This window comes from Mobula birostris, chromosome 5 (genome assembly GCF_030028105.1).
Source record: "Mobula birostris isolate sMobBir1 chromosome 5, sMobBir1.hap1, whole genome shotgun sequence".
Lineage (NCBI taxonomy): Eukaryota > Metazoa > Chordata > Chondrichthyes > Myliobatiformes > Myliobatidae > Mobula > Mobula birostris.
The window spans coordinates 18,770,580-18,842,668 of record NC_092374.1 but is presented as its reverse complement, the minus strand read 5'-3'; the positions used below and the strand labels follow the sequence as shown (position 1 = coordinate 18,842,668).

Genomic DNA, 72,089 nt, shown 5'->3' with positions numbered 1-72,089 from the left:
GGTAGAAGCAAAAAGTACAAAGGAGAAAAGTAAAAGTGGCAGGCCAACAAATCCAGGGCAAGCATTAAAAAGGGCCACTTTTCAGCATAATTGTATAGGGGCTAAGAGAGTTGTAAAAGAGCGCCTGAAGGCTTTGTGTGTCAATGCAAGGAGCATTCGTAATAAGGTGGATGAATTGAAAGTGCAGATTGTTATTAATGATTATGTTATAGTTGGGATCACAGAGACATGGCTCCAGGGTGACCAGGGATGGGAGCTCAACGTTCAGGGATATTCAATATTCAGGAGGGATAGACATGAAGGAAGGGGAGGTGGGGTGGCGTTGCTGGTTAAAGAACAGATTAACGCAATAGAAAGGAAGGACATAAGCCGGGAAGATGTGGAATCGATATGGGTAGAGCTGCGTAACACTAAGGGGCAGAAGACGCTGGTGGGAGTTGTGTACAGGCCACCTAACAGTAGTAGTGAGGTTGGAGATGGTATTAAACAGGAAATTAGAAATGTGTGCAATAAAGGAACAGCAGTTATAATGGGTGACTTCAATCTACATGTAGATTGGGTGAACCAAATTGGTAAAGGTGCTGAGGAAGAGGATTTCTTGGAATGTATGCGGGATGGTTTTTTGAACCAACATGTCGAGGAACCGACTAGAGAGCAGGCTATTCTGGACTGGGTTTTGAGCAATGAGGAAGGGTTAATTAGCAATCTTGTCGTGAGAGGCCCCTTGGGTAAGAGTGACCATAATATGGTGGAATTCTTCATTAAGATGGAGAGTGACATAGTTAATTCAGAAACAAAGGTTCTGAACTTAAAGAGGGGTAACTTTGAAGGTATGAGACGTGAATTAGCTAAGATAGACTGGCAAATGACACTTAAAGGATTGACGGTGGATATGCAATGGCAAGCATTTAAGGGTTGCATGGATGAACTACAACAATTGTACATCCCAGTTTGGCAAAAGAATAAATCAAGGAAGGTAGTGCACCCGTGGCTGACAAGAGAAATTAGGGATAGTATCAATTCCAAAGAAGAAGCATACAAATTAGCCAGAGAAAATGGCTCACCTGAGGACTGGGAGAAATTCAGAGTTCAGCAGAGGAGGACAAAGGGCTTAATTAGGAAGGGGAAGAAAGATTATGAGAGAAAACTGGCAGGGAACATAAAAATGGACTGTAAAAGCTTTTATAGATATGTAAAAACGAAAAGACTGGTAAAGACAAATGTAGGTCCCCTGCAGACAGAAACAGGTGAATTGATTATGGGGAGCAAGGACATGGCAGACCAATTGAATAATTACTTTGGTTCTGTCTTCATTAAGGAGGACATAAATAATCTTCCAGAAATAGTAGGGGACAGAGGGTCCAGTGAGATGGAGGAACTGAGTGAAATACATGTTAGTATGGAAGTGGTGTTAGGTAAATTGAAGGGATTGAAGGCAGATAAATCCCCAGGGCCAGATGGTCTGCATCCTAGAATGCTTAAGGAAGTAGCCCAAGAAATAATGGATGCATTAGTGATAATTTTTCAAAACTCGTTAGATTCTGGACTAGTTCCTGAGGATTGGAGGGTGGCTAATGTAACTCCACTTTTTAAAAAAGGAGGGAGAGAGAAACCGGGGAATTATAGACCGGTTAGCCTAACGTCATTGGTGGGGAAACTGCTGGAGTCAGTTATCAAGGATGTGATAACAGCACATTTGGAAAGCGGTGAAATCATCGGACAAAGTCAGCATGGATTTGTGAAAGGAAAATCATGTCTGACGAATCTCACAGAATTTTTTGAGGATGTAACTAGTAGAGTGGATAGGGGAGAACCAGTGGATGTGGTATATTTGGATTTTCAAAAGGCTTTTGACAAGGTCCCACACAGGAGATTAGTGTGCAAACTTAAAGCACACGGTATTGGGGGTAAGGTATTGGTGTGGGTGGAGAATTGGTTAGCAGACAGGAAGCAAAGAGTGGGAATAAACGGGACCTTTTCAGAATGGCAGGTGGTGACTAGTGGGGTACCGCAAGGCTCAGTGCTGGGACCCCAGTTGTTTACAATATATATTAATGACTTGGATGAGGGAACTAAATGCAGCATCTCCAAGTTTGCAGATGACACGAAGCTGGGTGGCAGTGTTAGCTGTGAGGAGGATGCTAAGAGGATGCAGGGTGACTTGGATAGGTTGGGTGAGTGGGCAAATTCATGGCAGATGCAATTTAATGTGGATAAATGTGAAGTTGTCCACTTTGGTGGCAAAAATAGGAAAACAGATTATTATCTGAATGGTGGCCAATTAGGAAAAGGGGAAGTGCAACGAGACCTGGGTGTCATTATACACCAGTCATTGAAAGTGGGCATGCAAGTACAGCAGGCGGTGAAAAAGGCGAATGGTATGCTGGCATTTATAGCGAGAGGATTCGAGTACAGGAGCAGGGAGGTACTACTGCAGTTGTACAAGGCCTTGGTGAGACCACACCTGGAGTATTGTGTGCAGTTTTGGTCCCCTAATCTGAGGAAAGACATCCTTGCCATAGAGGGAGTACAAAGAAGGTTCACCAGATTAATTCCTGGGATGGCAGGACTTTCATATGAAGAAAGACTGGATGAACTGGGCTTGTACTCGTTGGAATTTAGAAGATTGAGGGGGGATCTGATTGAAACGTATAAGATTCTAAAGGGATTGGACAGGCTAGATGCAGGAAGATTGTTCCCGATGTTGGGGAAGTCCAGAACGAGGGGTCACAGTTTGAGGATAGAGGGGAAGCCTTTTAGGACCGAGATTAGGAAAAACTTCTTCACACAGAGAGTGGTGAATCTGTGGAATTCTCTGCCACAGGAAACAGTTGAGGCCAGTTCATTGGCTATATTTAAGAGGGAGTTAGATATGGCCCTTGTGGCTACGGGGGTCAGGGGGTATGGAGGGAAGGCTGGGGCGGGGTTCTGAGTTGGATGATCAGCCATGATCATAATAAATGGCGGTGCAGGCTCAAAGGGCCGAATGGCCTACTCCTGCACCTATTTTCTATGTTTCTATGACACAATTCTGGCACCAACAGAGCATCCTCAAGCTCACTAACTGTATGTCTTTGGATCCCCTACAATTCACTTACAACACAACCGATTGACAGACGATGCAATAGCCACTGCTCTACACACCATCCTTACACATCTGGAGAAGAAGGATGCTTATGTGAAAATGCTGTTCTTGGACAACAGTCCAGCATTCAACACCATAGTTATATCCAGGCTTGACAAGAAGCTCAGAGATCTCGGCCTTGACCCTGCCTTGTGCCTGGATCCTGGACTCCCTGCGTAACATTTTACCTTATGCTTTAGTGCAAAATTTAAATTTACCTTTATCCAAATTGTTTGGGTGGCTGTAATTTTTGACCCTTTTCTGGTTTGATCCTGACTTCGGCTGCTGCCTTTGTGGAGTTTGTATGTTCTCCCCGTAACTGTTTTCCTCCCAGATGCTCCGGTTTCTCCCCACTTCAAAGATTCAAAGCTCAGAGATTCAAAATACATTTATTATCGAAGTATGTATGTGGTATACAACCCTGAGATTTGTCTTCCCCACAGACAGCCACAAAACATAGAAAAAACAGGGAACTCATACAAAGAAAAACATGAAGACCCACCCCCTTCCCCACGCACAAAATAAAAAAAATCAGGCTCCCTCACCTCCAACACTCTGACTCTCAATACAGTTGCCCCTCAGGGCTGCGTACTGAGTCCCCTCCTTTATTCCATGTACACCCATGACTGTGTCGCTCCAATCTGCTAATTAAATTTGCCGACGACACTACATTGATTGGTCTTACCTCAAACAATAATGAGGTGACTTACAGGGAAGAAGTCATCTCTCTGACACAGTGGTGTCAAGAAAACAACCTCTCCCTCAATGTCGCAAAAACAAAGGAGCTGGTTGTGGATTACAGGAGGAATGGAGAAGGCTAACTCCCATTGACATCAATGGATCTGGGGTTGAGAGGGTAAACAGCTTCAAGTTCCTCAGCATTCACATCACCAAGGACCTCACGTGGTCTGTACACACCAGCTGTGTGGTGAAAAAGGCACACAGCGCCTCTTTCACCTCTGACAGTTGAGGAAGTTTGGTATGTGCCCCCAATTCCTAAGAACTTTCTAACGGGTACAATTAAGAGCATCCTGACTGGCATCGTCACTGCCTGGTATGGGAACTATACCTCACTTAATCGCAGGACTCTGCAGAGAGTGGTGCGGACAGCCCATCGCATCTGTAGTTGTGAACTTCCCATGATTCAGAACATTTACAAAGACAGGTGTGTAATAAGGGCCATAGGATCACTGGGGACCCAAGTCATTTCAACTATAATCTATTCCAGCTGCTACCATCCGGGAAGCAGTACCACAGCATAAAAGCCAGGACCAGCAGGCTCCGGGACAGCTTCTTCCACCAGGTCATCAGATTGATGAACTCATGCTGATTTGAGTGTACTCTATATTACATTGATTGTTCGATTTATTATAAATTACTGTGATTGCACATGGCACATTTAGATGAAGATGTAACATAAAGATTTTACTCCTCATGTATGTGAAGGATGTAAGAAATAAAGTCAATTTATTCATTGGAATGTGAGAAGACACCGGAGCACCCAGAGGGAACTTGTGTGATCTCTGGGAAAGCATACTTACAGAGAACAGCGGGAATTGATCCCTAATCTTACAGCTTGCATTCTAATGATGTTACACTACCTTCTACACTACCATGCCACCTCATTCTCTGCCAGGACTGAAAATCAGCCATGGCTTATGAATGCTCCACAAATTTAAATTTTTGGATAGAAAAAAGTTAGGGATAAATGCATTTAGTTTTAGAGTTAGTCATAATACCAGATGTCAGAAATGCATTTGTCTTGGTACCTTCCATCATCTGCTGTTAATAATAATTTTTATTTGAGCTGAAATTCTCATGTGTTTTTCCAATTTGAGATTATCAGAGGGTTGAACTGATATACTGTACATATTTTATGCACAATTTCTGATGGTACTTTTTGGAGTCTGTTGGTGAAGGTGACTAATCTGGATACAAAAATACATAATTTTACAATGCGCACATGATCCGGATTAACTATTGCACACAGTTTTTCGATTATAATTCTCTGTCTCCCAGAGAGATCGTGCTGGTGCCCAGATCTAATCACCTGCTATTGCGGTTTGACAGCCGTGATTTCATTCAAGCTACTCGACTGAGCTGCCGCAAGGAAGCAGCATCCATCATCAATGACCCCCACCATCCAGACCATGCTCTCTTCTTGCTGCTGCTATCAGGAGGAAGTAGAATAGTCCAAGATCCTGCATCACCAGCATCAGGAACGGTTATTACCTTTCAACCATCAGGCTCCTGAGTCAGCACGGATAACTTCACTCACCTCCACTGTGAACTGAAACCACAAAATACAGAATCACTTTCAAAAACTCAACAACTCATGTTCTCCACATTAATTAATTAATCAATCAACCATTAATTCATTTCAGTAATACGGTATCAGTCTCCATCGTTCCTTTGTATTCCTCAGCTGTGTGGAGAGGGGGAGCCTGCTACGTTGGTTACAGCTTCCATATCATACTGCCCTGGCTTGCGTATCACGTAGCGAGCTGGACCACAACATATATGGACTCCAAACAACAGAATTCCAAACACCTCAATTCATTTATTTATTTATTTATGTGCTAATCTATTTATTATTATTATTATATGTTTTATGTATTTGACACCGGTGCCAAGCTGTATGGGTCCTAATGCCCTTCCCTTGGACAACATCGGTGGCATGGAGAGGGGAGACTTGCAGCATGGGCAACTGCCGTTCTTCCATACAACCTTGCCCACGCCTGTGCCCTGGAAAACCTCCAAGGTGCAAATCCATGGTCTCACGAGACTAACGGATGCCTATAAAAAAAAATGTATTTGCACATTTTATCTTCTTTTGCACATTGTTTGTCAGTCTTCATTTGTAGTTTTTCATTGATTTTATTATATTTCTTTGTTCTACTGCAAATGCCTGAAAGAAAGTAAAACGGTAGACTACCATGATAGGTACATACTTTGATAATATATTTACTATGACCTTTGAGCTACTGTCACTCTCAAGCACTGTAGCCTCTTCAATACTAATTGGATCTCAGTCTCACTGGCTTTCACCCCGATACTGACACTCTGCCAGAGTAGGGGCCTGTTGCCTTCTGTTAACCCAGCAGGTGACTGTCAATATCTTGAAAGCAATGCTGTCACACCTGATACCCGACACATCCAGCCAGGAATGCTGTATAGTGATAAGTTTTGCATTCTAGTTTTCTTTCCTCGCCCACCCCACCTCACTGAGTCATGGAACGGATGAATACCTGGGTCGGCTGGCCGAGACAGGTAGTGGATAAAAGTTAGTGATGAAGTAACAGACACAAAATGCTGGAGGAGCTCACCATATCAGACCGCACCTATGGAGATGAATAAAGAGCTGATATTTCAGGTTGAGACATTTCATTAGGCCTAGCCAGGCCTGATGAAGGGTCTCAGTCCAAAATGTCCCAGTACTGATGAAAGGTTTCGGTTTTAAATGTCAACTCTTTATTTATCTCCAAAGATGCTGTCTGACCTGCTGAGTTCCTCCCAAATTTTGTGTACGTCCTGCTCTGGGTTTCTAGCATCTGCAGAAACTCTTGTGTTTAGGAGGATTGTGAAGTGATGGTGCCAGAGTTTTTTGCGGACATGGGTGACTTTTTCCAGTTCATCGGTGAAACTGTTTAAATTTCCTGTTCTCGTGTCCCTTTATTCCCTTTCAAGATGACTGGGGTCCAATCGGATTCCACGATCTACAGCTGTGCTCAAACTATGTTCTTCACAGGTGGTGGGTTCTCGCTCTTCGGAACTCACTAAGCGGCCTGTGTTTCGGGATCCCCAGGAGCAACTTGGAAGACATGCACCTTCGGGGTACAGCCCTGACGATGACCCGATTCCTCGCCAATGTCGCTGATTGAAGCATCGCAAGAGAGCAAAATGCTGAGACAACAGGCGCAGCTGTCAAAGGCCTCTGCACTTGGGAGATCTCTTTCTCTCCCTCTCTTGACAATGAGAGAGAGTTTACTGATTCTTGAGTAGGAGGGGCTCAGATAAGTAAGGCTGCAGACTTAACATAGAGCGAGCGAGAGCCATGTTGAGGTGTCGAACTGTTCGGATGGACAGTAGTTTTTGACGATTTAGATCATGGTGGGGGAGCGGATGTTTTTTGCTGAAGTAAGTGGGCAAGGGGAGGTGGGCGGATTGATGCTTTTGGGGCTGGTTAGGCATGGGAGGGGGGCTTTGGCTTCTAACATTTTTCTGTCATTCACTCTTTGGGTTTTTTTCCCTCTCTGTTTCGTGGATGTTTGCGAAGAGTAGGGATTGCAGGTTATATACTATATACATGCTCTGATATTAAATGGAACCATTGAATGATTAATACATTTGCAGAAAGAATATGGATGACAGCCTGGATTAGAGAGCATGTTCCATGAGGAAAGGTTGAGTGAGCTAGGGCTATTCACTTCAGAGTGAAGGGGGATGTAGGGTGACTTGATAGAGGTGTATGAGATCAGCCTTACCACCAAGCTGAAGGTCTACTGTGCAGTGGTCCTTACCACCCTCCTTTACGCCAGCGAGACCTGGACTGTCTACAGCAGACACGCCAAACAGCTCAACCACTTTCACCTGAGCTGTCTCCGCAGACTCCTCCACATCAGGTGGCAGGACAAAGTCCCCGACACGGAAATCCTGGAACGAGCTGGGCTCTGCAGTGTCTACACCCTCCTGCTGAAAGCCCAAGCCAGGTGGGCTGGACATGTGGTCAGAATGCCAGACAGCCGATTGCCTAAGCAGCTGCTATACGGAGAACTGTGTCAGGGCAAGCGTTCAGTCGGGGGGCAGAAGAAACGTTACAAAGACTATCTCAAAGCGTCCCTCAAAGGCCTAGGTGTCGACAACAACACGTGGGAGACGCTTGCCCTCGACCGTCCAGCTTGGCGCAGCAAGATCACCACAGGAGCCCGTGCAGCTGAAGTCAGGCGCAACATCGAGGCGCAATGAAAGCGTGCTGTGCGCAAGACCCGAGCAGCATCCACTGCCACGACAGCACCCACCCACTTGTGTCCCACATGTGGACGAGCCTTCAGGGCCCGGATTGGCCTCATCAGTCACCTCTGGACCCACAGCCACCAATCTCCCATTTGATTTTGAAGCCATGGTCATCTTCGACTACGAAGGACGAACAACAACAACAACATGAGATGATGAGGCAGAGGTAAAGTGATACATTGCACCTTTTTCCCATGACAGTAATGGTTAATATGAGAGGGTATAATGTTAAGTTAATTAGAGGATAAACGCAAGGATAGAAGGCGATGGGGGAAGAGAAGGGTTAGATTGATATTGGAATAAGTAAATAGATTGAAACAACATCGTGGGCTGAAGTGCCCGTACTGTGTTGTACTCTTCAATGTTCTCAATGTATACATTAAATCACACACGCTGGAGCAGGGGCATTTGTGCATATGTATATCTTTGAACATGTTAGCAAATGTTGAGAATGAAGCATATGGGTTTCAAAAATAGGCGGGCATGATACATAAATAATAGAGCTTTGACCAGCGGTCAGTCGGACATTGGACATTGGAAGTTTGGAGAGGAGGAGAGTTCAAACAGGTCCACTGCCTGAGGATAAAAGGCAGGAACGGTTTGCAGCAGAGTAATACAGCTTTGACTAGGGACTGATCGGCATTTGGGATTGATTAGTAACAGTAAATTAAAGGAAGGCAGGGGCAGGCGCAGTGGCCGTCATCTGAGCGGACATAGACTGGTGATCTTAAGGCTTTATCTCTTTCAGGCTTCAACGAGGAGATGGTTCACTCAAAGAAAGCAGAGGTAAGAAAAGCTGAAGTTTTTTTTTCCTTCTCTTCTTTATATCTGCTCAGGTAGGAAAGTAGAGATGTCAAGCAAAGTAATGCAATGCTCCTCTTGCAGGATGTGGGAAGGCACTGAGACCTCCAGTATCCCTGAACAATACAACGGTGAGAAATGCATCCATTTTCAGCTTCTAACAAATCACAAAAAGGATTTGGAGCTGGAACTGGATGAACTCCGAATCATCTTGGAGGCTGAAGGGGTGATTGATAGGACATAGAGAGAGGTCGTTGCGTTCAAGGTGCAGGACGCAAGAAACTGTGTGACAGTCAGGAAGGGGAAAGAGATTAAGAAGCCAGTGCAGAAAACCCCTGTGGCCATCCCCCTCAATAACAGCTATATCACTTTGGATATTGTTGTTCGATGACCTAACAGAGGAAAGTCACAGTGGTCAGATCTCTGGCACTGAATCTGCTTCTGTGACTCAGAAAGGAAAGGGGAAGAAGAGCCATGTCGTGATAGGGGATTCATTAGTTAGGGGAATGTTTTGTGGGTGAGAACAAAATTCCTGAATCGTGTATTGCCTCCCAGGTTCCAAGGTCTGGGATATCTCAGATTGGGTCCTCACTATTCAAGTGGGAGGGTAAACAACCAGAAGCTGTGGTCCATGTAGGTACCAATGTCATGGTAGGATAAATGATGAGGTTCTGAATAGGGAGTTCAAGGAGTTAGGTGCTACGTTAAAGGCCAAGACCTCCCGGGTTGTGATCTCAGGATTGCTACCCATACCATGTGCTAGTGAGGCTAGAGCTAGGAAGATTATACAGCTTAATGCATGCATAAGGAGTTGGTGTAGGAGGGACGGTATGAGGTTTTTGGATCATTGGGCTGTCCTCCACATGGAAGGTGAGACCTGTACAGAAGGGGTAGTTTGCACCTGAAGTGGAGGGGGAGTAATATCCTAGCAGGAAGGTTTGTTAATGATGCACAGGGTTTAAACTGAAGTGGCAGGGGGATGGGAACCAGAGTGCCAGAAGAGTTTGTGGAGAGATTGTGGAGGCAGATGTTGGTAAGACCTCAGACAAAGCTAGGAATCAAAAGGTTGAATGTGACTCAATCTGCAAATTAACCTTTAGGGAATCCTGCACAAGGACTCCCAAGCCCCTTTACATCTCAGACTTTTGTGTTATCTCTCTATTTAGAAGATAGTCAACTCTTTCACTTCATCCACCAATGTGCATGACCATACTCTTCTCGACACTGTATTCCATCTGCCACTCCTTTGGCCATTCTCCTAATCTGTCTGTTTTTCTGTAGCCTCCCTATTTCCTCATAACTACCTACCCCTCCACCTATCTTCATACTGTCTGCACACTTTGCAACAAAGCTATCAATTCCATCATCCAAATCTTTGAAATATAACATGAAAAGAATCGGTTCCAACACAAACACCTGTGGAACACTATTAGTCACTGGCAGCCAACCAGAAAAGGCTCCTTTTTTTCCAACTCTTGTTGGCCTCCTGCCAATCAGCCACTGCTTTTTCCATGTTAGAATCCATTCCAGTAATACCATGGGTTTGTAGCTTCTTAAGCAGCCTCGTGTGTGGCACCTTGTCACAAGCCTTCTAAAAATCCAAGTACACAACACCAACCAATTCTCATTTGTCTATCCTACTTGTTATTTCTTCAAAGAATTCCAACAAACTTGCCAGGCAAAATTTTCCCTTGAGGAAACCATACTGACTATGGCCTATTTTATCATGTGCCTCCAAGTACCCCAAAACCCCATCCTTAAAAATCTCCAACATCTTCCAAAACATTAAGATCAGACTAACAGGCTTATCGTTTCCTTTCCTCTACCTTTCTCCCTTCTTGAAGATTGGAGTGACATTTGCAATTTTCCAGTCTTCCAGAACCATTCCAGAATCTAGTGATTCTTGAAAGATCATTACTATTGCCTCCACAATCTCATCAGCCACCTCTTTCAGAACTCTGGAGTGTATACCATCTGGACCAGGTGACTTATTTTCCTTCAGACCTTTCAGTTTCTCAAGAACCTTCTCTCTAGTAATCGTAACTTCACACACTTCATGACCCCCGACACCAGCAACTTCCGCCATACTGCTCGTGTTATCCACAGTAAAGACTGTTGCAAAGTACTGATTTAGTTCATCCGCCATTTCCTGACACCCATTACTACTTCTCAACTCTGTTCTCCTGGGACTGATGCGAACGATGCGTTTCATTGTTTTGATGTACATGTAACAAATTAAGCTGATGTGTAAAAATAATTTTTTGCCAAAGTATCAGCCAAACAAAGAATTGGTCATTAACTTCAGGAAAGGGAGTGTAGCACACACATCTGTTCACATCAGAAATGCTGAGGTTGAGAGGGTTGAGAGTTAAAAATCACCGATATAGCCTGTCCCGGTCCAGTCATGTTGGTCCCCTGGCCAGGAGAACTCATCAGCACCTCTGCTTCCCAAGGAGGCTAAAGAAATTTGACCCTCACCAATTTTAACAATGCACCTGCAAGAATCCTATCTGAGCAACACACACAAAATGGTGGAGAAACTCAGCTGGCCAGGCAATATCTATGGAAAAGTATACAGTCAACATTTCGGGCCGAGACCCTCTGGCAGGACTGGATGTGTTACTGCTTAGTATGGCAACACTGCAAAAACAAAAACTGCAGTAAGTTGTAGACACAGCTCAGTACATTATGGAAACCAACCTATGGTCTATGTTTTTCACCTCCATGGACTCTGTCTACACTTCTCAGTAAAGCAACCAGCATTACTGAAGTCTCCTTCCACCCTACACATTCTATCTTCTCCTCCCTCCCATTGGGACGAGAATACAAAAGCTAGAAAGCATGTACTACTTGGCTCAAAGATATTCTATTCCACTGTTATAAGACTATTGGACAGTTTTCTAGTCCAATAAGATGGATCATGACCTCAATCTACCTCATTAAGGCACAATGCCTTATCGTCTATCTGTGCTGTACTTTCTCTGTAACTGTGACATTTTATTCAATATTCTGTCATTGTTTTCCTTTGTGCTACCTCAATGCACTGTCGTAATAAATTGGTCTGTATGCGTGATATGTAAATCAGGTTTTCACTGCACTTCATTAATAAACCAGTTTACCAGTTTATAACAGCGACTCAGTAAAAAGAGGTAATTTGGGGAGAAGATGTTTTTTCTCAAGAGCGAAGCCTTTGAGGTGACCGGTGTAATATCTGGAACACCATCATCAAAATTGCTCTTAAGGTTAGAAGTAAGAAGAGCATTTCAAACCGAGATATATGTACTTTTGATTAGCAGGCCATAAGCTGTGACCTTACTACACGGGGAGCCTTACCACAAAGTGTCTTGCTGCTATACCTGTGATCATATACAGAAGTTTGTACAACTACATATAACATTAGAAAGAATATTAACAGAGTAATGAGACAACAGGGACATCACCAGTCTGCCCACTTATTTAATAATCTAAAACACAGTGTTGCTCCCCATTAGATTACTGTTGCCTCAAGATGAAGTCTGTTGTTTTAAAGAAATAAATTCATTATGATTCCGTCTGAAAAATCGTACTTCAGTGAAAATATTTCCACCCAGAAATCCTTGGCATTAGTACCTGAATCAAAACAGCTCAGTTTGTTCATTTGACATTCCTCTGGTACTTTAACTAAACTGTTAAATGGATTAGCAATATCACAGACATTGTGGAAAGGGATGTGTTCTGTGAGAGTACAATTGTTTCAAAGTATATTCACTAATTAACAAGCCATAAGACCGTAAGACATAGGAGCAGAAATAGCCCAGCAGGTCTTCTCCGCCATTCAGTGATGGCTGATTTATTTTCCCTCTCAAACCCGTTCTCCTGCTTTCTTTCCATAACCTTTGATGCCCTTACTAATCAAGAACGTATCAACCTCTGCCTTAAATATACCCAATGACTTGGCGTCCACAGCCGTTTATGGCAATGAATTCCACAGATCCACCACACTCTGGCTAAAGAAGTCCCTCCTCATCTCTGTTCTAAAGGGACATCCTTTTAGTCTGAGATTTTGCCCTCTTGTCATAAACTCCTCCACTATTGGAAAAATCCTCTCCATTTCCACTCTATCATGGCATTTCCACAATTGATTACTGGGATTTATTCTGTAGACGTGTAATGGCGAGTATTTTGATTTACTGCATCAGAGTCTGGTATGGAAACACCAATGCCTATGAATGGAAAATTTTACAGAAGGGAATGGATTCAGCCCAGAACATCATGGGTAAATCCCCCCCAACCATTGAGCACACCTACATGAAAAGCTGTCGTAGGAAAGCAGCATCTATCATCAGGGATCACCGCCTCCCAGGCCACGCTCTTTTCTCGCTGCTGTCATCAGGTAGAAAATACAAGAGCCCCAGAATTCACAGCATCTGGTTGAAGAACAGTTACTGCCCCTCAACCATCAGGCTCTTGAACAAAAGAGGATAACTACACTCACTTGTCCACTCATTGACAAGTTCCCACAACCAATGATCTCACTTTAAGATACTTTATCTCATTACCTCATGTTCTCATTACTTATTGCTATTTATTTATATTTGCATTTGCAGTTTGTTAGCTTCTGCACTCTGGTTGATCTTTCATTGATCCTGTTACAATTGCTATTCTATCGCTTGATGAGTATGTCTGGAGGAAGATGAATCCCAAGTTTGTATATAGTAACATATATGTACTTTGATAATAAAATTTACTTTGAACTTTGATTGATGGAGCCATTCTGGAGTTGATTATAATGAGCTCTTACAGCCAGAGGCTGTAAAGATAGCAACACATTGGAAGATTATGAATCAGGTGCTGGTAAATGAGATTACTAGAGATGGGCAGTACAGATATGATGGGCCAAAAAGCCTGTTTTTGTGCAGTATTACTGTCTGACCTCATCTGTGAAGGACTCAGTAGTGAATCCTAGCCATTTAAATTGGAGACTAATAAATAAGAGTTAAATAGTAAACATTCTAAAATGACTGAAAAATGAGAGTAACAGTAAATGGTTGCCAGTTTGATTAGAGGCTTTTGACTAGTGGTATGCTGCAGGGATCAGTGTTGAGTCCATTGTTGTTTGTCATCTGTATAAAGATTTGGATGATAATGTGGTAAAATGGATCAGTACATTTGCAGCTGACACAAAAGATTGGGGATATAATGGTCAGCGAGGAAGGTTATCAAAGCTTGCAGTATTAATTTGATCAGCTGGAACGATGTACTGAAAAAATACCAGATAGAATTTAATGCAGACTAGTGTGAGGTGTTTCACTTTCGGAGGACAAACCAGGACAGGACTTGCTAAGTGATTGGTAGGGGACTGAAGAGTGTGGTAGATCAGAGGGATCTGGGCGTACATATCCATAATTCCTTGAAAGTGGCATCACAGATAGATAGGGTTGTAAAAGAGCTTTTGGCACATTGGCCTTCACAATTCAAAGTACTGAGGACAGGAGATGGGATTACTTTCCCTCTTTTAAGACCATAAGACCACAAAATATAGGAACAGGATTAGGCCATTTGGCCATTCACATCTGCTCTGCCATTTTATCATGGCTGATCTAATTACTCGCTCAGCCCCAATGTCCTGTCTTCTCCTTGTACCCCTTTATGTCTTAACCATTCAAGAATCTATCAACCTCTGCCATAAGTATACATAAAGATTCGGCCTCCACTGCTGAATATGGCAACGAATTACACAGATTCACCATTCTCTGGCTAAAGAAATCCCTTCTCATCTCTGTTCTATTCTGAGGCTGTGTTCTCTGGTCTTAGACTCTACCACCACAGGAAACATCCTCTCCACATCCACTCGATCAAGGATGTTCACGATTCGATAGGTTTCAATGAGGTCACCCCTCATTCTTCTAAATGCTGGTTATTAGAGACCCAGAACGATCAAATGCTCTTCATATGACATGCCAAAACCATTCAATACTGGAATAATTTTTAAGTGTCTCCTTTGAACCCTCTCCAGATTTAGCACATTCTTTCTAAGATAAGGGAACAAACCTGCTCATAATACTCCAAGTGAGGCCTCAGCAGTGCTTCATAATGTTTCAACATTACATCCTTGCTTTTATATTCTAGTCCTCTTGAAATGAATGCTCACATTGCATTTGCCTTCCTCACCACAGACTCAGCCTACAAATTACCCTCTAGGGAATCCCGCACAAGGACTCCCAAGTCCCTTTGCACCTCTGTTTTTTGTATATCCTCTCCATTTAGAAAATAGCCAACCCTTTCATTTCTTCTACCAAAGTGCATCACCATACACTTCCCAACACTGTATTCCATCTGCCATTTATTTGCCCATTCTCCTAATCTGTTTTATGTCTTTCTGTGACTTCCCTACTTCCTCAAAACTACCTGCTCCTCCACTTATCTTCAAGTCGTCTATAAACTTTGCAACAAAGCTATCAATTCCATCATCAAAAACATTGTAAAAGGGACAGGTCTCAACACAGACACCTGTGGGACACCACTAGTCATTGGCAGACAACCAGAAAAGGCTCCCTTTATTCCCACACTGCCTCCTGCCAATGAGCCGCTGCTTTATCCATGCTAGAATCTTTCCTGTAATACCATGGGCTCATCCCTTTTAAGTAGCCTCATGTCTGTAGCACCATGTCAAAGGCCATCTGAAAATCCAAGTACGCAACATCAACCAATCCTCCTTTGTCTATCCTGCTTTTTATTTCTTCAAAGAATCCAACAGATTCAGTTAGGCAAGATTTTTCCTTGAGGAACGCTGACTATGGCCTATTTTGTCATTTGCAACCAAGTATAATGAGACCTCATCCTTAATAATCAACTTCAACATCTTCCCAACCACCGAGGTCAGACTAACTGGCCTATAGTTTCCTTTCTTCTACCTATCTCCCTTTTTGAAGAGTGGAGTGACATTTGAAATTTTCAAGTCCTCCAGACCCATTCCAGAATCTAATGATTCTTGCAAGATCTTTACTAGTGCCTCCACAATCTCTTCAGCCACCTCTTTCAGAACTCTGGTCCAGGTGACTTAACTACCTTCAAACCTTTCCATTTCCCAAGAATCTTCTCTCTATTTATAGTAGCTTCACACACTTCATGCCCCCTAATACCTAGAACTTCCATCATACTGCTAGAGTCTTCCACAGTGATGACTGACGCAAAATACTTATTCAGTTCATCTGCCATTTCCTTGTACCCCATTACTACCTTTCCAGCATTGTTTTCCAGCACTCCAATATCTACTCTCACCTGTCTATTACATTTGATGTATCTGAGGAAACTTTGGTATCCTCTTTAAAATTAATGGCTAGCTTACTTTCGTATTCCATCTTTACCTTCTTAATGACTCTTTTTAGTTGCCTTCTGTTGGTTTTTAAAAGCTTCCCAATCATTTAACTTCTCACTAATTTTTGCTCTATTATATGCCCTCTGGTTGGCTTTTATGTTGGCTTTCACTTCTTTTGTTAGTTACGGTTGTGTCATCTTTACTTTAGGATACTTACATCCTCTTTTGAATGCAAGTATCCTGTGCTTTCCAAATTGCATCCTGAAATTCCAGCCATTGCTGCTCTGCCGTCATCCCTGCCAATATTCTTTTCCAGTCAATTCTGGCTAACTCCTCTCTCATGCCTCTGTAATTCCCTTTACTCAACTGCAATACTGATACATCTGACGTTAGCTTCTCCTTCTCAGATTTCAGAGTGAATTTGATCATATTATGATCACTTTCCATTTAGGTGCTATGGTTAGGTGCTATGTTAAAGGACAAGACCTCCCGGGTTGTGATCTCAGGATTGCTACCCATACCATGTGCTAGTGAGGCTAGAGCTAGGAAGATTATACAGCTTAATGCATGCATAAGGAGTTGGTGTAGGAGGGACGGTATGAGGTTTTTGGATCATTGGGCTGTCCTCCACATGGAAGGTGAGACCTGTACAGAAGGGGTAGTTTGCACCTGAAGTGGAGGGGGAGTAATATCCTAGCAGGAAGGTTTGTTAATGATGCACAGGGTTTAAACTGAAGTGGCAGGGGGATGGGAACCAGAGTGCCAGAAGAGTTTGTGGAGAGATTGTGGAGGCAGATGTTGGTAAGACCTCAGACAAAGCTAGGAATCAAAAGGTTGAATGTGGTGTGATGAAATCGAAAAGGGTGAATACAGGACTGAAGGTGTTGTATCAGAATGCATTCAGTATATGGAATAAGGTAGATGATCTTGCAGCACGGTTGCAGATTGGCAGGTATGATGCTTTAGGCATCACTAAATCATGGCTGAAAGGTTATAGCTGGGAGCTTAAATGTGCAAAAATAGACATTGTATTGATGGGATAGGCCGGAAGGCAAATGGGATGGTATTGCTCTGTTGGTAAAAAATGAAAATAAATCATTAGAAAGAGGTGACATAGGGTTGGAAGGTGTTGAATCATTGTGGATAGAACTAAGGCACTGCAAGGATAAAAAAAAGACCTGGATGGGAGTTGTATATGGACCCCAAACAATAGTTAGGATGTGGCCTACAAATTACAATGGGAGATAGAAAATGTATGCCAAAAGGGCAATGTTACAATAGTGATGGGAGTCTTCAATATGTGGATAGATTGGGAAGATCATATTGGTGCTGCATTACAGGAGGGGAAACTTCTCGAGTGCCTATGAGATGGCTTTTCAGAGCAGCTCATGGTTTGTCCACAAGAGAATCAGCTATTCTGGACTGGTTGTGCAATGAACCAGAATAGATCAGAGAGTTTAAGGTAAAAGAACCCTAAAGGGAAAGTGATCATAATATGATCAAATTCACTCTGAAATCTGAGAAGGAGAAGCTAACGTCAGATGTATCAGTATTGCAGTTGAGTAAAGGGAATTACAGAGGCATGAGAGAGGAGTTAGCCAGAATTGATTGGAAAAGAACATTGGCAGGGATGACGGCAGAGCAGCAATGGCTGGAATTTCAGGATGCAATTTGGAAAGCACAGGATACTTGCATTCAAAAGAGGATGTAAGTATCCTAAAGTAAAGATGACACAACCGTAACTAACAAAAGAAGTGAAAGCCAACATAAAAGCCAACCAGAGGGCATATAATAGAGCAAAAATTAGTGAGAAGTTAAATGATTGGGAAGCTTTTAAAAACCAACAGAAGGCAACTAAAAAGAGTCATTAAGAAGGTAAAGATGGAATACGAAAGTAAGCTAGCCATTAATTTTAAAGAGGATACCAAAGTTTCCTCAGATACATCAAATGTAATAGACAGGTGAGAGTAGATATTGGAGTGCTGGAAAACAATGCTGGAAAGGTAGTAATGGGGTACAAGGAAATGGCAGATGAACTGAATAAGTATTTTGCGTCAGTCATCACTGTGGAAGACTCTAGCAGTATGATGGAAGTTCTAGGTATTAGGGGGCATGAAGTGTGTGAAGCTACTATAAATAGAGAGAAGATTCTTGGGAAATGGAAAGGTTTGAAGGTAGTTAAGTCACCTGGACCAGAGTTCTGAAAGAGGTGGCTGAAGAGATTGTGGAGGCACTAGTAAAGATCTTGCAAGAATCATTAGATTCTGGAATGGGTCTGGAGGACTTGAAAATTTCAAATGTCACTCCACTCTTCAAAAAGGGAGATAGGTAGAAGAAAGGAAACTATAAGCCAGTTAGTCTGACCTCGGTGGTTGGGAAGATGTTGAAGTTGATTATTAAGGATGAGGTCTCATTATACTTGGTTGCAAATGACAAAATAGGCCATAGTCAGCGTTCCTCAAGGAAAAATCTTGCCTAACTGAATCTGTTGGATTCTTTGAAGAAATAAAAAGCAGGATAGACAAAGGAGGATTGGTTGATGTTGCGTACTTGGATTTTCAGATGGCCTTTGACATGGTGCTACAGACATGAGGCTACTTAAAAGGGATGAGCCCATGGTATTACAGGAAAGATTCTAGCATGGATAAAGCAGCGGCTCATTGGCAGGAGGCAGTGTGGGAATAAAGGGAGCCTTTTCTGGTTGTCTGCCAATGACTAGTGGTGTCCCACAGGTGTCTGTGTTGAGACCTGTCCCTTTTACAATGTTTTTGATGATGGAATTGATAGCTTTGTTGCAAAGTTTATAGACGACTTGAAGATAAGTGGAGGAGCAGGTAGTTTTGAGGAAGTAGGGAAGTCACAGAAAGACATAAAACAGATTAGGAGAATGGGCAAATAAATGGCAGATGGAATACAGTGTTGGGAAGTGTATGGTGATGCACTTTGGTAGAAGAAATGAAAGGGTTGGCTATTTTCTAAATGGAGAGGATATACAAAAAACAGAGGTGCAAAGGGACTTGGGAGTCCTTGTGCGGGATTCCCTAGAGGGTAATTTGTAGGCTGAGTCTGTGGTGAGGAAGGCAAATGCAATGTGAGCATTCATTTCAAGAGGACTAGAATATAAAAGCAAGGATGTAATGTTGAAACATTATGAAGCACTGCTGAGGCCTCACTTGGAGTATTATGAGCAGGTTTGTTCCCTTATCTTAGAAAGAATGTGCTAAATCTGGAGAGGGTTCAAAGGAGACACTTAAAAATTATTCCAGTATTGAATGGTTTTGGCATGTCATATGAAGAGCATTTGATCGTTCTGGGTCTCTAATAACCAGCATTTAGAAGAATGAGGGGTGACCTCATTGAAACCTATCGAATCGTGAACATCCTTGATCGAGTGGATGTGGAGAGGATGTTTCCTGTGGTGGTAGAGTCTAAGACCAGAGAACACAGCCTCAGAATAGAACAGAGATGAGAAGGGATTTCTTTAGCCAGAGAATGGTGAATCTGTGTAATTCGTTGCCATATTCAGCAGTGGAGGCCGAATCTTTATGTATACTTATGGCAGAGGTTGATAGATTCTTGAATGGTTAAGACATAAAGGGGTACAAGGAGAAGACAGGACATTGGGGCTGAGCGAGTAATTAGATCAGCCATGATAAAATGGCAGAGCAGATGTGAATGGCCAAATGGCCTAATCCTGTTCCTATATTTTGTGGTCTTATGGTCTTAAAAGAGGGAAAGTAATCCCATCTCCTGTCCTCAGTACTTTGAATTGTGAAGGCCAATGTGCCAAAAGCTCTTTTACAACCCTATCTATCTGTGATGCCACTTTCAAGGAATTATGGATATGTACGCCCAGATCCCTCTGATCTACCACACTCTTCAGTCCCCTACCAATCACTTAGCAAGTCCTGTCCTGGTTTGTCCTCCGAAAGTGAAACACCTCACACTAGTCTGCATTAAATTCTATCTGGTATTTTTTCAGTACATCGTTCCAGCTGATCAAATTAATACTGCAAGCTTTGATAACCTTCCTCGCTGACCATTATATCCCCAATCTTTTGTGTCAGCTGCAAATGTACTGATCCATTTTACCACATTATCATCCAAATCTTTATACAGATGACAAACAACAATGGACTCAACACTGATCCCTGCAGCATACCACTAGTCAAAAGCCTCTAATCAAACTGGCAACCATTTACTGTTACTCTCATTTTTCAGTCATTTTAGAATGTTTACTATTTAACTCTTATTTATTAGTCTCCAATTTAAATGGCTAGGATTCACTACTGAGTCCTTCACAGATGAGGTCAGACAGTAATACTGCACAAAAACAGGCTTTTTGGCCCATCATATCTGTACTGCCCATCTCTAGTAATCTCATTTACCAGCACCTGATTCATAATCTTCCAATGTGTTGCTATCTTTACAGCCTCTGGCTGTAAGAGCTCATTATAATCAACTCCAGAATGGCTCCATCAATCAAAGTTCAAAGTAAATTTTATTATCAAAGTACATATATGTTACTATATACAAACTTGGGATTCATCTTCCTCCAGACATACTCATCAAGCGATAGAATAGCAATTGTAACAGGATCAATGAAAGATCAACCAGAGTGCAGAAGCTAACAAACTGCAAATGCAAATATAAATAAATAGCAATAAGTAATGAGAACATGAGGTAATGAGATAAAGTATCTTAAAGTGAGATCATTGGTTGTGGGAACTTGTCAATGAGTGGACAAGTGAGTGTAGTTATCCTCTTTTGTTCAAGAGCCTGATGGTTGAGGGGCAGTAACTGTTCTTCAACCAGATGCTGTGAATTCTGGGGCTCTTGTATTTTCTACCTGATGACAGCAGCGAGAAAAGAGCGTGGCCTGGGAGGCGGTGATCCCTGATGATAGATGCTGCTTTCCTACGACAGCTTTTCATGTAGGTGTGCTCAATGGTTGGGGGGGATTTACCCATGATGTTCTGGGCTGAATCCATTCCCTTCTGTAAAATTTTCCATTCATAGGCATTGGTGTTTCCATACCAGACTCTGATGCAGTAAATCAAAATACTCGCCATTACACGTCTACAGAATAAATCCCAGTAATCAATTGTGGAAATGCCATGATAGAGTGGAAATGGAGAGGATTTTTCCAATAGTGGAGGAGTTTATGACAAGAGGGCAAAATCTCAGACTAAAAGGATGTCCCTTTAGAACAGAGATGAGGAGGGACTTCTTTAGCCAGAGTGTGGTGGATCTGTGGAATTCATTGCCATAAACGGCTGTGGACGCCAAGTCATTGGGTATATTTAAGGCAGAGGTTGATACGTTCTTGATTAGTAAGGGCATCAAAGGTTATGGAAAGAAAGCAGGAGAACGGGTTTGAGAGGGAAAATAAATCAGCCATCACTGAATGGCGGAGAAGACCTGCTGGGCTATTTCTGCTCCTATGTCTTACGGTCTTATGGCTTGTTAATTAGTGAATATACTTTGAAACAATTGTACTCTCACAGAACACATCCCTTTCCACAATGTCTGTGATATTGCTAATCCATTTAACAGTTTAGTTAAAGTACCAGAGGAATGTCAAATGAACAAACTGAGCTGTTTTGATTCAGGTACTAATGCCAAGGATTTCTGGGTGGAAATATTTTCACTGAAGTACGATTTTTCAGACGGAATCATAATGAATTTATTTCTTTAAAACAACAGACTTCATCTTGAGGCAACAGTAATCTAATGGGGAGCAACACTGTGTTTTAGATTATTAAATAAGTGGGCAGACTGGTGATGTCCCTGTTGTCTCATTACTCTGTTAATATTCTTTCTAATGTTATATGTAGTTGTACAAACTTCTGTATATGATCACAGGTATAGCAGCAAGACACTTTGTGGTAAGGCTCCCCGTGTAGTAAGGTCACAGCTTATGGCCTGCTAATCAAAAGTACATATATCTCGGTTTGAAATGCTCTTCTTACTTCTAACCTTAAGAGCAATTTTGATGATGGTGTTCCAGATATTACACCGGTCACCTCAAAGGCTTCGCTCTTGAGAAAAAACATCTTCTCCCCAAATTACCTCTTTTTACTGAGTCGCTGTTATAAACTGGTAAACTGGTTTATTAATGAAGTGCAGTGAAAACCTGATTTACATATCACGCATACAGACCAATTTATTACGACAGTGCATTGAGGTAGCACAAAGGAAAACAATGACAGAATATTGAATAAAATGTCACAGTTACAGAGAAAGTACAGCACAGATAGACGATAAGGCATTGTGCCTTAATGAGGTAGATTGAGGTCATGATCCATCTTATTGGACTAGAAAACTGTCCAATAGTCTTATAACAGTGGAATAGAATATCTTTGAGCCAAGTAGTACATGCTTTCTAGCTTTTGTATTCTCGTCCCAATGGGAGGGAGGAGAAGATAGAATGTGTAGGGTGGAAGGAGACTTCAGTAATGCTGGTTGCTTTACTGAGAAGTGTAGACAGAGTCCATGGAGGTGAAAAACATAGACCATAGGTTGGTTTCCATAATGTACTGAGCTGTGTCTACAACTTACTGCAGTTTTTGTTTTTGCAGTGTTGCCATACTAAGCAGTAACACATCCAGTCCTGCCAGAGGGTCTCGGCCCGAAATGTTGACTGTATACTTTTCCATAGATATTGCCTGGCCAGCTGAGTTTCTCCACCATTTTGTGTGTGTTGCTCAGATAGGATTCTTGCAGGTGCATTGTTAAAATTGGTGAGGGTCAAATTTCTTTAGCCTCCTTGGGAAGCAGAGGTGCTGATGAGTTCTCCTGGCCAGGGGACCAACATGACTGGACCGGGACAGGCTATATCGGTGATTTTTAACTCTCAACCCTCTCAACCTCAGCATTTCTGATGTGAACAGATGTGTGTGCTACACTCCCTTTCCTGAAGTTAATGACCAATTCTTTGTTTGGCTGATACTTTGGCAAAAAATTATTTTTACACATCAGCTTAATTTGTTACATGTACATCAAAACAATGAAACGCATCGTTCGCATCAGTCCCAGGAGAACAGAGTTGAGAAGTAGTAATGGGTGTCAGGAAATGGCGGATGAACTAAATCAGTACTTTGCAACAGTCTTTACTGTGGATAACACGAGCAGTATGGCGGAAGTTGCTGGTGTCGGGGGTCATGAAGTGTGTGAAGTTACGATTACTAGAGAGAAGGTTCTTGAGAAACTGAAAGGTCTGAAGGAAAATAAGTCACCTGGTCCAGATGGTATACACTCCAGAGTTCTGAAAGAGGTGGCTGATGAGATTGTGGAGGCAATAGTAATGATCTTTCAAGAATCACTAGATTCTGGAATGGTTCTGGAAGACTGGAAAATTGCAAATGTCACTCCAATCTTCAAGAAGGGAGAAAGGTAGAGGAAAGGAAACGATAAGCCTGTTAGTCTGATCTTAATGTTTTGGAAGATGTTGGAGATTTTTAAGGATGGGGTTTTGGGGTACTTGGAGGCACATGATAAAATAGGCCATAGTCAGTATGGTTTCCTCAAGGGAAAATTTTGCCTGGCAAGTTTGTTGGAATTCTTTGAAGAAATAACAAGTAGGATAGACAAATGAGAATTGGTTGGTGTTGTGTACTTGGATTTTTAGAAGGCTTGTGACAAGGTGCCACACACGAGGCTGCTTAAGAAGCTACAAACCCATGGTATTACTGGAATGGATTCTAACATGGAAAAAGCAGTGGCTGATTGGCAGGAGGCCAACGAGAGTTGGAAAAAAAAGGAGCCTTTTCTGGTTGGCTGCCAGTGACTAATAGTGTTCCACAGGTGTTTGTGTTGGAACCGATTCTTTTCATGTTATATTTCAAAGATTTGGATGATGGAATTGATAGCTTTGTTGCAAAGTGTGCAGACAGTATGAAGATAGGTGGAGGGGTAGGTAGTTATGAGGAAATAGGGAGGCTACAGAAAAACAGACAGATTAGGAGAATGGCCAAAGGAGTGGCAGATGGAATACAGTGTCGAGAAGAGTATGGTCATGCACATTGGTGGATCAAGTGAAAGAGTTGACTATCTTCTAAATAGAGAGATAACACAAAAGTCTGAGATGCAAAGGGGCTTGGGAGTCCTTGTGCAGGATTCCCTAAAGGTTAATTTGCAGGTTGAGTCAGTGGTGAGGAAGACAGATGTGAGGTTAGCATTCATTTCAAGAGGACTAGAATAAATAAGCAAGGATGTAATGTTGAAACTTTGTAAAGCACAGGTGAGGCCTCACTTAGAGTGTTGTGTGCAGAAAGGATGTGCTGAAACTGGAGAAGATTCAAAGAAATTTCTCAGAAAAGTATTCCAGTATTAAATGGCTTGTCATATGAAGAGTGTTTGATGGCTCTGGGCAGGTACTCACTGGAATTTAGAAGAGTAAGGGGTGACTAAATAGAAACCTATCAAATGGTGAAAGGCCTTGAAAGAGTGGATGTGGAGAGGATGCTTCCCGGGGTGGGAGCACCTAAGACCAGGAAATACAGCCTTAGAATAGAGGGGCGTCCTTTTAGAATGGAGATGAGAAGGAACTTCTTTAGCTAGAGAGTGGTGAATCTGTGGAATTCTTTACTACAGACAGCTGTGGAGGCTAAATCTTTATGTATATTTCAGACAGAGGCTAATAGATTCTTGATTTGTTTGTGCATGAAGGAATATTGGGGAAAAAGCAGGAGATTGGGCCCGAGAGGAAAAATGGATCAGCCATGATGAAATGGCAGAGCAGACTAGATAGGCCAAATGGCCTAATTATGCTCATATGCCTTTTGGACATAGCTGATTCTGAGCTTTCCTTGGGAAATTTATGATAATTGGTCAATTTGTGCAATGAAGCACTTTGTTTCCTAAGTTATCCATACAGATCATTTTATTACATTAATAGACAGAGATAGGCTGGTGGAGTGGAGATACGTTTCTACTAAAGGAGATGTAAGGTGCTCCTTCCATCTGCTAGCCTGCAGGTCTCTCTTGGGCAAGGTGTAGCACCTGCTTAGCCCCCCGATCAGGTCACATAAAGCCATGGGAGCAGGTGGTGGATGGTTGTACGAGCAGCTGATACATAACACAAGTCATGGTTATGTGACCACTGATGCCAGGCAGACAATCTCTGAAGAGTATTGATAATGGCTGTGGTCACCTGCCTTGAAAAGACACTGACCAGAAGAAGGCAATGGCAAACTTTGCCCACAACAATCATGGTCATGGAAAGACCATGGTCGCCTACGTCATACGTAATGAATGAACAAGATTAAGACAGTACAAGGAAAAGGAAAAACACAGAAAATAGTGTTCAGATTGGGTGGTTATAGGGAAGGACAATAACTGCTCAACTTGTCAATGACTGAAACATCCCATGAATGAACTTAAACTCATTAAACGCTGGATAAGGAAGTCAGATGGAAAGGTTTAAAGAGGGAATTCCAGAGGTTAGGACCATGTCAGCTGAAGGTACTAGTTGCCATTGGTGGAACCAGACATGGGTAACTGAAGGGAAGGATAGTAGGGTTGAGGTCTTGACAAAGCTGGGGAGGAGTGGGGACATAGAGGGTTTTATAAAGGTTGACAATTTTAAAATTTCAGGAATGTCATCAGGAAACCCAATCATCATAGGAAGAAAAGATATTGTAGTGCTTCAACCAGGCAGGCGGATTGTGGAGAAACAAGATAAGTGGGGCAGGCAGCATCTGTGTGAGGGCAATAGAAAGTAAATATTTTAAGTCGAGACCCCATGATCTGGACTGAAAGATACGAAGGGAGTAGAAAGAGTGTGAGGAGGAGGGGTGGAGCAAGAGCTAGCGAGCGATAGGTAAATCCATGTGGCATCTGTGGAGGGAAATGGACAAGCAATGAGACCCTTCAACAGGACCGAAAGGTTAAAGGGAAGATAGCAAGTATAAAGAGGTGAGGAGTTGGGGAACGGGCGGTAGCAAGTGATGGGCAGATTCATACAGCGCCTGTAGAGGGAAATGGACAGTCAATCTTGTAGCATCTCGGAAGGGAAGTGGACAGTCACCATTGCCACATCTGCAGTCTCTGTGTCTCCACATGGAGTATGGCGTTTAGAAAGCCTAAGTTGCATTGCATTCATCTTTGGATGTCATTATGCTATGAAATAATTTACACTGATGTTACACAGCATTATTAAAGGAGTTTCAAGTAATAGAGAAACGAAGTCATGCTTAGTGCCGAAGCAGATGGTCCCTACCATGAGCATGTTTCATCAATATGGTCTGAAACATCACCTTTGTTTGAGAGATGGGGGCAGGCATTTCTCACTAAGAAAATATAACAGTGCTGCCAATTATAGATTCCTTTTACACAGGAAAGACGTTGCTGCTGACACGTAGTCCGATGGCTTTTATGTAACTCTAAAATTACTGTCACTGAGGTTACAGTTAGGGATTGGGAAAGTCCTTGAGGATATTTTGTCCCTTGACAGGCAAGCACTAATTGTTGTATTGCCAGAAGAGAAGTTTTGGGAAAATGTGATGTGTTATGGATTGCAGTTTTAACTTTCAAATGTATTTTGACAGTGTAATGGTTTTTAAGATTTTTTTAAATAGCACAGCGTATCTCTATTAGATTTGTGCTTCATGCTGTAGTAAATCTATTTAATTAATTAGAAGCTGTTTAATTTAAAAGCATGGACTGATTGAGATCATAACCCCAATACATCCCTGCTGTTTTGATCTCTGTGTGTAGACAGTATGAATGTGTTATGAGCACGTATGTAAACATGTTTATCCAGTTAATGCAGTTTTATCTTCGTCATAAGAGAATGATTCAAATTGTTGCTATTTTTCCATTTGATCCAGCCATCTCATTGATGGAATCTCTGAAAACATTTCTTTCTTGTTTTTGAAATATGTGTAACACTGAGCGACTAGATACTCTGCCTGATATTAATTGCCCTACGAAGCAGTTTTCTAGGCCAGCATAGACAACAGCAATAATGAATCTCCTAGCAAGCACTGGTATGATATTAGGGCAAGAGCTCATTGAGAAGAACATATATTATTTTCTCTGAAGGAACTAGTGATCTACAAATATTGTTAAGGAAACCTGATAAGGGATTTCAATGAGGGCTGGGATTTTCCTGATGGCTAGCATTGTGCCTCAGGAATCTGATCTATAATTTATTTATTTTATTTTTAAAATTTTATTTAGAGATATGGTACAGTAACGGGCTATTCTGGCCCAAAGAGTCAACGTGCCCAATTACACCCACAAGACCAATTAGCCTACTATCCTGTATGTCCTTGCAACGTGAGAGGAAATTGGAGCACTCAGAAGCAGGCCACGCAGTCACAGAGAGAATGTACGAACTCCTTACAGTCAGTGGCAGGAATTGAACCCCAGTCACTGGCACTGTAACAGTTTGCCATCTCGCAATATTCAGCTCTGTAAGACTCTGGTTAGGCCACACCTGGAGTACTGTGTCCAGTTCTGGTCAACACTCTATAGGAAGGATGTGGAAGCATTGGAAAGGGTACAGAGGAGATTTACCAGGATGCTGCCTGGTTTAGAGAGTATGCATTATGATTAGAGATTAAGGGAGCTAGGGCTTTACATAGAACATAGAACATAGAATAGTACATTACAGTACAGGCCCTATGGCCCACAATGTTGCGCCGACCCTCAAACCCTGCCTCCCATATAACACCCCACCTTAAATTCCTCCATATACCTGTCTAGTAGTCTCTTAAACTTCACTAGTGTATCTGCCTCCACCACTGACTCAGGCAGTGCAATCCACGCACCAACCACTCTCTGAGTAAAAAACCTTCCTCTAATATCCCCCTTGAACTTCCCACCCCTTACCTTAAAACCATGTCCTCTTGTATTGAGCAGTGGTGCCCTGGGGAAGAGGCGATGGCTGTCCACTCTATCTATTCCTCTTAATATCTTGTATACCTCTCTCATGTCTCCTCTCATCCTCCTTCTCTTGAAAGAGTAAAGGCCAGCTCCCTTAATCTCTGATCATAATGCAGACTCTCTAAACCAGGCAGCATCCTGGTAAGTCTCCTCTGTACCCTTTCCAATGCTTCCACATCCTTCCTAATGTGAGGCGACCAGAACTGGACACAATACTCCAAGTGTGGCCTAATCAGAGTTTCATAGAGCTGCATCATTACCTCACGACTCTTAAACTCTGTCCTTCGACTTATGAAGGCTAACACCCCATAAGCTTTCTTAACTACCCTACCTACCTGTGAGGCAACATTCAGGGATCTGTGGACATGTACCCCCAGATCCCTCTGCTCTTCCACACTACCAAGTAACCTACCATTTACTTTGTACTCTGCCTTGGAGTTTGTCCTTCCTTCACACTTCTCTGGGTTGAACGCCATCTGCCACTTATCAGCCCACTTCTGCATCCTATCAATGTCTCTCTGCAATCTTTGACAATCCTCTACACTGTCTACAACACCACCAACCTTTGTGTCATTTGCAAACTTGCCAACCCACCCTTCTACCTCCACATCCAGGTCATTAATAAAAATCACGAAAAGTAGAGGTCCCAGAACCGATCCTTGTGGGACACCACTAGTCACAGTTCTCCAATCCGAATGTTCTCCCTCCACCATGACTTTTCGCTTTCTGCAGGCAAGCTAGTTGTGAATCCACCTGGCCAGACTTCCCTGAATCCCATGCCTTCTGACTTTCTGAATAAGCCTACCATGTGGAACCTTGTCAAGTGCCTTACTAAAATCCATGTAGGTCACATCCACTGCACTACCCTCGTCTATATGCCTGGTCACCTACTCAAAGAGCTCTATCAGGCTTGTTAGACATGATCTGCCCTTCACAAAGCCATGCTGACTGTCCCTGATCAGACCATGATTCTCTAAATGCCCATACATCCTATCTCTAAGAATCTTTTCCAACAGCTTTCCCACCACAGACGTAAGGCTCACTGGTCTATAATTACCCAGACTCTCCCTACTACCTTTTTTGAACAAGGGGACAACATTCGCCTCCCTCCAATCCTCCAGTACCATTCCCATGGACAATGAGGACATAAAGATCCTAGCCAGAGGCTCAGCAATCTCTTCCCTCGCCTCGTGGAGCAGCCTGGGGAATATTCCATCAGGCCCTGGGGACTTATACATCCTAATGTATTTTAACAACTCCAACACCTCCCCTCCTTTAATACCAACATGCTCCAGAACATCAACCTCACTCATATTGTCCTCACCGTCATCAAGTTCCCTCTCATTGGTGAATTCCGAAGAGAAGTATTCATTGAAGGCCTCGCTCACTTCCACAGCCTCCAGGCACATCTTCCCACCTTTATCTCTAATTGGTCCTACCTTCACTCCTGTCATCCTTTTGTTTTTCACATAATTGATTAATGCCTTGGGGTTTTCCTTTACCCTACTCACCAAGGCCTTCTCATGCCCCCTTCTTGCTCTCCTCAGCCCCTTCTTAAGCTCCTTTCTTGCTACCCTATATCCATCAATAGACCCATCTGATCCTTGCTTCCTAAACCTCATGTATGCTGCCTTCTTCCACCTGACTAGATTTTCCACCTCACTTGTCACCCATGGTTCCTTCACCCTACCATTCTTTATCCTCCTCACCGGAACAAATATATCCCTAACATCCTGCAAGAGATCCCTAAACATTAACCATATGTGCATAGTACAATTCCCTGCAAAAACATCATCCCAATTCACACCCGCAAGTTCTAGCCTTATAGCCTCATAATTTGCCCTTCCCCAATGTAGTCCCCCTGGCCACCCTCAGGGTCGCTCGGCTCGCTGTGGTCTAGGGAAACAGCCTCGGCCCCGCCAAACTGGGTAATTCGTTTGTGTGGATGCTGTGTGAGGTACCCCACCCCGCCCAAATAACAGACTTTACACCAGATGCAATTAAATGATTTACAGTTTATAGATATTACTGGAACTATATAATTAAAAGAGAATAAAATATAAAAGGAAAATAAAAGGCGCCACACTTATCAAAGTTCAATCTCTTCGTGCACAAAAACCGTTGGAGCTCAAGGACCTTCTTCTTCACCCTGTGACCCCCTCGGACCACCTCGACCGGCCGCCTGGGACCAACAACGGTGGTCGACCAGACGCTCCACACGAGTCTGTCTCCGTCTCCTCTCCTCGCCGAACCTCCCGCTCGGGGTCCGACCCCATTAGCGGACTCACAGCACCTGGTCCATCCTCTGTCTCGCTCTCCCGCCTTCTGCCCCCAAACCCCCTCACAAACAGTATCTTCAAATACACCAAAACCATAACAACTATCCCAATTGGTTAATAGCACCCTCTTATCACCCTCTAAACCACAATAAGCTGCTAGCGCAAACTTTCTCAGCGTTAAAGCACAACAAAGCCGCATTCCCCAGATTAACAATAACAAAAACGCCATTTTAATTAGCCTCCGCAGTAACATAAAAATCGAAACCCCCTTACACTCTCCCCCCACCAAATAAAGTCATGTCCTCATGACTTCTAAATAACTCGCCACCCAGTCCTACAGACACACAACACACACATACACAGATACACACAGTGACAGTGCTCCCCAAACAGTGGACCTTACTCCCGTCCCACGGGCACTAAATAGGCCAACCTATCTGGGAGCTTCTTAACCCTCTGAGACCTCCGTACCCCCTCACCTAAACCCACAAGGCTCAGACACTACTAGGGATACCTCGGGCCTGCTTGCCAACTCCTCTCTCACTCAGGCCACCACTACAGCTCGGAGCCCCCTGTCCCGTGGCCGGGGCCCCGCCTCTCCACCTTCCTGATCCTGCCGTAACTCAGACTGCCCACAGCTAGCCCTCCCCACTACACCTGACTCAGTGGGAGAAGGGCCAAAGGTCTCTTCCTCAATCACGGGGAAGTTAGCGAAAGGCAGCATGTACCACATGTGCAGCACATCATCCTTCGAATCCGTATTCTTCCTCATTCCTTCGATCGGTAGCTGCTGTTTGAGTTTCTCCAAACTGAAACATTTAGCTGGGGCTACCCCTTCAGCCTCCTGCAGTCGAGACGTCAGCTTCTTCGGGGACTCCTTCAACTCTCGCCACAGCCTCAGCAGTTCTGACTCAGGGTTCCTGGCCATCTCAATCTGGGACGCAGTTACCCCACCAGCTTCTTCCACCCTGACTTGAAAAGCAGCAGTTAAAGGATGTTCAGCCTCCGGTTGTTTCTTCCTGAGGGCGTCTTCCAGGTCAACTTTCAGTTTTTCCACTTCATTTAAACTCGCGATAGTCATCTTCAGGTTCCTTTCAAGCGTCCGCCTCCCTTTTCCGAGATCGGTCCTCCATTTCTTTACCTCCTCGGGAGTGTAGTCAAACTCCCCTCCCTGGGCTCTCGGTTTTCTGTTGACCTTAGTCAGAACACTTCCTTGATCTTCCCCAACTTGTAAATCTTCCAATCTGTTCTGAATGGACGTCTTGAGTTTCTGCTGATGCCTTCGAAGGTGGGTCATTGTTTCTTCTCGCTGGATTAATTCGTCAGTATATGACCGCAGTGCGGTGCAAATCCCCTCTCTTCCCTGTGTCTCATTCAGATTGACGACCTGGGTTTCCATCCCCCGGTCCACCACCGTCTGTCCCAACACCAGGAAGTTCAACTGGTATGTCGGGTCATTTTCCTCACATTGCACCAAACTCCTCCGGCCAAAAACTCCTCCACATTTGACACTTCGCTTCGGTCGCCCGGGCTCAGCCACTCGTCTCGCCTCATAGTCCCCCAAGGCGAATCCAAGCTCTAGGCGGTCATCCACATACGTCAAAACTCCACACACCTTCACTTCCCCCACGGTTTTCCTCATGCCCCGCGGGAAGGATGCAGGGGCTCCGGATATGCCCTTGGGCATCTTTTCGGATCGGAAGAATCCTAGGGAACTAAGAAAGGCCATCTTCGGCTCAACAGCCGCCCTCCTCACGATCTGGCAACATCCACCCCTCAGATGCAGTACATTAAACCACGTCGCATCATCCACACACACGCTGCCTTCATCTTCCACGCTGCCAGGGTCCAGTTGCCGCGACCTCTCTCTCACTGAGGTGTCTTCAGCGGTCAACTCCCCTCCCTCGTGGTGGTTCGGAGCATCTACTAAGAGGGTCTCACCCTCAGCTACTTTCCCCAAGCCGTACCACCGCTGGGTCTCGTTTAAATTCGGTACCGGCTCAAGGCTGCTACACACGTCCTCAGAAGCAACTCGACACGCTGGGTGCCCAGACAATGCCCCCATGAACTCCAGGGTCATTAACCAATCATCGTCTTCTGGATAACTACTACCACTAGTACCCAAAGTCTCCAGTGCCCTTGCGGTTGTCAAGGGTAAATGCTTCAGACACCGGTTGTAAAACGAACTGTCCAACAACTTGATCTGTGCGCCGGGGTCGAGGATAGCTTTAGCATCGCTTCTCTCTATCCATAGCGACATCCTGGGGCGTGGTCCCTCTAAGCCTTCAGGAATAGGGTCTTTTCCTTGCGGAAGTTCAGTGGTACATTGCTAGGAACGTGCTTCCCCAGAGACCGCAGGCCGTACCCCCACTGGGCCTCCACTAAGTTTCCCGACACCTCTCTGATCAGCTGAACAACTGATCCCCTGAAATGATCCCCCTGGCACTACAAGCAATTTAGCCGCCCTCCTCGCCAGAGAAGACACACTGAAAACTTTCCCCCCTCTTTCAAATAACTGACAGCTGTCACTACGGTGTAAGTGAACCTGACAGCTCTAACACCGTCACCAGCCCGCCTACTCAAACTTTCAACCAATCCCTGTCGCTCTCCCTCAACCAAGCACTGCCACTCATCTAACAACTGAGACATCCGCTCCGCCCACGTCTCACACGTCTCCGCCTCTCCTGGGGTGGACACTATCCCCAGTGCCAGGCGGAGCCTGCCGGAGCTAGAACATTTATTCGCAGACTCTACCTCCAAATCAGACTACTCTTTCCTCTCTCTCCCAACTGCATGGACAGCCCCGAGTGCCACCTCTAACTCGTCAATGCTAGTCTGAACTCGAACGAAGACCGCACCCACAACGCATACAGCAATCAACAGCAAATAACCCACGGAGACACACATTACAGATTTAATCAGGGCACCCACACAGCATACCAACAGACTCAAGCATCCCGGACAAAGCCCCCACAATGTAGCCCCCCTGGCCACCCTCAGGGTCGCTCGGCTCGCTGTGGTCTAGGGAAACAGCCTCGGCCCCGCCAAACTGGGTAATTCGTTTGTGTGGATGCTGTGTGAGGTACCCCACCCCGCCCAAATAACAGACTTTACACCAGATGCAATTAAATGATTTACAGTTTATAGATATTACTGGAACTATATAATTAAAAGAGAATAAAATATAAAAGGAAAATAAAAGGCGCCACACTCAATCTCTTCGTGCACAAAAACCGTTGGAGCTCAAGGACCTTCTTCTTCACCCTGCGACCCCCTGGGATCACCTCGACCGGCCACCTGGGACCAACAACGGTGGTCGACCAGACGCTCCACACGAGTCCGTCTCCGTCTCCTCGCCGAAGGTCCCGCTCGGGGTCCGACCCCGTTAGCGGGCTCACAGCACTTCGTCCATCCTCTGTCTCGCTCTCCCACCTTCTGCCCCAAAACCCCGCGCATACAGTATCTTCAAATACACCAAAACCATAACAACTATCCCAATTGGTTAATAGCACCCTCTTATCACCCTCTAAACCACAATAAGCTGCTAGCGCAAACTTTCTCAGCGTTAAAGCACAACAAAGCCGCATTCTCCAGATTAACAATAACAAAAACGCCATTTTAATTAGCCTCCGCAGTAACATAAAAATCGAAACCCCCTTACACCAATTAAAAAATTTCCTGTCCTCTCTGATTCTATCCTTTACCATAATAATGCTAAAGGCCAGGGAGTGGTGGTCATTGTCCCCCAGATGCTCACCCACTGAGAGATCTGTGACCTTTACTCTTTTGAGACAAGGAGGATGAGAGGAGATATGATAGAGGTATATAAGATATTAAGAGGAATAGATTGAGTGGACAGCCAGTGCCTCTTCCCCAGGGCACCACTGCTCAATACAAGAGGACATAGCTTTAAGGTAAGGGGTGGGAAGTTCAAGGGGGATATTAGAGGAAGGTTTTTCACTCAGAGAGTGGTTGGTGCGTGGAATACACTGCCTGAGTCAGTGGTGGAGGCAGATACACTAGTGAAATTTAAGAGACTACTAGACAAGTATATGGAGGAATTTAAGGTGGGAGGTTATATGGGAGGCAGGGTTTAAGGGTTAGCACAACATTTTGGGCCAAAGGGCCTGTACTGTGCTGTACTATTCTATGTTCTATGTAATATTTATCAGTGATGCTACTGCAAGCACAGTGATTTGTTCATGCAAGATTTCAGATGCCACCACTTTAGTAAAGAGTTCCTCAAATGAGACAGGATGTAACATGACAATGGATAAAGTTTGCCAGAATTGTGGTAGATTGAAGGCAAGTTGAGGAATTACACTTTGCATTTAGAACAATTTTTGTTGTTGTTGTTGTTGTTCAGTCCTTTAGCCAAGTCCGACTCTTTGTGACCTCATGGACCATAGGGCAAGATGTGGAAGTAGATTGCCAGCCCTTTCTTCCACGCAGATACTGCTGTTGCCCAGGTTGGGACCCGGCTGGGTTTGAACTCAGGACCATCTGCCTTCAAATCTAGTGCTGATGCCTACACCACCAGCCAGCCCTGGAACAATATATCATAATATTTGTTAGAGGATGTTAGAAACCTGGAGAGAAACAAAGTGACTGACATCTTTGCACACTGGTATCACTATTCCATCAGGTGAATGAAGTGTTATACTTTATCTCAAAGGCACTATGAAACAATGGGATGGAAGCTGTGCTTCAGTTGTATGAACCTATAGTTGGTCCCAACAAGAGTTCCTCATTCAGTTTGAAGACAGAAGAAATTCAGATGCAGTTCAAGGTTTTCCTCTTTAAGCTAACATCAACAGAGAATTCAATAGCCTGAAACAAAACTCCTGATCCAAAATTTCCATTATTCTTAATCTATATTCAATCTTTATTTTCCCATTGGAGCCAGGCCCAGAGTCACCCCATGGTGCCCAGGCAACACAAGTCCCCCCAGTAACTTCAACTTCAACTACTGCACAGAGTCTTGTCATCTTCAGAAGTTTTCGGATGACTCTGCCATAGTTGGATGTATCAGCAAGGGAGATGAGGCTGAGTACAGGGCTGCAGTAGGAAACTTTGTCACATGGTGTGAGCAGAATTATCTGCAGCTTAACGTGAAAAAGACTAAGGAGCTGGTGGTAGACCTGAGGAGAGCTAAGGTACCGGTGACCCCTGTTTCCATCCAGGGGATCAGTGTGGACATGGTGGAGGATTACAAATACCTGGGGATACGAATTGACAATAAACTGGACTGGTGAAAGAACACTGAGGCTGTCTACAAGAGGGTCAGAGCCGTCTCTATTTCCTGAGGAGACTGAGGTCCTTTAACATCTGCCGGATGATGCTGAGGATGTTCTACGAGTCTGTGGTGGCCAGTGCGATCATGTTTGCTGTTGTGTGCTGGGGCAGCAGGCTGAGGGTGGCAGGCACCAACAGAATCAACAAACTCATTCGTAAGGCCAGTGATGTTGTGGGGATGGAACTGGACTCTCTGACGGTGGTGTCTGAAAAGAGGATGCTGTCTAAGTTGCATGCCATCTTGGTCAATGTCTCCCATCCACTACATAATGTACTGGGTGGGCACAGGAGTACATTCAGCCAGAGACTCATTCCACCGAGATGCAACACAGAGCATCATAGGAAGTCATTCCTGCTTGTGGCATCAAACTTTACAACTCCTCCCTTGGAGGGTCAGACATCCTGAGCCAATAGGCTGGTCCTGGACTTATTTCATAACTTACTGGCATAATTTACATATTACTATTTAACTATTTATGGTTCTATTACTATTTATTATCTATGGAGCAACTGTAACAAAAACCAATTTCCCCCGGGATTAATAAAGTATGACTCTGACTATGACTAAGCAGAAAGTCGGAACAGCGTCAGGTGAAGTGGCCTGCCGCTAACAAGAAGGAGTGGCTCCAGTTGGATGAGGATGCAGACAGGATTCTGGAGGTGATATCGAAGGGCAATGCTGACCAGAAGCTCCGGACTATGTACACCCTCATAATGAGCATAGGCTCAGAACGGTTTGGCATCAAGGAAAAGCATGGAACAAGTAATCCAGCGAGACCAAACCGGCGGGAACAGAAGACAGCCAGCTGAGACAAGAACTCAAATCTCTGAAGCGCCAATTTAAGTTGGCCTAGGAGGAGGAGAAAACTGCCCTGTCAGGCCTCACAGATATCATAAGGAGGATGCTCATCACACTCAGGCGGGCTGAGTGGCACCGAAGGAAGGGCAAGGAGAGGGCCCGAAGGTGCAGTGCCTTCATTACCAATCCCTTCGACTTCACCAAGAGGATACTAGGACAGAAGCGAAGTGGCCACCTCACTCGTTCTGTAGAGGAGATAAACCACCATCTCAGTACTACTTTCAGTGACACCTCGAGAGAGCAGGACCTTGGCCTGTGTGAGGCACTGGTGACACCTCCAGAAACGGTGACCCAATTCGACATCTCTGAACCCACCCTGAAGGAGGTCAAAGAAGTAGTGAAAGCAGAAAGAGCAAGTTCCGCCCCTGGCCCCAGCAGAGTGCCTTACAAAGTCTACAAGCAGTGCCCAGGCCTCTTTGTGCGACTCTGGAAGATCTTAAGGGTGATCTGGAGGGGAGCAAAGGTCACTGCTCAGTGAAGGCATGTGGAGGGTGTCTGGATACCAAAAGAAGAGGATTCACTGACAAGACACCATGTTCCAAAGATGATCCGAAATCTCATTCTGGACTACTACAGCAACTTCAGGTTGAGAGTCTCCTCAGGGGCATTAACATCCACCTGGCATCGTCTGGAGAAGGGCATAATCACTGGCTGCACAATCTCGGTGTCACTCTTCTCGTTGGCCATGAGCATGTTTGTCAAGGCAGCGGAGGTGGAATGTAGAGGCCCCATGTCTAGATCTGGTACTCGGCAGCCCCCCATAAGAGCATTCATGGACGACCTTATGGTGATGGCAACATCCGTCCCTGGGTGCAGATGGCTCCTTCAAGGGCTGGAACAGCTCATCTCATGGGCAAGGATGAGCTTTAAAACAGCCAAGTCCAGGTCTCTGGTCCGGAAGAAGGGAAGAGTGGCCGACCGGTTCCACTTTACCCTGGGAGGACCCAGATTCCAATGGGGACAGAAAAACCAATCAAGAGCCTGGGCAAGATCTTCGACAGTTCCCTAAAGGACACAGCTGCACTTCAACAAACCAGGAGCGTCTTGCTAACCTGGCTGACCGCGATTGACAAATCGGGGCTTCCAGGAAAATTCAAAGCCTGGATGTACCAACACGGAGTCCTGCCAATGCTACTCTGGCCCCTTCTAGTCTACGAGGTGCCAATGTCAATAGTGGAGGCTCTAGAAAAGACCATCAGTCAGTTTCTCTGGAGCTGGTTGGCGCTCCCCCCAGACATTAAGCAGCATTGCCCTGTATGGGCATTCCATCAAGCTGCAGCTCCCCATCAGCAGCCGATCAGAGGAATTCAAAGTCACTCGAGCCAGGGAGGTTATGATGTTCCGAGACTCCTCTGATGTTAAAGTTGCTTCGGCAGGAATCCGCGTAAAGACTGGAAGGAAGTGGCAGGCACAGGAAGCTGTCGACAGAGTGGAGGCACGGCTGCAGCACAACGTTTTGGTGGGCACTGTGGCAGTGGGGCAGGCAGGACCGGACTGTTTTCCCAAACCACGCTATAACAAAACACGTGGAAAGGAGAAACGTCAACTGGTTCAGAACGAGATACGAGCAGAAGTGGAGGAAGAATGATACAGCAAGATGGCCGGCATGTACAAACAAGGCGCCTGGACTAGATGGGAGCATGTGGAACCTTGCAACTTCACTTGGACAGAGCTCTGGAGAGCCGAACCATTGCGCCTCAAGTTTCTCACCCAATCAGTCTTTGACGTTCTCCCAAGCCCGGCCAATCTGCACAGGTGGGGCATGGCAAACACTCCAGCATGCCAACTGTGCCAGAAGAGGGGCACCTTGGAGGATATCCTAAGTTGCTGCCTGAAGGCGTTCGGAGAAGGGCGATACCGCTGGCGCCATGACCAAGTCCTAAGGTCACAATCAGCACAGGGATTCAAGACAGCAAAGATCAGTACGCTCCCAAACAGTCCATCACCTTTATTAGAGCGGGGAAGAAGGCTCAACATCGGCCTAGCTCCTCGGGAGGGCTTCTTGCCACTGCACGAGACTGGCAGCTCCAAGTCGACCTACGGAGGCAGCTCAAGTTCCCAGAGAACATCGCAGCCACTCTGCTCCGCCCGGACATGGTGTTAATGTCAGAGTCTACAAAGCAAGTGGCCCTGCTGGAACTTACGGTCCCCTGGGAAGACCAGATTGAAGAGGCCAACGAGCACAAGAGGGCTAGATACACAGATCTTGTTGCAGAATGCTGGAGCAATGGCTGGAGAGCTCGCTGTGAGCCAGTCGAAGTTGAGTGCTGGGGCTTTGCTAGCCATTCATTACACCGGACTCTAAAACTCCTTGGAGTTAAAGGACTGCAGTGCAGAAGAGCCACCAAGAACATTCTGGAGGCTGCTGAAAAGGCGTGGTGGTGGCTGTGGATCCGCAAGGGGATCCGTGGATTAGTGCGCCACTTGAACACAAGTTGGGGGCTGATCACCCCTGGCTGGGTCGCCCGGTCGAGGTTGTCTGATGATTAAAGACCCGAAACACCCTATGACCCCGGGTTCATCACTGAAGATGTGTCCAAGTAGCACCAGAAGGTGTATTCTACAACTTAATCTTTATCTAATCTTTATTTTCCCATTTATCTCTACCCTCATATTGAGCGAGGTAAGCCTTTTGCAATAGGAAGTTTCAGTGCCAATGTGCTACATGAGCCGTATTGCTTCAGCAGCCCATGCCCAGCATAAGCATGTGCTGTTCTGTCTTTATTTTGAGCAACACACACAAAATGGAGGAAGAACTCGTCAAGTCAGGTAGCATTTATAGAGGTGAATAAACAGTTGATGTTTTCAGCTGTGAGCCATCAATATTTTGTGTGTGTTGGTCAAGATTTCCTGCATCTCTTGTGTTTATGATTTCTATCTTCACCTTATACATACAATGGCAAGCTTCTGTCTCGGAGGTTATGCTATTGCTGTTAGGCTAGTAACCAGGCATAAGTTTACTAAAGCTCACTTTCACTTGGTTTGTGGATCGAGTCGATTTGAACTGGTTCCAGTCTTTATCTGCCTGGTGCCAAGTTTGCAGAGACCTCTGTAATAGTGCAATCACTCGAGCCGAATATGAATTCATTCCCTTAAGGGAGAACATCTGCACATGGCTTTGTTTAACGTGGGGTGTCTGATGCACAGGCAGCCACCACACAGTCCTTGACAGATCAGGGTCAGGGTCAGGATGCAGTGGCAAAGGAATGCAAGGTGACTGGGGACCCTTCAATCCTGCAGCCTTCCTCCATCTTCACTTCCTTCACACTAGTTCCACTGTTGAGGTGTTTGTTAGATTGCTCTGGGTCCAGAACATTCCCTTTGACCTTCCTGCCTCTCGGGAGCTAAGCACCAGAATACATTGCTGTCAGGAACTCACAATCCTCTCCACCCCGACCAGGAGAAGAGAGTCCCTCTTTATCTCTCTGCTACAAGATTATCCACCCACCTGTTCTCCAGTACTGTCTTACTGAGTCATTTCATTATTCCTTACTACTGCTGGATTACCGAATCTTAGTAAAATATGTTAGCCTTGGAGAGGATCCAGGAGCAGAATCATTAGAATGATGTCATGCTTTAAAGAGTATATAAAGTGTGTGTAGGAGCCGTGTATCTATTCTGTATCTGAATGTAATGTATGTTGTATTGCACATTTTTATCATGCGTTATGGTAATGTGTCACTTGGGTTGTGGCATGGTAGAAGCAAATGAGTATAGCCATGCATTCACCCTTTGTGCCATTGGTTTAGTTTAGTTAGAGGTAGTCAGAGAATGGATATTTTTTTGTTGATTGTTAACTTCGCTAGTTTTTTTTTATCTCTGTATAAGATCGTTCGCCTTTGTTGGTTTTGTAATAAAGGTTCGAACGTACTTTTTTTTAAATTTAACTCCATTATTTGGAAGTGCGACATCCCTCGTTCAGTCTCTCAGCAGTTCTGGTTTGTTTCGAGTATCCGCTACAGTGAGAACATTGTGAGAAGGCGTCAGACCGGTGAGCACTCCAAATGCCAGGATGACCTATTTCTGTGCTACAATCATTCTTCTCCAGGACTCCATTACAAATTGCACAAACGTGGGATGGATTCCCTTGGTACTGAACGGCTAACACACTCCTGAAATGTGTAAAAAGATGGAAGGAACACCGAACACCAGTGGCTAGCTGTATTCACTTCTTACATAAATCTATAGAAGACAAACAATCTGAATGTGAAGAGGCACTACCCTCACACGTACTTTGCAATGGAAATAAAAAAAATTGAATTTTGACTGTAATATCAAAACAAGCAATTAACTGTAGTCTGAAAATTAGAGGTAAACTACTAACCAACACAATCAGAGACTCCACCCACCACAGATATTCCCTCTTCTCCCTCCGCTCATTGGCCAGAAGATACTAATGCCTGAAAGCATGGAACACCAGGCTCAAGGTCAGCTTCTCTCCCACTGTTATAAGACCATTGGACCGTCTCCTAGTTATTCTACTTCAATGAACTGCTGTAATGAAGTTTACAGCCCAGTCCATCACAGAATAAGTCCTCACACCATTCAGCATATCTAGAAGGGGTGCAGCCTCAAACAAAGCAGCATCTATCATCACGAACCCCCACCATCCATGTCATGCTTTTTTCTGAGGTTGTCTAGACTCCTGAACCAATGTGGATAACTTCACTCACCTCAACACTGAACTAATTCCACAATACAAGTGATCCTGCAGATGATGGAAATCCAGAGCACACAAAATTCTGGGGCAGCTCAGCAGGTCAGTCAGCATCCATGGCAGAGGTACCCAACCTTTTTGATGCCATGGACCGATACCATTAAGCAAGGGGTTCATGGACTCCAGGTTGGGGATCCCTGAAATAAATGAGATATTGATGTTTCAGATCGAGACCCTTCATCAGGACTCATTCCACAAACTATGAACTCACTTTCAAGGACACCACAACTCATGTTCTCAGTATTATTTATCTGATTGTTTTATTTATTTATTTATTAAATTTACTTCGAACTTTGAAATGATCTGTTTGAATGACATGCAAAGCAAAGTTTCTCCCTATACCTTGGTACATGTGACAATAACCAATTTTCCCACTTAGACTATTTGGAATGAAATGTGGAACACCTTTTCTGCACAGGAAATGCTATGGGTAATATTTACAGTCAGCACTAGTTGGATTGATAGAGTTTTTTTAAGGCTGTACTGACGTGCTCTTTCAACTAAGTATATCTAGAGATGTGGAGAAAAAGCAGGTACATTAATGTGAGATCCAGGTCAGTCCAGAACTGACAGAACAAAAGAACAGTATTGGGTATCTTAATGACCTAATCCATTTTCATATTACAAAAACTGAGTCTTTGCATAATATTTCTTTTCAGCATGAAGTTATGTATTTGACAGTAAAGCCCCAAGCTAAATACTAGATCAGTTCTGCAATAAAAACAAAACTTACTGCAGCTGTCATTAACTCATTTCAAGTATAATTAAAAGTATAATTACAATTAATTTATGGCTATTGAACATTCTTAACCACGTATTAGCAATTTTCAAATTACGCAGGGAGTGATGTCTGTGAAAATAGGTTGACTGAAAAATGGTTGAAGCACATTGAAAGTGAAAGAAGAATGAAAGTTGTTAAATCATATTTAATGATAGTTTTTTAAATTAGGTGATCAGTGTTTGTTACTTCAAGTTTTAGGGTGCACTGAGACTTTGACCTGGGTATACACTCAGTGGCCACTTTATTAGGTACACCTGTACACCTGCTCCCTAATGCAAATATCTAACCAGCCAATCATGTGGCAACAACTCAATTCATAAAAGCACGTAGACATGGTCAAGAGGTTCAGTTGTTGTTCAGACAAGATATCAGAATGGGGAAGAAGTGCGATCTGAGTGACTTTTATCGGAGAATAATCATTGGTGCCAGATGGGGTTGATTGATTATCTCAGAAATTGCTGATCTCCTGGGATTTTCACACACAATAGTCTTTAGAGTTTGCAGAGAATGGTGTTAAAAACAAACAAAAAAAATCTAATGAGCAGCAGTTCCATAGGCAAAAATACCTTGTTAATGAGAGGTCAGAAGAGAATAGCCAGACTGATTCAAACTGACAGGAAGGTGACTGTAGCTCAAATAACCATGCAGTACAACTGTGGAGTGCAGAAGACCATTTCTTAATGCACTGAGCATTGAAGACCACACTGGATTCCATTCCTGTACCTAATAAAGAAGACACTAAGTGTAGCTTTGCCTTCTCTGGGTTGGAATGCCTTTCCAACAACTTGCAAACCTGCCCAGATGTTCATCCCTTCTATCACTGGCACAAGAAATGCAGGCAGTGGGTTTAAAGTGGATTGGCATGAACATGGTGGGTAGAATGGTCCATCTATTTACTTAGACTGATCTGACTGCACCTCTCAGTCCTGTGGGCACTGCCTCCAAGAAGGGCAAATACAGGAGAACACCAAATTTATGGTGAAAAGTCTCCAGAGAGTGGTGGTTACAGCCTAGTCCTTCACAGGAAAACCCCTCCCACCCTTCGAATACATGTACGTGGAACGCTGCCACAAGAAGGAAGCGTCCATCATTAAGGAACCGCACCATCCAGGTCATGCTCTCTTCTCACTACTACCATCGGGCAGGAGGTACAGGAGCCGTGGTACCACATCGCCAAGTTCAAAGGATTCAAAGTACGTTTACTATCAAAGTGTGTATGAAGTATACAACCCTGAGACTCACCTTCCCCACGGACAGGCATGAGACAAAGAAAACCACAGAACCCATCCAAAGAAAAACGTCAACGTGCAAAAAAACAAATCGCACAAATGGCAATAAGAAAGAATGAGCAAAAACACAGAAAATAAAATACAAAATCGATTGAATCCATATTCATTTCAGCTCAGTATTCATTATCTGCAAGCTGCCCCAATTCGAGCGACTCCCCCCCAGAAACACACCATAATATGACCTACAATCCAGTCCACAAACAGCCGGTCCAGAACTTCAGTACCATCCTCCAACAGCATCAAGAGAGGGAGAGAGAGGGGGAGAGGGGGGAGGAGAGAGGGGTGGGAGAGAGAGAGGAGGAGAGAGGTGGGGGGAGAGCGGAGGAGACAGAGGGGAAATCTTCTCAGAGACTGCAAAACACCAGATCATTCAATCAGCCCCAAAACACATCATAAAACTGTTGGTCACAGGCTCCAACAGTACCAGAACCATACATTAAAAAACAAGAAAACATAACAGAAGTGAAAGAAAGAGTTTCATGGGTCATATAGAGGATGTTACCATGGTATCATTATTCACTGGGGCCATCTTCTTCAGAAACAGTTATTATTCTACAACCGTTAGGCTGCTGAATTGCCACGTGGATTCACCACAACTCTGAACTGACTCTATGACCTACAAGCTCACTTTCAAGGACTCTTTACAAATCATGTTCTCAGCATTTTTTCTATTTCTACAATTTGTCTCCTTTTGCACATTAGTTGCTTTTCAGCCTTTCTTGGACATTTCGAACACCAGCTCTCCAAATCACACACTATCCTAACTTGGAAATACATCTCCGGCCGTTCATCATCATCAAGGTCATAATCTGGGATCTCAGTCCCTAACAGCTTTGCGAGCCCTTTCACCAGCAGGGCTGCAGAACTTTGAGAAGATGGCGCACCAACGTTTTTCCAAGGGTATCAAGTAAGAAACGCTGACACAGGCATTCAAGGAAATCAACGAAATTTAGTTAAAAAAATATTTATCTTAGGGATGGCAGAGATTCAAGTGGCTCCCTACTGCCTGCACAAGATCAACTGGAATTGGGCAATAAATACATCCAGAGGAGGTAAGATTAGACAGGTTAATGCACCTGGAGAGGTAAACGCACAGCACCAGCTGTTTCCAAGGTGATCCATTTCATGCATCCACACATGAAAGTGATTCAAAGGCTCTCAAGCAATCTGTAGAACGTCGGGGCACCAACTTTCAAAAAGCATTCATGTATTCTATTTCCAGTCTTCTCTCAGATGCTGGCCGTGAGGTACAGGCCATTGCTTTCTGCGGGCATGTTTGGCATATAATGGGACACTGTGTTTCCACAGATTAGTGTTATGACACTCGTAAGGTAATTAACTGCTTGAGGGCCTTTGAATCACTTTCATGCACTAGCACACAATGGGGGGGAGAGGGAATTCTCTTTTCCCAGCTGGAGGACCATAAAATGATGCTGTAAGAACAGCATAAATGCTTGTGCTTTGATACTCTATGGTTCCTGTGGCTTTCTTGCCTGAAGCAATAGTGGATATTTATCCATTTTATTTCTTTTCAAAGATTCATCTGTCTCTGTTCTTTGTGGACAATGTTAAAAAGCCCCTTTAGCAGATGTTTGTTTGATTGCGACACAACCAGAGACTTAATAAATCAAGCTTTTGTCATTTCTGATATCTGCCATAATGCTCCAGTCAAAGCCTCCTTCTCACTGGTGCCAGGCAAATTACATTTATCCCTTTAACATATTAGCTTGTTTGACCATGGTGAATTAAGGGCACGCTATCCATTCATGTGTGTAGGCTGCTATGATCCGATTGGCCAGGATCGGCCAGTGTGTTTGCTTTGTAACTTATCTTCTGTAGGTTATAATTTAAGTATATAGAATGTATGGTTCACTAAGGTCGTCACAGGCAGGGGTGGGGGGGTGGAGGAAGAGGTTTATGAGGATAAGGTTCCACTACTTGTTCAATGTTGTCAATGGGTTGTGTCTCAAAAAGCCTCTGACAACTAAGTCCAGCTCCTAGCTTTCACATGTGGCTTAGCTACTAATCCTGGTGGAACCATTTCAACTGACAGGAGAAGGGACATAGGCAGGTTACGGGAACCTCAAAACCAGTCACTTCGGTCAGATGTGGCTCATCAGTCATGGTTGGCAGCTTATCTAGGAGAAAGGAAACTTTGATCTCAAACCTCTGCTGACGTGTGGCTATACCCAATCATGGGGAAATCTTCAGGAGTAATAATCCAGAGCTGAAGTCCTAAGGCAGTCCCATGTTGAATTCAACACTGACAGCCAACTCCTACAAGGCCGGAGGTGCCAAACCGTATCAGTCTCTGCCAATCCTTTGGATTCATCAGCTGCATGGAGGGGCAGAGGCTGCTGCATGGGCAACAGCTCGCTCTCCATGTTGTACTGCCTTGGCCTGTGCACTGGCTTGCGTAATCACGTGGACAGCTAGGACACGTTATCCATGGTCAACCCTGACCAGTGGAGGGCCTCAACACTGGAAGCTAGTAAAATAGGTAGTAACTCTCTGGGAGGAGTCACAGATATTTCTACAGGTCTCTTAACACCTGTGTTTTTTTAAATATGCAGGGAGAGTTTGGGGGCGGGGCGGGGAATAATTTTCTCTGTTTGCACTTGGTTGTTGTACTGGGAGCTTTGACTTACCATTTCTTAAAGAATCAATGGAGCTGCTTCCAGAGCTTTTCTACGTGGCAAAACAAAAGAGACATGTTTAGAAGCAAAGGTGGACTCAGGCTACCTGAGGAACAATTACTCTGTACTTGTGACTTTCCATTTAAAGAACTGCTACTCACCACTGTGCCCTGATTGAAACATACAATAGTAATTGAGTCAGGCTTCTGTTCAGTGGAGAGGAAAGCTGTATAAGGTTGGTTAGCAAATGGAAAAGGTTTGCTTAGTTGTTCTCTGAATGCTTAAGTGACAAGAGACTCTGGGACACTTGTTCACTTTCACCTTTACGTTTGCATGTACAGGTATCCCCCGCTATCCGAAGGTAGAGCGTTCCTATGAAACCGTTCGTAAGCTGAAATGGCGTAAAGCGAAGAAGCAATTACCATTAATTTATATGGAAAAAATTTTTGAGCGTTCCCAGACCCAAAAAATAACCTACCAAATCATGCTTAATACCTTATACTTTATTGTCGCCAAACAATTGATACTAGAACGTACAATCATCACAGCGATATTTGTTTCTGTGCTTTCCGCTCCCTGGATTACAAATATTAAATATTAAAAATATTTAAAATAGTAAAAAATAGTAAATATTAAAAATTTAAATTATAAATCATAAATAGAAAATAGAAATATGGAAAGTAAGGTAGTGCAAAAAAAACAAGAGGCAGGTCCGGATATTTGGAGGGTACAGCCCAGATCCGGGTCAGGATCTGTTCAGCAATCTTAGCACAATTTGAAAGAAGCTGTTCCCAAATCTGGCAGTACGAATCTTCAAGCTCCTGAGCCTTCTCCTGGAGGGAAGAGGGACGAATAGTGTGTTGGCTGGGTGGGTCGTGTCTTTGATTATCCTGGCAGCACTGCTCCAACAGCATGCGGTGTAAAGTGAGTCCAAGGACGGAAGACTGGTTTGTGTGATGAGCTACAACACATAAAACCTAAAATAACACTAACATATAGTAAAAGCAGGAATGATATGATAAATACACAGCCTATATAAAGTAGAAATATAGTGCATGTACAGCGTAGTTTCACTTAACAGAGTCTGGAAGATTTAGCCAAAAATAATTTGTAGAAAAAAATCGGCACGTACACACATGCGCACACACCTGTCCGCGCAAGGCTTTATGGTCATGGTAGTCTTTCTCAGGGTAAACACAAGTTTAAAGCAGGCGTCTTTTTTCATAAAAGCAAAAATCCTGTTTTGGTTAGCAAAAGCAGGTACTATTGTAGGTCTTTCGTAAAAGCGAAGTGGCGTAAAGTGAACGTTTGTAAAGCGGGGGGCACCTGTACCACCTCCACACTTATTATTTTTTATTTATTTACCTATTTACTTAACTAAATGATTATATTTACATAAACAGCTCATTCACGGGCCCTTCTGGCCCAGCGAGCCTGCGCCACCTAATTACACCCATTTGACCAATTAAACTACGAATCGGTACGTCTTTGGAACGTGGTTGGAAACCGGAGCATCTGGAAGAAACCCAAGGGGAAAAAGTAGACTCCTTATGGACAGCAGTGGAGTTGAACCCAGGTCACTGGCGCTGTAATAGGCATTACACTAACCACTACGCTACTATGCTGACCCACAATTAATCACCTGCTTTTTTAGCTGGGGTAAAATTTATCCTCAGATTTACATCTGGTTGCTTTCAGTCTGGATAGATAGTGTATAATCATCCCTTCTGTGATGAGCATCAATCAGCAGTTAATATCCTTTTATTGCTCATCAAAATTCCACTTTACATGTATTTGTTCCAGACAATTCTTTACATTATATCCCTCTGAAATATCAAGATTCCTTGCTGCACCGATGACAACATCCTTTATTGTTTCAGAGAACAACGGAAATTAGTGTGGCATGGCAGTGTAACATTTGACATAGCATTTTACAACACCAGCAATCAGGGTTCAATTCTCACCACTCTCTCTGGGGAGCTTGTCTCTTCTTCTCTTCGGTTGTCCATCGAAATCCGATGACGACATCCACTCCTTTAACGGTGAGATCTTTGATGACTATACAGTCCTATCCTGGACCCACAAGCTCTATTGCAGGTGGGACATGTATATGTGGTAGTGGTGGCAACCATGGCTGCATTTCTCCTGGCTCTCTTCTGCTGTCTTCTGGTTGTTCTTTCCATCTCCAGAACATGAACCCCGTCCCTACACAGCTGTCGCCACGTGGTGCGGTCAGCAGCAACATCCTCCAGGTCCTCGGGTCTGATCTTGCACTTCCTTAGAGAATTCTCCATCTGATCCTTATAGCACTTCTTCGGCCCTCCAGCTGAGCGTCGACCATGATGTAGCCGGCCATATAAAACACTCTACGGCGTAGCCAACATGGGAGCATCCTTATCACATGCCCCAGCCACTGCAGCTGACGCTGGGTGATCATGGGTGGTCATGGGGAGTTTGTATGTTTACCCTGAGACCATGGGTTTTCACCGGGTGCTCCAATTTCCTTCCACAGTCCACAGACATAGAGATTAGGATCAGTAAATCACTTGCAGGCTGCCCTCAGCACATCCTCAAACTATGTTGTTTGATGATGCAAATGATGATTTGCACTCTATGCTTCCATGTACATGTGACAAATAAAGCCAAACTCTCTTTACACTGTGAGTCAAATTTGTTCAAATTAACACAATCCTTTGGTGGTTTTCACACAGTTTTGTGTGACCTACATGCTTAAATAGTCAACTGTAATTATTTTGTCTTCATCATATGTCGTCGTGGCTATCCCTCGAGGTCGAGGATGATGGTCTTCGTTCTGTTGATCTACTTATGGGCTCTCAAGTGGCTTATGAGTCCAATCTTGGCTTTGAAAGTTCTTCTGCATTCAGGACAGGTAGTTCCAGATGGCAGATCAGGCTTTCGTTGTTGCTGCCTCTCTTTCCATTTTCTTCTCTTTTCTTCTACTTCTGCACATCTGTTGGCTTCGAAAGTTGCTGTTCGTTCTTGGATGATGGCTTGCCAGAGTTTCCTGTCCTTGGCATTGGTTTCCCAATTGTTGATGTCGATGTTACATTTCTTCATGTTGGCTTTTAAGATGTCTTTGAATCCCTTCTGTTGTCCACCACTTTTACATTTGCCTTCTTTAAGCTGGGAGTAGAAGATCTGTTTCGGCAGACGTTCGTCTTTCATCTGAACAACGTGACCACTCCATTTTATTTGGTTTTTGATGACGTAGGCTTCAATGCTTGTTGTTTTTGCTTCATTTAGCACACTGATGTTGGTTCTTCCATCTTCCTAGCTGATATTTTAAGATGTTTCAAAGACAGCGTTGATGGAACTTTTCAAGTGCCTTCAGATATATATGAGCAAGAAGAATCCCAGACCTACAGAAACTATTGATTTCTTTAGTAATCTCCAATGCATCTCGTCATAGCATGAGGATGGCTGGTGTTTTAAATATTTCAACATTTTGTGAGCAAATCCTAATTTTTATAAAAATTCATAAGCATGCCTGGATATACTCTGAAAGATTATCTCACTTTCTTCAAAGCTTTCATCCACTGAGTCAAACCAAACATAATTTTTTTCCATTTCATTATGATCATATGATCCTCTCCACCATCAGATTTCTGAATGGTCAGTGAACCCATGAAAACTACCTCACTATTTTTCTTCTCTTTTTGCACTTCTTATTTATCTTATTTTAATGTACACTATGCTTCTTGTTATAATTTAATGTAATGTACAAAATATGCATGACTGTATTACTGTTTGGAGCTGCGTCATGGACCACCTACAGTAAGAACCTGAAAGCCCTGGAACAACAACACTAAAGATCTTTGCGAAAGATTTTGAGGATCAGCTGGAAGGACAGATACATTAATGCCAGCTTATTGGAGGAGGACAACATGAACAGCATTTCCACCTTGATAAAGGAGCACCACCTCCGATAGACAGGTCATCTCATTCAGATGCCTAAGTCTCGGCTCCTCAAACAGATCCTTTACTCCCAGCTGAAGAAAGATCAGCAAGCCCCTGGTGAGCAATGGAAATGCTTCAAAAATATCACCAAAATCCGCCTGAATAAATTCAACATTACTTCTAAATCTGGGAAGATACTACACTCAATGGATACACCTGGAGGAAATCTGTTCAAGAGGGAACTGCGCTATATGACGGCAATCTGCTCTGTGCCACAGAAAACATGTGGTAGCTGAGAAAGGAGGGAATGAAAAATCAAGAGACCCAGCCACTATCCACAGCCACCACTTACTCTTGCCCACACTGCTTCAGAACATGTGGAACCTGAACCAGCCAGTACAGCCAACTGAGGACCAACCAATAGACAATCCATTAGGATAACATCATACTCGACTCAAGTGATTGCACTACTACCATGGTATATTTGCTGTGTTGCACTGTACTGTTCTGCCAGGCAGCATTTTTCACAATTTATGCCAGTGATAATGAAACTGATTCTGATTATAATTCTTCCAGTATTCAACGCTTGGTCCATTTACTACCTACTATTTTGAGTTAAGCATTGCTACTGATGCAGTTTGCAAGTGAGGCAGTAAATTCCCATGAAAGCAGGTAGAAATAATTGAATTAAACAGTTGCAAAGAAGAATGTGATGTTGACCACAGTGTCTATCCTATATTTATCTTTCAACCAACATCAGCAAAACTAAGGAACTCATCAAACCTTATCTCTGTTTGTGGGAGTTTGGTTTGACTATGTCGGCTCCCTCAGATCCTGAATCATAGCAGTGCCTACATTTTATTACCTGTAAAAGATGTTACAGTATCCTGGAGTTGGAAAAAGGTACCACTGAAATTTAGGAATTTTTAGTCCTTTATTTGGTTATTGATTGTTTAACACAGCAGCAACCCAGATCACCAGCGTGTTTGCTTGCCATGGTGTCTGATTGGTAACTGAATCAATCTTGGCAAGCAATTAAAGTTCTTTGACTTCATTGCATCGTCATCTCTGAAGCCTGACATGGTCATTCTGTCAGAAACCTTGAAGTAGGTGGTGATGGTAGAACTTGCAGTTCCTTGGGAAAACCAGATTGAAAAGACGTTTGAACATAAGAAAGCCAAATAACAGGAGATGGTAGAGCAGTGCCACAGATAGGGGTGGAGGGCATGTTGTGAGCCTATAGACGTGAGGTGTAGAGGTTTCGCTTCCTGCTCACTCTGCAGAATCTACTCTCTACTTGGCATTACAGGGACTTCAAAAAAAAGATCCATCGGGACCATTACAGAGGCTGCTGAGCGAGCCTCCAAATGGCTATGGAGCAAGAGATGTGACCCGTGGACTAATGCTGCTGGGACACATGGTAGTGCCTACTTAAAGATTTTAAAGATTACCTTTAAAGATTAGCTTCATTTGTCACATCTATATGAAGGTATTCAGCGAGGATTATGCTGGGCATCCCACAAGCGTCACCACGCTTCTGTCACCAATGTAGCATGCCTATAACTCGCTAACCTTAACCATATGTCTTTGGAGTGTGGGAGGAAGCCAGAACACCTGAAGCAAACCCTCGCTGTCATGGAGAGAAAGTACAAACTCCTTGTAAAATGTAAAATCTAGCATTTGATTGGCTGGAGTATGAGGAGCTGTGGAAATAATATGAGCAGTGAAAGTATTTATACTTAACCAAACTAAATTATAGTATAGGCTCATGGGGATGAATGGCCCGTTCATTAATAATGGCCTAATTATCTATGATATCTGTGACTCCAATGAGTTATGAACATGTGTAGACACCACAGACTGCAGATGTTGAACCCTAGAGAAAAACACAAAGTGCTAGAAGAACTCAGTGGGCCAGGCAGTACAGTACCTGTGGTGATAACAGGATTGTCGATGTTCTGAGTCATGAATATGGGGAATATGGGGAGATGCATTCAATAGGAATTAGAACCATAGAACATTACAGCACATAAACAGGCCTTTTGGCCTTTCTTGACTGTGCTGAACCATTTTTCTGCCTAGTCCCACTGACCTGCACCTGGACTATATCCCTCCATACACCTCTCATCCATGTACCTGTCCAAGTTTTTCTTAAATGTTAAAATTGAGCCCGCATTTACCACTTCATCTGGCAACTCATTCCACACTCCCACCACTCTCTATGTGAAGAAGCCCCCACCCCAATGTTCCCTTTAAACGTTTCCCCCTTCACCCTTAACCCATGTCCTCTGGTTTTTTTCTCCCCTAGCCTCAGTGGAAAAAGCCTGCTTGCATTCATTCTATCTATACCCATCATAATTTTATATACCTCTATCAAATCTCCCCTCATTCTTCTACGCTCCAGGGAATAAAGTCCTAACCTATTCAACCTTTTTCTGTAACTCAGTTTTTCAAGTCCCAGCAACATCCTTGTAAACCTTCTCTGCACTCTTTCAACCTTATTTATATCCTTCCTGTAATTTGGTGACCAAAACTGAACACAATACTCCAGATTCGGCCTCACCAATGCCTTATACAACCCCACCATAACACTCCAACTCTTATACTCAAAACTTTGATTTAGAAAGGCCAATGTACCAAAAGCTCTCTTTACGACCCTATCTACCTGTGACAATTAGAAAGGGAAAGCGGTGATATAGTCTTCCGATGAACTTAGGTCAGAGGCAGAGAATAATTTGACTACGATCCATTAAAGTGTTTCAGTCCCCTAAATAAAATGGTACTTTTTGTTCCTTTTGATTTAGTTCTCTGATCGTACAATAAAAAATAGTGAACAAAATATATTAATAAATTGGGAAGTGTAGTCACAGTTTGAATTAGAGTATGCAAGTGAATCTTTCTCTGCAATCTCCTCCAGAGGTGAGAAGAACACAGGGATATCATCATAGTACCCCTACCTGTCACCTATTTCAGCACCCCAACTCCCTCTCCAATCATCTCAGAATCTTATCGACTTCAATTTGCAGGGTCCTAGGCTCGGAAATTCCTTTTGCCATCACTCTATGTCAATAACTCATTTTACCACATGTACTGTAGGTAAAGAGCCAACATAGCCATACTAATTTTTATCGCTGTACCATCGAAAATGTCATATCTTGATGGATCACACCTTGGTGTGGCAACTACACTGCATGTGACCACTAGAATCTGCAGAGACTTGTGGATACAGGTTAGCGCATCATGGAATCCAGCCTCCCTTCTGTGGATCCAGTCTATACATTCCCTGCCTCAGTAAAGCAGCCAGCATAATCAGAGACTCTACCCACCTGGACATTTTCTCCCATCGAGTGGATGATAGAAAAGCCTGAAAATGCGTACCATTAGATTCAAATGTGTGCTATACAGGGCTTGAGGGCCATTTTTGGTAATCCCAGTTTTCTAACACAGCAGCTGACTCTTCCAGGGATCAAAGAGTTGTTTGAAGTAAGTTAAACTTCCAATAATTCCTGTTGTTTGAATCAATATTCCTTGCTCAGTGTCCTGTCATAAACAATAACCAGTCTTCAGCTCTTAATGTAAATTGGAAGCAATAATCAATCAAAAGTTAAAAGGACAGCTTTGCAAACAATCAACACTGTCTATGGAGCACAGGCTGTTAGCCCACAGCACACTGCTCAGTAGGTGCGTGCAAAACAATGGGATTATGTTAATTGAGCCTTCATCAAAGCAAGCAACGATGGCTAAATTATTTAATTCAAGGAAGTTTGCAGACCAGCTAATACTATCATTTAGCACATCAAATAGCTGATCTATAAATAGTCGGAAGATTTGTTCTCTCAAAGCATTAATTTTGGATGTCTGAGATCTCTGTACACAAATGCGTTAGGACCATTTGTGTGAATTTCCCAGCTAAAGTATCTAAAAAAGAATCACGTTTGTTTTGAAGTCATCAAATATCAAAAAAATGATATAAATGTTAGAGAGTTGTCAGGCTTTTTAGGAATGATCAAACTTTGACAAGAAGAATGATAGGGTGACTAGAATCCATTCCTCTGCCTTTTATTTTTGTGACAGGGCGACTTGTTCGTCTGCAACTTGTTGGTATGTCTTTTTAGCTCATAGAAATTATACCTGTATCTGGAACTCCTTTGCGTGTTGGAAATCATTTGTAACTTGGAACCCTTTTGTAAGATAGAAATCCTCTGTGAATTTAAATGTATTTGAAGAATTTTATGTGAATTTAAATGTCTATCACTAAAAATAGATGAACTGTGATCAAGTTATGTACTTTGCTGGCTGGAAGTATCTCCTCCTTGGTAGGGAAGAGGGACCCACCACTCAAATTGTAGGCATTGGTTGCTAAACTCACTGTGGAGGATAAACAAAAGAAGCGGTCTAGCTTGTGAAGAGTAGATTGCTACAGTGTAACCTCCCAATAGTGAGGGTACATGTAGTTACCTATTGGATAGGGCTTAAGATCTTCATTTGAGTTCAGAACTTCGCGGACAGCAAACCAAATACCATCACAAAGGACAGCTTCTATCCCACTGCTACAGGACTATTGAATGATCTGAAATATGACAAGGTCAGCTCTTGAACTCACAATTTATATTGTCGAGGCCTTGTGCTATATTGTCTTCCTGAACTACACTCTGTAACTGTAAAAGTTTATTCTACACTCTGTTATTGTTTTCCCTCGTACTACTTCAATACACGATTGTAATGAAATGATCTGTATGGATGGCATGGAAAAACAACTTTTTCATTGTACCTTGGTTTGTGTTAATAATAAACAAATTCAATTCAATTCTCTAAACCATATCTCCTTCAGTTATTTGACTTGATGTCTTTAAAGTGTTTGGTGTCAGGATCATATTTGATGATGCTTTTGAAAAACTCCTTGGTACTTATTTTCTTTATGGAAGCCATTATATAAATTGTAGCAAGTAGTCTGTTGGCAGCATTTAAGACGTCGAGAAGCACCAGTGAAAATGTCAATATTTCAGGTTGAAACCTTGCATCAGGTCACCAGGTCCTGATGCAGGGTTCTGACCTGAAATACCGACAATTCCTTTCCCCCAACAAATGTCAGTCAGCCACTGAATTCCACCAGATTGCTTATTGCTCCAGATTCCAGCATCTGCTTTCTCTTGTGTCTCCATATAAATTGTTGCTGTTGTTATTATTGCAGAGAATATGGTGCTGAAAGATACAAAACTTGTAATTGCAGCATTGATTGGTAGAAGTGAATAATTCCAAGAGGGCAATTTATGTTGTAAACGGCAACACGGGAGAAGAGGAATAAGCCATTCAGCTCCTTTTGCATGCTTGAAATTCAGTAAGTTACTGGTTCATTTTTACCTCAGTCCCTGCACTAATCCTGTACATTTTGATTTCTTAAAGCAGCTGAGAATCAACAGGTTTTTGTCCTCCATATACTGAGCAAATGAGCCTCAAATGTCGCTTTGGGTGGATGAACCCAAAGATTCAACATGCTATGAATGAAGAATTTTCTTCACACCTTCTGCACAGAATAAGCCCTTCCGGTCCTTCAAACCACACTACCCAACTCTCAATTTAACCCTTGCCTAATCAGGGGACAATTTACAATAACCAATCAACCTACCAACCAGTACGTCTTTGGACTGTGGGAAGGAACTGCAGCTCCCAGAAGAAACCCACATGATCAAGGGGAGAATGTACAAACTCCTTTCAGGCAGCAGTGGGAATTGAACCCCATCGCTGGCTCTGTTGAGGGTTATGTCAGCTACGATGCCACTGTGCCACTTGCAGGGGGATCTCAGAGAAACTGACTGGATACTGTACAGCCTGGACAGAGGGGATGGGAAGAGCACGAGTCCTTCAGGAAGAGAGTCTAGGATCCGAGGATGCAGCTTCAGAATAAAGGGATGCCCCTTTAAAACTGAGATCAGGAGGAATTTCTTCAGCCAGAGGGTGGTGATACTGTGGAACGTGTTGCTAAAGAGGGTTGTGGAGGTCCAATCATTGGGTATATTTAAGGCGGAGATGGATAGATTTTTGGTTGATTAAGGTAGTTACGGTAAGAAGGTGGGTTAAAATAAAAACCTCAGCAATGAGAGAGTGGCAGAGTCAGGTCAGTGACCTAATTCTGTTCCTCTAGAAGAGAGATCAAGTCACCCAGCAGGGCTGTAGCTGAGGCTGCAGAGAAATGGCAGGCGGTGACTAGTGGGGTACCGCAAGGCTCAGTGCTGGGACCCCAGTTGTTTACAATATATATTAATGACTTGGATGAGGGAATTAAATGCAGCATCTCCAAGTTTGCGGATGACACAAAGCTGGGTGGCAGTGTTAGCTGTGAGGAGGATGCTAAGAGGATGCAGGGTGACTTGGATAGGTTGGGTGAGTGGGCAAATTCATGGCAGATGCAATTTAATGTGGATAAATGTGAAGTTGTCCACTTTGGTGGCAAAAATAGGAAAACAGATTATTATCTGAATGGTGGCCGATTAGGAAAAGGGGAGGTGCAACGAGACCTGGGTGTCATTATACACCAGTCATTAAAAGTGGGCATGCAGGTACAGCAGGCGGTGAAAAAGGCGAATGGTATGCTGGCATTTATAGCGAGAGGATTCGAGTACAGGAGCAGGGAGGTACTACTGCAGTTGTACAAGGCTTTGGTGAGACCACACCTGGAGTATTGTGTGCAGTTTTGGTCCCCTAATCTGAGGAAAGACATCCTTGCCATAGAGGGAGTACAAAGAAGGTTCACCAGATTGATTCCTGGGATGGCAGGACTTTCATATGAAGAAAGACTGGATGAACTGGGCTTGTACTTGTTGGAATTTAGAAGATTGAGGGGGGATCTGATTGAAATGTATAAGATCCTAAAGGGATTGGACAGGCTAGATGCAGGAAGATTGTTCCCGATGTTGGGGAAGTCCAGAACGAGGGGCCACAGTTTGAGGATAGAGGGGAAGCCTTTCAGGACCGAGATTAGGAAAAACTTCTTCACACAGAGAGTGGTGAATCTGTGGAATTCTCTGCCACAGGAAACAGTTGAGGCCAGTTCATTGGCTATATTTAAGAGGGAGTTAGATATGGCCCTTGTGGCTACGGGGGTCAGGGGGTATGGAGGGAAGGCTGGGGCGGGGTTCTGAGTTGGATGATCAGCCATGATCATAATAATTGGCAGTGCAGGCTCGAAGGGCCGAATGGCCTACTCCTGCACCTATTTTCTATGTTTCTATGAAAGGATCAGCATGGATGTGGACCAGGTACATCCAGAAGGACAGATAGTTAGACAGTGTATACATATCTTGCAAACCCTTCAGTACTTGCATAGACACCTGAAGAGCAGACTATCTGTTGGATGGAAGTGATTGATAGAGGCAGATGCCAAGTTTTTAAGCTAACCTGTGGGAGGTGGTGCTTTAGCACTGCTGGCCCACCACCTCGAGGTAGTCTTGATGATAAGTGGGCCAAAACTCCTGGAAGCAGGTGTCAGATCAACTGATGATCCCACTGGTGATAGCTCAGGACAGTTAACATCTTAGTCCACGTGTATTTTGTAACTCTGGTCTTATATTCCGATGCTTTCTGTCCTGAATGACTGACCCCTTGCTTTGAGTCTTAATTCTCACACTCTAGCTAGGAAAAAGATTGGCTCTTTCTGTACCTTTTCATTCTTTGGAATAATCTGACGTCTATCAATGAAAGCCTGTCTCAACCTTCGAACCTCAAGGTTCACTCCTTCCTTTGCAAATATGTATTATAATATAAACAAAATAAATTATTTTATAATATGGTAGCTCTGTGATTAGTTAAACCTTGCTGCTTAGCTCTCCACTCTAGGCCTTGAAGTCAACTTACACATAGTTACATCTTTCAAGTTCAAAGTCCAAAGTAGATTTACTATCAAAATACATATATGTCGCTAGATACAACACTCTGATGCATTTGCTTGTAGGCATACTGAATATAATCCATGATACAATAATAACCATAATGGAATCAATGAAATTCTGCACCAACTTGGGTGTTCAACCAGTGTGCAAAAGACAAAAAAATTCGAATATAAAAAGAACATAATAATAATAATAATAATAATAATAAATAAGCAAACAATAATGTCAAGAACATGAGATGAAGAGTCCTTGAAAATGAGTCCATAGGTTGTGGGAATATTTCAATAATGGGGCAAATGAAGCTTCTTCAACACAGAACAGTAGAGCACAAGAACAAGCCCTTTTGCCCATTATATCTGCACTAAGCATGATGCAAGATTAAACTAACAATCTCCTACCTGCACATTATTTCTATCCCTCCATTCCCTGCATGTCCATGTGCCTATCTATAATAGCCTCTTAAACAGCACTGTTATGCCTTCTACTACCATCACCATAGCAGCCTGTTCCAGGTGTCTAAATAAAGACTAAAAAAGTAAAGATTGGTTTTATTTGTCAAGTGCACATCAAAACATTGAAACATTTAGTGAAATGTGTCGCATGCATCAATGACCAACAGAGATCAATGATGTGCTGGGGGCGCCTGCAAATGCCACGATGCTTCCAGCATCAACATAGCATGCTCAAGTCCCTCCCCACTAACCTCCCTCCTGGCACTTATCCCTGCAAGTGACAGAAGTGCTACACCTGCCCATTCACCTCCTCCCTCAGCTCCATTCAGGGCCCCAAACAGTCCTTCCAGGAGAGGCAACACTTCACCCTCAAATCTGTTGGGGTCATCTACTCTATCAGGAGTTCCAGGTGCAGCCCCTTCTACATTGGTGACACCCAAGATAGATTGGAGGACCGCTTTGTCGAGCACCTCAGCTCCATCCAGGATTTCCTGGTGGCCAATCATTTTAATTCCAATCCCTTTTCGCATTTCAGCATGCCGGTCTAAGGCCTCTTCTATTGCTGCTCAGGCTAGAGGAGCAGCACCTCCTATTCCATCCTGCTAGCCTCCAGCTTGATGGGATGAACATCAAATTTTCCATATTCCAACAACTTTTCCCACTCCTCAATCCCTCTTTGTCCATTCCCCACTCTGGCCCTTCTCTTACCTCTTCTCACCTGCATATCACCTACCCATGGTCCTCTCCTCATTCCCTTTCTCCCCTGGTCCACTCTCCTCTCCTATTAGATTCCTTTTTCTTCAGCCTTTTACATTTTCCACCTATCACCTCCCAGCTTTTTTACTTCATTCCCACTCCCCCATCCACCTGGCCACCTCTCACCTTCTACCTTGAGCATATTCCCCTTCCCCATCTTCTCATTCTTGCTTCTTGCCCATACGTTTCCTGTCCTGATGAAGTGTCGCAGCCCGAAACCTCAACTATTCTTTTCATTTCCATAGATGCCGTCTGACCTGCTGAGTTCCTCCAGTATTTTGTCCGTGTTGCTCTGGATTTCCAGCAACCGCAAATTACCAGAGGAAACTCATGCAGTGATGGAGAGAACACACAGACTCCTTACAGATAACGGTTGAAATGGAACCATTTTCCCTGGCTCTGTAAAGTGTTAAGCCACCTGCAACACTTCCATGCTGCCCAACCACTCTCTGTTAAAAAACCTGCCCTACATATCATCTTTAAGCTTTCCCCCACTTATCTTGAATGCATGCCCTCCAGTTCTTGACATTTCTACCTTGGAAAAGAGATTCTGACTATCTACTCTATCCATAGAACAGTACAGCACAGTACAGGTCCTTCGGCCCACAATGTTGTGCCGACCCTTAAACCCTGCCTCCCATACAACCCCCCACCTTAAATTCCTCCATATAATCATATAACTATATAGCAATTACAGCACAGAAACAGGCCATCTTGGTCCTTCTAGTCCGTGCCGAACTCTTACTCTCACCTATACCTGTCTAGTAGTCTCCTATATTTCAATAGTGTATCTGCCTCCGCCACTGACTCAGGCAGTGCATTCCACGCACCAACCACTCTCTGAGTAAAAAACCTTCCTCTAATATCCCCCTTGAACTTCCCACCCCTTACCTTAAAGCCATGTCCTCTTGTATTGAGCAGTGGTGCCCTGGGGAAGAGGCGCAGGCTATCTACTCGATTTATTCCTCTTATTATCTTGTACTCCTCTATCATGTCTCCTCTCATCCTCCTTCTCTCCAGAGAGAAAAGCCCTAGCTCCCTTAACTTCTGATCATAAAGCTTACTCTCTAAACCAGGCAGCATCCTGGTAAATCTCCTCTGTACCCTTTCCAATGCTTCCACATCCTTCCTATAGTGAGGCGACCAGAACTGGACACAGTACGCCAAGTGTGGCCTAACCAGAGTTTTATAGAACTGCAACATTACCCCGCGACTCTTAACCTCTATCCCTCGACTTATGAAAGCTAACACCCCATAAGCTTTCTTAACTACCCTATCTATATGTGAGGCAACTTTCAGGGATCTGTGGACATGTACCCCCAGATCCCTTTGCTCCTCCACACTTCCAAGTATCCTGCCATTTACTTTGTACTCTACCTTGAAGTTTGTCCTTCCAAAGTGTACCACCTCACGCTTCTCCGGATTGAACTCCATCTGCCACTTCTCAGCCCACTTCTGCATCTTATCAATGTCTCTCTGCAATCTTTGACAATCCTCTACACTATCCACAACACCACCAACCTTTGTGTCGTCTGCAAATTTGCCAACCCACCCTTCTACCCACACATCCAGGTCGTTAATAAAAATCATGAAAAGTAGAGGTCCCAGAACCAATCCTTGTGGGACACCACTAGTCACAATCCTCCAATCTGAATGTACTCCCTCCACTACGACCCTCTGCCTTCTGTAGGCAAGCCAATTCTGAATCCACCTGACCAAACTTCCCTGGATCCCATGCCTTCTGACTTTCTGAATAAGCCTACCGTCTGGAACCTTGTCAAATGCCTTACTAAAATCCATGTAGATCACATCCACTGCACTACCCTCATCTATATGCCTGGTCACCTCCTCAAATAACTCTATCAGGCTTGTTAGACACGATCTTCCCTTCACAAAGCCATGCTAACTGTCCTTGATCAGACAATGATTCTCGAAATGCCCACAGATCCTATCTCTAAGAATCTTTTCCAACAGCTTTCCCACCACAGACGTAATGCTCACTGGTCTATAATTACCTGGACTATCCCTACTACCTTTTTCGAACAAGGGGACAACACTCGCCTCCCTCCAATCCTCCGGTACTATTCCCGTGGACAACGAAGACATAAAGATCCTAGCCAGAGGCTCAGCAATCTCTTCCCTCGCCTCGTGGAGCAGCCCAGGGAATATTCCATCAGGCCTCAGGGACTTAACGGTCCTAATGTATTTTAACAACTCCAACACCTCCTCTCCCTTAATATCAACATGCTCCAGAACATCAACCTCACTCGTATTGTCCTCACTAACATCACATTCCCTCTCATTGGTGATTACTGAAGAGAAGTATTCATTGAGGTCCTCGCTCACTTCCACAGCCTCCAGGCACATCTTCCCATCTTTATCACTAATCGGTCCTATCTTCACTCCTGTCATCCTTTTGTTCTTCACATAATTGAAGAATGCCTCGGGGTTTTCCTTTACCCTACTCGCCAAGACCTTCTCATGCCCCCCTCTTGCTCTCCTCAGCCCATTCTTAAGCTCTTTTCTTGCTACCCTATATTCCTCAATAGACCCATCTGATCCTTGTTTCTTAAACCTCATGTGTTCTGCATTCTTCCACCTGACTAGATTCTATGCTTATCATAATTTTGTAAACTACGAAAGAAGCTGCAGAAGGTTGTAAATTTAGACGGCTCCATCTTGGGTACTAAACTACAAAGTACCCAGGACATCTTCCAGGAGTGGTGTCTCAGAAAGGCAGCGTCCATTATTAAGGACATCCAGCACCCAGACATGCCCTTTTCTCACTGTTACCATCAGGTAGGAGGTACACACGCTCAGTGATTCAGGAACAGCTTCTTCCCCTCTGCCATCCGATTCCTAAGTGGACATTGAACCCGTGAACGCTACCTCACTTTTTTAATATAGGTTATTTCTGCTTTTTGCACAATTTTTAATCTATTCAATATACATATACAGTAATTTATTTATTTATTATTATTTTTCTTCTTCTATATAATGTATTGCATTGAACTGCTGCTGCTAAGTTTACAAATTTCATGACATATGCCAGTGATAATAAACCTGATTCTGATTCAGGCCCAACCCCTCTCACCCCCTTAGACTCCAGTGCTTCAGAGAAAAGAAGCCAAGTTTAGCTAGAGCCTCCTTCTATCTCATACTGCCGAATTCAGGCAGCATCCTGGTAAAAAGTGCTGTGGTTAATCGCAGAGAGAGATGGGAAAGTCAGATTATGCCTGAGACAGGTAGAAGGATCCATTGGGAGCGGAGCCTCAACTTATATGGACGAAATGAGACTGCAGTTATGATAGCCAAATGGACCACAGTGCTGTGGTACAGAGGAGCATTTAAGTTGGGGGAGTGACAATGAAATACTAGTGGTGGAGGACAATATAGTCAGGGGTGTATGGACACTTTTCTTGGCCACAGTGACCATATCCTGGAGACAAGAGACAAATATCTGGAATCTGGAGCTATTAACGAACTGCTAAAGGAAAAACATTGGTTCAGGCAGCATCTGTAGAGGTAAATGGGTAGTTGACATTTTGGATCGAGACCTGAAGAATGCCATGAAGGCTGCCCAGGGCCAAATTAAAGGACATCTCCTTGGAGCTGAAGTGGGAGGGGAAAGGTTCAGTCACAGAGGTCCCTCCAGCTGCTCACTTCCTTGTTCCAACTTTCAACAACTGCAGTTTTGTGTCTTTAATCTCTCCTGCAACCTGTTCTACCACAAAGCTCCCTTGTTCCACCCCCCCACCACCGTTTCTCTGCATCTTCATTTTACCTGTACCTGTCTCCACAGATGGTGCTTGACCTGCTGAATACTCACACCTAACTCATAATGTTAGCATTCATTTTGAGAATACCAGAACATAAAAGCAAGGATGTAATACTGAAACTTTATAAGACTTTATAAGACATTGGTCAGTTATTGTGAGCAGTTTTGAGCCCTTCATCTAAGAAAGAATGTGCTAGAATTGGAGAGGATCTAGGTCGGTTTATGAGAATGACTCCAGGAAAATATTACAGCAGTGCTCAGGCAGGACAGATTAGAGGGCTTGTCTACTGAGTCCTTGTGGGTGGAGCTGAGAAACAGGAAAGGTGTGGCCACATTAGTGGGATTGTATTACAGACCACCCAATAGTCAAAGAGAATTGGAAGTGCAAATCTGCAGAGAGATAGCAGGCAACTGCAGGAAACATAAAGTTGTGGTGCTAGGGAATTTTAATTTTCCATATATTGATTGGGTCTCCCATACTGTTAGGGGTCTAGATGGTTTAGAGTTTGTAAAATGTGCTCAGGAAAGTTTTCTAAATCAATATATAGAGGGACCAACTAGAGGGGATGCAATATTGGATCTCCTGTTAGGAAACGAGTTAGGACAAGTGACAGAAGTCTGTGTAGGGGAGCACTTTGGTTCCAGTGATCATAACACCATTAGTTTCAACTTGATCATGGACAAGGATAGATCTGGTCCTAGGGTTGAGGTTCTTAACTGGAAGAAGGCCAAATTTGAAGAAATGAGAAAGGATCTAAAAAGCGTGGATTGGGACAGGTTGTTCTCTGGCATGGGTGTGATCGGTAGGTGGGAAGCCTTCATAGCAGAAATTTTGAGAGTGCAGAATTTGTATGTTCCTGTCAGGATTAAAGGCAAGGTGAATAGGAATAAGAAACCTTGGTTCTCAAAGGATATTGCAACTCTGATAAAGAAGAAGAGGGATTTGTATAACATGTATAGGAAGCAGGGAGTAAATAAGGTGCTTGAGGAGTATAAGAGGTGCAAGAAAATACTTAAGAAAGAAATCAGGAGGGCTAAAAGAAGACATGAGGTTGCCTTGGCAGTCAAAGTGAAGGATAATCCAAAGAGCTTTTATAGGTATATTAAGAGCAAAAGGATTGTAAGGGATAAAATTGGTCCTCTTGAAGATCAGAGTGGTCGGCTATGTGCGGAACCAAAGGAAATGGGGGAGATCTTAAATAGGTTTTTTGCGTCTGTGTTTACTAAGGAAACTGGCATGAAGTCTATGGAATTAAGGGAAACAAGTAGTGAGATCATGGAAACTGTACAGGTCGAAAAGGAGGACGTCCTTGCTGTCTTGAGGAAAATTAAAGTGGATAAATCCCCGGGACCTGACAGGGTGTTCCCTCGGACCTTGAAGGAGACTAGTGTTGAAATTGCGGGGGCCCTGGCAGAAATATTTAAAATGTTGCTGTCTACAGGTGAAGTGCCGGAGGATTGGAGAGTGGCTCATGTTGTTCCGTTGTTTAAAAAAGGATCGAAAAGTAATCCGGGAAATTACAGGCCAGTAAGTTTAATGTCGGTAGTAGGTAAGTTATTGGAGGGAGTACTAAGAGACAGAATCTACAAGCATTTGGATAGACTGGGACTTATTAGGGAGAGTCAACATGGCTTTGTGCGCGGTAGGTCATGTTTGACCAATCTATTGGAGTTTTTCGAGGAGGTTACCAGGAAAGTGGATGAAGGGAAGGCAGTGGAAATTGTCTACATGGATTTCAGTAAGGCCTTTGACAAGGTCCCGCATGGGAGGTTAGTTAGGAAAATTCAGTCGCTAGGTATACACGGAGAGGTGGTGAATTGGATTAGACATTGGCTCAATGGAAGAAGCCAAAGAGTGGTGGTAGAGAATTGCTTCTCTGAGTGGAGACCTGTGACTAGTGGTGTGCCACAGGGATCAGTGCTGGGTCCATTATTATTTGTCATCTATATCAATGATCTGGATGATAATGTGGTAAATTGGATCAGCAAGTTTGCTGATGATACAAAGACTGGAGGTGTAGTAGACAGTGAGGAAGGTTTTCAGAGCCCGCAGAGGGACTTGGACCAGCTGGAAAAATGGGCTAAAAAATGGCAGATGGAGTTTAATACTGACAAGTGTGAGGTATTGCATGTTGGTAGGACAAACCAACGTAGAACATATAGGGTTAATGGTAAGGCACTGAGGAGTGCAGTGGAACAGAGGGATCTGGGAATACAGATACAAAATTCCCTAAAAGTGGCGTCACAGGTAGATAGGGTCGTAAAGAGAGCTTTTGGTACATTGGCCTTTGTTAATCAAAGTATTGAGTATAAGAGCTGGGAGGTTATGATGAGGTTGTATAAGGCATTGGTGAGGCCGAATCTGGAGTATTGTGTTCAGTTTTGGTCACCAAATTACAGGAAGAATATAAGTAAGGTTGAAAGAGTGCAGAGAAGGTTTACAACGCTGTTGCCGGGACCTGAGAAATTCAGTTACAGAGAAAGGTTGAATAGGTTGGGACTTTATTCCCTGGAGCGTAGAAGAATGAGGGGAGATTTGATAGAGGTATATAAAATTATGATGGGTATAGATAGAGTGAACGCTAGCAGGCTTTTTCCACTGAGGCAAGGGGAGAAAAAAACCAGAGGACATGGGTTTAGGGTGAGGGGGGAAAAGTTTAAAGGGAACATTAGGGGGGGCTTCTTCACACAGAGAGTGGTGGGAGTATGGAATGAGCTGCCGGACGAGGTGGCAAATGCGGGTTCTTTTTTTAACATTTAAGAATAAATTGGACAGATACATGGATGGGAGGTGTATGGAGGGATATGGTCCGTGTGCAGGTCAGTGGGACTAGGCAGAAAATGGTTCGGCACAGCCAAGAGGGGCCAAAAAGCCTGTTTATGTGCTGTAGTTTCTATGGTTTCTATGGGTGTATGGACACCTTTCTTGGCCACAGTGACCATATCCTGGAGACACGAGACAAAAATCTGGAATCTGGAGCTATTAACGAACTGCTAAAGGAAAAACATTGGTTCAGGCAGCATCTGTAGAGGTAAATGGGTAGTTGACATTTTGGATCGAGACCTGAAGAATGCCATGAAGGCTGCCCAGGGCCAAATTAAAGGGCATCTCCTTGGAGCTGAAGTGGGAGGGGAAAGGTTCAGTCACAGAGGTCCCTCCAGCTGCTCATTTCCTTGTTCCAACTTTCAACAGCTGCAGTTTTGTGTCTTTAATCTCAACTGCAACCTGTTCTACCACAAAGCTCCCTTGTTCCACCACCCCCCCCCGTTTCTCTGCATCTTCATTTTACCTGTACCTGTCTCCACAGATGGTGCTTGACCTGCTGAATACTCACACCTAACTCATAATGTTAGCATTCATTTTGAGAATACCAGAACATAAAAGTAATAGTGAAACTTTATAAGACATTGATCAGTTATTGTGAGCAGCTTTGAACCCTTCATCTAAGAAAGAATGTGCTAGAATTGGAGGGGATCCAGGTCGGTTTGTGAGAATGACTCCAGGAATTAAAGGGTTAATCTATCAGGAGCATTTGATGATCCTGGGCCTGTACTCACTGGCGTTTAGAAGAATGTGGGAGGATCTCATTGCAACCTATTGAATATTGAAAGGTCTAGATAGAGTGTATGTGGAGAAGATGTTTCCTATAATGGGTGAGTCTGGGACCAGAGGGCACAGCATCAAAATAGAAAGATGTCCCTTTACAACAAAGATGAGCAGGAATTTCCTTAGCTGGAGGGTAGTGAATCTATAGAATCTATTCCCACAGATGGCTGTGGAGGCTAAATCATTGTGTAAATTTAAAGTGGAAGTTGGTAGGTTCTCGATTAAGGGTGTCCAAAGGTTATGGGGAGAACGTAGGAGAATGGGGTGGAGAGTGACAATAAAAAAGCGATGAGAGAAGGTGGAATAGACACACTGGGCTGAATGGCCTAATTCCACTCCTATATCTTATGTATAAAGTGACCGTGGTCCTAAAATCAAATGCTGGGTTACACAATTTCAACCTACAATATGCCTTCATTTACCTAGTCAAAAGCAATTTTCTGCACAGCAATATTTTTAAACATTTGATCTGGAACACCTGCTTTTGGATATTTTTCACAGATGTGGAGCTTTTTGATAATTGAGATGCACCTCAGTTGCATTTCCTTGTCCATTGTGTGAGTTACGTCTTGGAGTGACACCAATAGGCTAGCGAAACATGACATCTCCTTTTCGAGTGAATACTAACTACCCCTTAACAAGTGATGCTTTTCCACATGGCCACACATCACGATGCTCAAAATCATTTCAAAAGACATTTCTGCAACAAATGTCTGATTTTTCCAGCTGCGTGTTCCTCACCCTGCTTTCAATTCCGCTCCACTGTCCTCGGGTATCTTCCTGGGAAATAGAAATATACCCTTTAACGCTGCACCAATTTAAGTTTATTTCTGTGCCTTGTGAATTTAAATTAACCAAGGGATATTTTATCAATTTAAGTAATGCCTAACCTTATACTGGGTGCTTTCAGTGAGCATATGACTGTGATTGTTTGCCCTATAGCTGTAAAATGTTCATAAACACAAGAGATTGTGTAGACGTAGGGAACCTTGAGCAATGCACACAGAATGCTGGAGGAATTGAGTGAATAGCCAGAGACTATTTCCCAAGGCAGAGATGGCATGCCAGAGGGCGTAATTGAAAGAAGCTATACGGAGGGTGTCAGAGGTACGTTCCTTACATTGAGACGGCGGAAGGGCTTGGAGAAGTGACGCAGAATGTTGTAACATTGGAGCAGCGAGTTGCCGGTCTCTGCTCTCGCTGCCGCAGGAAAGACCTTGCTGGAGAGGGATAGTGTGTCTGAATACCAAAGTGCTGGTTTGTAGAATGTAGTTTTGATGGACTTTGGATCAAGAGCTCTTTGCGGCTTCTACGGTTCTTTGCATGGTGGCGAGCCGGTGCTTCTACTGGCACAGGTGGGGGGAAGAGGGTGTCGATGCTTTCGATGCTCCTTGTGTGAAGGGAGGGGTTTTTGGGGTTTGATGTTTCTATCAGTCATTCTATGGGGTTCCTTGTTTCATGGATGTCCGTGAAGAGTACGAATTTCAGGTTGTATACTGTATACATACTCTGACATTAAATGAACCTCTGAATCTTTTGAACCTTTAGAGAGTGGTGGGTTATGTGAAACACCCTTCCCGGGGTAGTGGCAGATGCAGACATATTAGGGGCACTTAAAAAACTCTTAGACAAGCACATGGATGATAGAAAAATGGAGGGCTATGTAGGAGGGAAGGGTAACATTGATCTTAGAGGAGGTAAAAAATTTGGCACAGTATTGTGGACCAGGGGGGCTATTCTGTAATGGAGAGCCCTTGGTTCGATGTTTTTAACTCACAAGAGTTCCTCAAGCATTTTGTCTGTAAAACGTTCATTGCAATTTTATCTACCATATACTAATTTACAAACCCATTCTGGCTAATATTAGCTGAAACTTCGCAATGGACCACTAAGCCAAAAAAAAAAATGCACCGAAAACAAGAGCAGCCACCTAAATTAGAGGGAAGTGCATTCAGAACCTCGATTACTCCAGGGAGTCGGTGAGTTAAGAAATAAGTGCAAAATAACAACAAAGTTGAAAATACTTGACAGTTCAGGCAACACCTGTAGAAAAAAGGAACAGGAAAAACTGATACAATTTAGAAAATAGGCATATGTACATGAGGAAATAGGATCAAGCCACTTTGCCCTCAAGCCTTCCTGTTCCCGCCCCTCTCCTTCCACATTTCCCAACCATGATTCCTCTCTCCGTGACCTCTTCCCACTCTCAGTCCACAAAAGATGCCCATATCAGAATCAGGTTTATCATCGCTCATATATATCATGAATTTTTTTGTCGTGGCAGCAGTACAGTGTGATACATAAAGTTGCTAAAGTACTGTGCAAAAGTCTTAGGCACTTTAGCTATACATATACTGTATCTGTGTTAAAGACTTTTGCACAGTACTGCATAGAACACAGCAGCTGCTGGAATTCTGGGATAAGGAGAGTGGTGAGATAGCCTAATAGATCAGGCAGCATCTACAGTTAGAAGAAAACTGAGTTACTTCTGGGACAAAATCACAAAAACCAGAAAGGCTACAGCCACTCAGCTGGGTGTGTGGTATCCACATAGACAAAGAAGCCATACTAATGCCCCAGCCTAGAAATCACTCTCCCTTCACTTATCCCTTCTCCCAATCAGCTACCATTATCTGGCCATCAGCACTTTCGTCTACCAGGACCAATCTCAGTCCTCTTGCTTTCTGTTGGTCTCCATTCTGTCATAGAGATTATTCCCATCCCTTACCCTTTCCTGCAAGCTCAAGCAAGCCTGTTTTCAAAATGTCCTGAAAGGTCATCGACATGAAACGTTGACTCTGTTTCTCTCCACCTGACCTGGTGAGTATTAGGAGCAACACGTGCAAAATGCTGGATGATCCCAGTATCTCAGGCAGTATCTAAGTAGGGGAATAAACAGCCAATGTTTTGGGCTGAGATATGTAAGATCTGCTGAATAGCTTTTCCCAGTTTTATCCCAGATTTCCATCTTCTGCAGAATTTTGCTCTTGCAGGAAAAATATAATCAAGGGTCAAAAGATTCCAAGGTTTAAAGATTAATTTTATTATCAAAGTATGTACATAGAATACAACTCTGAGATTTGTCTTCTCCGGATAGCCTTACAATACAGAAAAATGATGGAAGTTATTGAGACCCCCCTCTTTCACAAAATAGAAAAAGAAACAAAACTTAAACACCAAACCTCCCCCCCCCCCCCCCACCCAACCTCTCCCTCGCACAAAAACTAACAGATTGCCCATCTGGCCATGGCAGCGAAAACATCAAACCCCGAACTCCAACTCCTCCAATGCAAAAAAAAATAGCAACAATAACATCAAACACCCAAACACCCCCCCACCCAAAAAAGTAACATATCACCCACCTGCCAATCTGCAATGCTACATTGGTTGAGAAGGGAGAATTTCATGGAGACATAATGGCTTTTAAAAGTGAAATTTGGTAAATAGGATAAACAATACAATTTGGACATGTTCCAATAACTCAAGCTGAAGGAGTCTAACGGTTGAACTTATAAAATAATGAGAGGCACAGATAAAGTGGATTTTCATCACCTTTTATTCCTCAGAGTAGTGGAGTCTAAAATTACAGAACCTAGGTTTAATGTGAAAGGGAAAAGATTTAGAGAAAACCTGATGGGCATTTTTCTCTTTCACATATATGGGGATAGAGAATGAGCTAAGAGAGTAAGTGGTAAAAGCGGGCATAATAACAATGTTTAAAAGATGTTTTGATAGTACATGGATAGAAAAGGTCTAGATGACTATGGGCAAAATGCTGACCAATAGGACTAGTTCAGGAAGACTACTTAGTTGGCATGGAAACTTTGAGCAGAGGGCCTGTTTTCATGTTGTATAACTTTATGATTGGTCCCTATGAGTTGTTATAGCTGGATTGGTAATGGGGATAAGCTCTCAATTATGTGCGCTTCAAATAGCCTCTGACAACCAAGTCCAACTCCTGGCCTTCATGTGTGGCTTAGCTTCTAAGCCCGGTGTAACCATTTTTTCTGACAGGAGAAGGGGCAAAGGCGGGTTACTGGCCCCTTAAAACCAGTCAATTTGGGCAGGTGGGGCTCTTCAGCCATGGTTGGCAGCTTATCTAGGAGAAAGAAAATGCTGATCTCAAACTCAAACCTCCACTGTCTTGTGGCTGTACGCACTCATGGGGAAGTCTTCAGGAGTAAACCCCAAGGAAAAGCCCAGAGTCCCTAAGGCAGTTCTACGTTTAGCTCAACACTAAGTGGCAACTCCTGCGATGCTGCTGGTGCCAAATTGTATTGGTCTCTCCCATTCCTTTGGGTTCATCAGGTTCCTAGAGAGGGGAAGCTTGCTACTTGGGCACAGCTCACTCTACATATTGTACTGCCCTCTCTTGCCTATCTAGATAGCTAGGACATCCATGGTCAACTCTGACCAAAGCAGACGATAAACTTTATGTCTCCAACTTCTAATAATTTCCTCTTATCACTTAATTTGCCAAATCATCTCTTGGATAGTAGGATACTTTTACAAAAGTAGCAAATGCACATTTCTGAGACCTGAAGCTAATTGGTATTGCTTAAAATAATTGGCAGATCATGAAGGGTTTGTAGAGAAAAGGGAACACGGATTTTAAATTAACATTTCAGGTTAATGACCTTACATAAGCACATGGAATGTACATTAAACACAGATGGACACTGTCAGAATTCTACTCAAACTGTTACTCTGAATAATTATTTGTTCAGTCTAATAGCTGACCTCATGCTAGTACCATTTTGTTCCGATGCAAATCTATGTTGAACAATGCTTCACTTGTAAGTCAATGTTGATCTAACAAAGCCATCGTGGTATTAATACTCCTGAACGTTTGCAAAAGCGAAAACAACGCTCAGAAAAATGCCGGTGGAACTCAGCAGATCCAGCAGTACCTAGTGATGGTAATAATCTGTCCATGTTTCGGGCCAAGACCTTTCATCAGTCCTGATGAATAGCTACATTTTAATCATTTGGCCATTAGACGGAGACGTAGCGTAAAGATTTTTACACTTCATGTATATGAAAGATATAAGTAATGAAGTCAATTCAGTTCACATAGCAGCCTGAAATGTTGTCTCGTACACTCAGCCATTAGTGGTATCTTTAGCAGTGCGAGGTCGTGGCCGAGGGACGGGTATGGTGTTCAGTCTCTGTTGCCGAATGTCGCCGAGGAGTGGATTATATTTGATACCAACCAGGAGAAAGGAGGGGGTGTGAATGAAATTTAGATATTGTTTGAACATAGAACGTAGAACATTAACGTACAGAACATGTCCTTCAGCCCACGATGTTGTGCCGACCTTTTAACCTGATCTAAGTTCAATCTAACCAATTCACGCCAACATAGCTCTCCATTTTTCTATCGTTCATGCGCCTGTATAGGAGTTTCTTACTTGGCGAGCTTGCGCTCCTTGGGTGAAGATGTGAAGCTTCCTCTTAAATCAGAAATATTACAATGAAGTTATGTGCTTGCCGGCAAAATGCAGTAATTAAAGATTTTCAGAAATTACATTAGAAAGAAAAGGTTAACGTAATATTCAAAGTTAATTGTGAGTTAAATGGATACAGTACACAGCTGGGATAATTCGGCGACAAGACCATTAGCGGTAACATATGCAACATGTGGATCGACATATTAACGAGGAGCTAAAGATTTCGAAGCGTCAAATCACTACTCAGTAAACGGATAAG

General features: G+C 43.5%; 1 pseudogene; it reads left to right on the top strand.

The window, feature by feature from the left end:
- Positions 1–36,400: 36,400 nt before the first annotated feature.
- Positions 36,401–39,043, top strand: LOC140197192 (uncharacterized; annotated as a pseudogene).
- Positions 39,044–72,089: the final 33,046 nt, after the last annotated feature.